The sequence below is a fragment of the Salmo salar genome, chromosome ssa10, assembly GCF_905237065.1.
Source record: "Salmo salar chromosome ssa10, Ssal_v3.1, whole genome shotgun sequence".
NCBI lineage: Eukaryota > Metazoa > Chordata > Actinopteri > Salmoniformes > Salmonidae > Salmo > Salmo salar.
This window is the reverse complement of record NC_059451.1, coordinates 21984130-22056218: the sequence shown is the minus strand read 5'-3', so window position 1 is coordinate 22056218 and position 72089 is coordinate 21984130. Positions and strand designations below refer to the sequence as shown.

The 72089-nt window shown below is 42.1% G+C and overlaps 2 protein-coding genes across 3 annotated transcripts in view; one reads left to right on the top strand and one right to left on the bottom strand.

The window, feature by feature from the left end:
- Positions 1-36415: 36415 nt before the first annotated feature.
- LOC106614005 (forkhead box protein D1) lies at positions 36416-38898 on the bottom strand. Its single transcript, XM_014216897.1, has 2 exons — positions 38076-38898; positions 36416-37094 (listed from the first exon to the last, which is right to left on the bottom strand). Exons 1-2 carry the CDS (start codon positions 38502-38504, stop codon positions 36720-36722), a joined length of 804 nt encoding a protein of 267 aa, XP_014072372.1. The 5' UTR covers positions 38505-38898; the 3' UTR covers positions 36416-36719.
- Positions 38899-55433: 16535 nt separating this feature from the next.
- The window catches only part of pias4a (protein inhibitor of activated STAT, 4a), a 23750-nt gene continuing 7094 nt past the window's right edge, over positions 55434-72089 (top strand). Inside the window, exons 1-9 of one of the 2 annotated variants that reach the window (XM_014216379.2) lie at positions 55434-55576; positions 61686-62064; positions 63863-63947; positions 64038-64079; positions 66176-66266; positions 66380-66508; positions 66766-66871; positions 66973-67046; positions 67235-67395. In XM_014216379.2, the coding sequence (XP_014071854.1) occupies positions 55550-55576; positions 61686-62064; positions 63863-63947; positions 64038-64079; positions 66176-66266; positions 66380-66508; positions 66766-66871; positions 66973-67046; positions 67235-67395 (1094 nt within the window). In that variant the 5' untranslated portion in view covers positions 55434-55549. Of the gene's footprint in view, positions 55577-55612; positions 55635-61685; positions 62065-63862; positions 63948-64037; positions 64080-66175; positions 66267-66379; positions 66509-66765; positions 66872-66972; positions 67047-67234; positions 67396-72089 lie in introns of those variants that run through there. The other variant, XM_014216380.2, reaches the window with a different exon arrangement.

The following is a 72089-nucleotide window of genomic DNA, read 5'->3' as shown; positions in this document are numbered from 1 at the left end:
TGTATGTAAACTTCTGACCCACTGGGAATGTGATGAAAGAAATAAAAATTGAAATAAGTCATTCTCTCCACTATTATTCTGACATTTCTGTCACAGGTGTAGCCAACCCCAAAGCACGGGACCTGTCCAGTCTGTCTCTGCCCTACAAGGGTACGGGGAGCTGGCCTGGGGCTCCAATCTCACACCGCCAAACAGCCCTTGTGCCCCCCCCAAAAAAATTATTGGGGCTGCCTCTCGGGTTCCCTTAACTCCCTTAACTTGTCCTCCCAGAATCTTCGCTCCTCCTGCCAAGTCCATCCATCCACGCTATTCTCCTGTGGCTCCCTCCTCTTCCGCTGCTTGGTCCTTTTGTGGTGGGTAGTTCTGTCACAGGTGTAGCCGTGTTGAATAGACCAAATCGCAGCGGGTATGTGGATACTCATATTCTTTTAATGAAAACACGCAAAGCATCCACAGGGAAAACAATAAACAGTACTCACGCCAACAGGAACAGTTTTGCAGGCTCACAAAACGCAGTGCAAAAACAACTACCCACAACCCCAAAGAAAAACACACACTACTATATAGGACTCCCAATCAAAGGCAACTCAACACACCTGCCTTCAATTGGGAGTCCAATCACCAACACAACACTTAACACACAAAAACCCTGCCACGTCCTGACCAAAACTAATACAATTGCTCCCTCTGCTGGTCAGGACGTGACAATTTCACAATCTTAAAATGAAGTGGTGATCCTAACTAACATAAAACAGGGAATTTTTACTAGGATTAAATGTCAGGAATTGTGAAAAATTGAGTTTAAATATTCTTCAACTGTAGCTAGCCAGCTAATTAACCCTGTTGCCCAAAGCTAAAGTTATAAGCAACCAGCTAGCTTCGTCTGGCTAGTGAGGGTCGACCGGACCAGGTTATGTGTTGTGAAGGTAGCCACAATAAGGATGAGGCACAATAGTGGAATTTGCAGTTTGCTCTCAAAACAAAAGTACCTCTTTGAAAGTGATGCAGAAGGTTACAATTGGTGGAATCATGCCATATTTAGACTAGATAATGTTAGATAATGTTGGAACGTGAAGCAATGAAATGGGGTATTAGTCTGGGTAGCCATTTGGTTAGCTGTTCAGGAGTCTTATGGCTTGGGGGTAGAAGCTATTTAGTAGCCTCTTGGACCTAGACTTGGCGCTCGGTACCGCTTGCTGTGCGGTAGCAGAGAGAACAGTCTATAACTAGGGTTGCTGCAGTCTTTGACAATTTTTAGGGCCTTCCTCTGACACCGCCTGGTATCGAGGTCCTGGATGGGAGGAAGCTTGGCCCCAGTGATGTACTGGACTGTACGCACTACCCTCTGTAATGCCTTGCGGTCTGAGGCCGAGCAGTTGCCATACTAGGTAGTGATACAACTAGTCAGGATCATCTCGATGGTGCAGCTGTAAAACCTTTTGAGGATCTGAGGACCCATGCCAAATCTTTTCAGTCTCCTGAGGGGGAATCGGTTTTGTTGTGCCCTCTTCACGGCTGTCTTGGTGTGCTTGGACCATATTAGTTTGTTGGTGATGTGGACGCCAAGGAACTTGAAGCGCTCAACCTGCTCGACTACAGCCCCGTCGATGAGAATGGGGGCATGCTCGGTCCTCCTTTTCCTGTAGTCCACTATCATCTCCTTGGTCTTGATGACGTTGAGGGAGAGGTTGTTGTCCTTGCACATCACGGTCAGGTCTCTGACCTCCTCCCTATAAGCTGTCTCATCGTTGTCTGTGATCAGGCCTGTTGTGTCATCAGCAAACTTAATTATGGTGTTGGAGTCGTGCCTGGCCGTGCAGTCATGAGTGAACAGGGAGCACAGGAGGGGACTGGACACGCACCACTGAGGGGCCCCCGTGTTGAGGATCAGCGTGGCGGATGTGTTTTTACCTACCCTTACAACCTGGGGGCAGCCCGTCAGGAAGTCCAGGATCCAGTTGCAGAGGGAGGTGTTTAGTCCCAGGGTCCTTAGCTTAGTGATGAGCTTTGAGGGCACTATGATGTTGAACGCTGAGCTGTAGTCAATGAATATCATTCTCACGTAGGTGTTCCGTTTGATGGTTTGTCGGAGGGCATAGCGGAATTTCTTATAAGCTTCCGGGTTAGAATCCTTGAAAGCAGCAGCTCTACTCTTTAGCTCAGTGTGAATGTTGCCTGTAATCCATGGCTTCTGGTTGGGGTATGTACGTACAGTCACTGTGGGGACGACCTCCTCGATGCACTTATTGATAAAGCCAGTGACTGATGTGGTGTACTCCTCAACGCCATCGGAAGAATCCCTGGAACATATTCCAGTCTGTGCTAGCAAAACAGTCCTGTAGTTTAGCATCTGCTTCATCTGACCAAAACCTTGAGAGTCACTGGTGCTTCCAGCTTTAATTTTAGCTTGTAAGCAGGAATTAGGAGAATAGAATTATAGTCAGATTTGCCAAATGGAAGGCGAGGGAGAGCTTTGAATGCGTCTCTGTGTGTGGAGTAAAGGTGGTCTCGATTTTTTTCCCCTCTGGTTGCACATTTAACATGCTGATAGAAATGAGGTAAAACTGATTTAAGTTTCCCTGCATTAAAGTCCCCGGCCACTAGGAGTGTCGCCTCTGGATGAGCGTTTTCCAGTTTGCTTATGGCAGTATACAGCTCACTGAGTGCAGTTTAAGTGCCACCATCAGTCTGTGGTGGTACAGTTGAAGTCAGAAGTTTACATACACTTAGGATGAAGTCATTAAACCTCGTTTTTCAACCACTCCACAAATGTATTGTTAACAAACTATAGTTTTGGCAAGTCGGTTAGGACATCTACTTTGTGCATGACACAAGTAATTTTTCCAACAATTGTTTACAGATTATTTCACTTATAATTCACTGTATCACAATTCCAGTGGGTCAGACGTTTACATACACTAAGTTGACTGTGCCTTTAAACAGCTTGGAAAATTCCAGAAAATTATGTCATGGCTTTAGAAGCTTCTGATAGGCTAATCGACATAACCTGAAAGGCCGCTCAGCAAGGACGAAGCCACTGCTCCAAAACCGCCATAAAAAAGCCAGACTACGGTTTGCAACTGCACATGAGGACAAAGATTGTACTTTTTGGAGAAATGTCCTCTGGTCTGTGTCCTCTGGTCTGATGGAACAAAAATAGAACTGTTTGGCCATAATGACCATCGTTACGTATGGAGGAAAAAGGGGGAGGCTTGCAAGCCGAAGAACGCCATCCCAACTGTGAAGCACGGGGGTGGCAGCATCATGTTGTGGGGGTGCTTTGCTGCAGGAGGGACTGGTGCACTTCACAAAATTGATGGCATCATGAGAAAAGTAAATTATGTGGATATATTGAAGCAACATCTCAAGACATTTGTCAGGAAGTTAAAGCTTGGTCGCAAATGGGTCTTCCAAATGGACGATGACCCCAAGCACAGTTCCAAAGTTGTGTCAAAATGGCTTAAGGACAACAAAATCAAGGTATTGGAGTGGCCATCACAAAGCCCTGACCTCAATCCTATAGAACATTTGTGGGCAGAACTGAAAAAGCATGTGTGAGCAAGGAGGCCTACAAACCTGACTCGGTTACACCAGCTCTGTCAGGAGGAACGGCCAAAATTCTCCCAATTTATTGTGGGGAGCTTGTGGAAGGCTACCTGAAACGTTTGACCCAAGTTAAACAATTTAAAGCCAATGCTACCAAATACTAATTGAGTGTATGTAAACTTCTGACCCACTGGGAATGTGATGAAAGAAATAAAAATTGAAATAAGTCATTCTCTCCACTATTATTCTGACATTTCTGTCACAGGTGTAGCCAACCCCAAAGCACGGGACCTGTCCAGTCTGTCTCTGCCCTACAAGGGTACGGGGAGCTGGCCTGGGGCTCCAATCTCACACCGCCAAACAGCCCTTGTGCCCCCCCCAAAAAAATTATTGGGGCTGCCTCTCGGGTTCCCTTAACTCCCTTAACTTGTCCTCCCAGAATCTTCGCTCCTCCTGCCAAGTCCATCCATCCACGCTATTCTCCTGTGGCTCCCTCCTCTTCCGCTGCTTGGTCCTTTTGTGGTGGGTAGTTCTGTCACAGGTGTAGCCGTGTTGAATAGACCAAATCGCAGCGGGTATGTGGATACTCATATTCTTTTAATGAAAACACGCAAAGCATCCACAGGGAAAACAATAAACAGTACTCACGCCAACAGGAACAGTTTTGCAGGCTCACAAAACGCAGTGCAAAAACAACTACCCACAACCCCAAAGAAAAACACACACTACTATATAGGACTCCCAATCAAAGGCAACTCAACACACCTGCCTTCAATTGGGAGTCCAATCACCAACACAACACTTAACACACAAAAACCCTGCCACGTCCTGACCAAAACTAATACAATTGCTCCCTCTGCTGGTCAGGACGTGACAATTTCACAATCTTAAAATGAAGTGGTGATCCTAACTAACATAAAACAGGGAATTTTTACTAGGATTAAATGTCAGGAATTGTGAAAAATGGAGTTTAAATATTCTTCAACTGTAGCTAGCCAGCTAATTAACCCTGTTGCCCAAAGCTAAAGTTATAAGCAACCAGCTAGCTTCGTCTGGCTAGTGAGGGTCGACCGGACCAGGTTATGTGTTGTGAAGGTAGCCACAATAAGGATGAGGCACAATAGTGGAATTTGCGGTTTGCTCTCAAAACAAAAGTACCTCTTTGAAAGTGATGCAGAAGGTTACAATTGGTGGAATCATGCCATATTTAGACTAGATAATGTTAGATAATGTTGGAACGTGAAGCAATGAAATGGGGTATTAGTCTGGGTAGCCATTTGGTTAGCTGTTCAGGAGTCTTATGGCTTGGGGGTAGAAGCTATTTAGTAGCCTCTTGGACCTAGACTTGGCGCTCGGTACCGCTTGCTGTGCGGTAGCAGAGAGAACAGTCTATAACTAGGGTTGCTGCAGTCTTTGACAATTTTTAGGGCCTTCCTCTGACACCGCCTGGTATCGAGGTCCTGGATGGGAGGAAGCTTGGCCCCAGTGATGTACTGGACTGTACGCACTACCCTCTGTAATGCCTTGCGGTCTGAGGCCGAGCAGTTGCCATACTAGGTAGTGATACAACTAGTCAGGATCATCTCGATGGTGCAGCTGTAAAACCTTTTGAGGATCTGAGGACCCATGCCAAATCTTTTCAGTCTCCTGAGGGGGAATCGGTTTTGTTGTGCCCTCTTCACGGCTGTCTTGGTGTGCTTGGACCATATTAGTTTGTTGGTGATGTGGACGCCAAGGAACTTGAAGCGCTCAACCTGCTCGACTACAGCCCCGTCGATGAGAATGGGGGCATGCTCGGTCCTCCTTTTCCTGTAGTCCACTATCATCTCCTTGGTCTTGATGACGTTGAGGGAGAGGTTGTTGTCCTTGCACATCACGGTCAGGTCTCTGACCTCCTCCCCTATAAGCTGTCTCATCGTTGTCTGTGATCAGGCCTGTTGTGTCATCAGCAAACTTAATTATGGTGTTGGAGTCGTGCCTGGCCGTGCAGTCATGAGTGAACAGGGAGCACAGGAGGGGACTGGACACGCACCACTGAGGGGCCCCCGTGTTGAGGATCAGCGTGGCGGATGTGTTTTTACCTACCCTTACAACCTGGGGGCAGCCCGTCAGGAAGTCCAGGATCCAGTTGCAGAGGGAGGTGTTTAGTCCCAGGGTCCTTAGCTTAGTGATGAGCTTTGAGGGCACTATGATGTTGAACGCTGAGCTGTAGTCAATGAATATCATTCTCACGTAGGTGTTCCGTTTGATGGTTTGTCGGAGGGCATAGCGGAATTTCTTATAAGCTTCCGGGTTAGAATCCTTGAAAGCAGCAGCTCTACTCTTTAGCTCAGTGTGAATGTTGCCTGTAATCCATGGCTTCTGGTTGGGGTATGTACGTACAGTCACTGTGGGGACGACCTCCTCGATGCACTTATTGATAAAGCCAGTGACTGATGTGGTGTACTCCTCAACGCCATCGGAAGAATCCCTGGAACATATTCCAGTCTGTGCTAGCAAAACAGTCCTGTAGTTTAGCATCTGCTTCATCTGACCAAAACCTTGAGAGTCACTGGTGCTTCCAGCTTTAATTTTAGCTTGTAAGCAGGAATTAGGAGAATAGAATTATAGTCAGATTTGCCAAATGGAAGGCGAGGGAGAGCTTTGAATGCGTCTCTGTGTGTGGAGTAAAGGTGGTCTCGATTTTTTTCCCCTCTGGTTGCACATTTAACATGCTGATAGAAATGAGGTAAAACTGATTTAAGTTTCCCTGCATTAAAGTCCCCGGCCACTAGGAGTGTCGCCTCTGGATGAGCGTTTTCCAGTTTGCTTATGGCAGTATACAGCTCACTGAGTGCAGTTTAAGTGCCACCATCAGTCTGTGGTGGTACAGTTGAAGTCAGAAGTTTACATACACTTAGGATGAAGTCATTAAACCTCGTTTTTCAACCACTCCACAAATGTATTGTTAACAAACTATAGTTTTGGCAAGTCGGTTAGGACATCTACTTTGTGCATGACACAAGTAATTTTTCCAACAATTGTTTACAGATTATTTCACTTATAATTCACTGTATCACAATTCCAGTGGGTCAGACGTTTACATACACTAAGTTGACTGTGCCTTTAAACAGCTTGGAAAATTCCAGAAAATTATGTCATGGCTTTAGAAGCTTCTGATAGGCTAATTGACATAATTTGAGTCAATTGGAGGTGTACCTGTGGATGTATTTCAAGTGCCTCAGTGCCTCTTACATGACAACATGGAAAAATAAAAATGAATTAGCCAAGACATTAGAAAAAAAATTGTGGACCTCCATAAGTCTGGTTCATCCTTGGGAGCAATTTCCAAATGCTTGAAGGTACCACATTCATCTGTACAAACAATAGTACGCAACTATAAACACCATGGGACCACGCAGCTGTCATACCGCTCAGGAAGGAGACACCTGCTACGAAAAATAAAGATAAAACTCTCTAGGTAGATAGTGTGATCTACCGCTTATCATGAGACACTCTACCTCAGGCGAGCAAAACCTTGAGACTTCCTTAGCTATTGAGCAACAGCTGTTGTTTACATAAATGCATAGGCCCCCATCCCGTGTCTTACCAAAGGCTGCTGTTCTGTCCTGCCGATAGAGTGTATAACCCACCAGCTGTTTGTTCTTAATGTCGTCGTTCAGCCACGACTCGGTGAAACATAAGATATTACAGTTTTTAATGTCCCATTGGTAGTATGAACATCCTTTCAGTTCATCTCATTTATTCTCCAGCGATTGAACGTTAGCTAGCAGGACGGAAGGCAAGGGCAGATTAGCCACTCGTCGCCTGATCCTCACAATGCACCCTGATCTCTTTCTGCAAAATCTCCACTTCCTTCTCCAGTGAATAACGGGGATCTGGGCCTAGTCGGGTGTCTGTATTATATCCCTCCCGTCCGACTCATTGAAAAATAACTCTTCGTCCGGTTTGAGGTGAGAAATCGCAGTTCTGATGTTCTGAAGCTCTTTTCAGTCAAACTGTAATCGATGGTAGCAGCAACATTATGTACAAAACAAGTTACGAACAACGGGAAAAAACTAACAAAGTATCATGGTTGGTTAAGAGCCGATAAGACGGCAGGCAGCCTTCCAGTCCGGCGCCATCACCTCCCCAGTCAGCCTATTGTGTTTATTGACATTCATATTTCACTGTACAGCTTTACCTAAGGATTGGGGACCAAAGAAATGGGGTATCAGTCTACTCAATACCCAATATATTTTTTCCCAACGTCCTCCTCATTTATCAGACTCCAAAACATCCACGCAGTATTGTTTTTCCTCTGGAATAGTGTTCAATACACACAGGTTGACAATAAATGTGGCTCAATTCACAGTTGTTTCAGACTCCCGCAATAAGAGCTACGACGCTAATGTTCTCTGGGTGTCACTGAGTAGACTGATACCATGTCATTGATCCACAATCCATAGGTAAGGCTGTACAGTGAAATAAGTATGCCCCCAATGCAATTCTGAAGTATAATACATCTAGTGTGATTTCAACAGATTTTTGGCAAATTAACAAATGATTGCCTTTTGTTGATTTTATATAACTACATTCCAACCTTGTTTAGCATGATCTATTCAATTATGGCATAATTCTACTATTTGTATTCATTTGCATCACTGTCAATGGCTTACTTTTATTCTGAAGGCTAACCGCAAAGTCCACTATTGTGGAAAATTCTTACTAGGTCTAACTTCACATAGATGGCTCCGACCACCATTAATCAGATAAGAACTGTCTTATATATTAGGGTTATATTAGATGATGACACCTAGCTAAACTCAGCAAAAAAATAAATGTCCTCTTACTGTCAACTGCGTTTATTTTCAGCAAACTTAACTTGTGTAAATATTTGTATGAACATAAGATTCAACAACTGAGACATAAACTGAACAAGTTCCACAGACATGTGACTAACAGAAATGGAATAATGTGTCCCTGAACAAAGGGGAGGTCAAATCAAAAGTAACAGTCCGTATCTGGTGTGGCCACCAGATGCATTAAGTAATGCAGTGGATCTCCTCCTCATGGACTGCACCAGATTTGCCAGTTCTTGCGGTGAGATATTACCCCACTCTTCCACCAAGGCACCTGCAAATTCCCGGATATATCTGGGAGGAATGGCCCTAGCCCTCACCCGCCGATCCAACAGGTCCCAGACGTGCTCAATGGGATTGAGATCCGGGCTCTTCGCTGGCCATGGCAGAACGCTGACATTCCTATCTTGCAGAAAATTGCGCACAGAACGATTAGTATGGCTGGTGGCATTGTCATGCTGGAGGGTCATGTCAGGATGAGCCTGCAGGAAGGGTACCACATGAAGGAGGAGGATGTCTTCCCTGTAACGCATAGCGTTAAGATTGCCTGCAATGACAACAAGCTCAGTCCGATGATGCTGTGACACACCGCCCCAGACCATGACGGACCCTCCACCTCCAAATCGATCCCGCTCCTGAGTTCATGCCTCGGTGTAACGCTTATTCCTTCGACTATAAACGCGAATCCGACCATCACCCCTGGTGAGACAAAACCGCGACACGTCAGTGAAGAGCACTTTTTGCCAGTCCTGTCTGGTCCAGCGACAGTGGGTTTGTGCCCATAGGCGACGTTGACGCCGGTGATGTCTTGTGAGGACCTGCCTACAACAGGCCTACAAGCCCTCAGTCCAGTCTTTCTCAGCCTATTGCGGACAGTCTGAGCCCTGATGGAGGGATTGTGCGTTCCTGGTGTAACTCGGGCAGTTGTTGACACCTTGTTGTGCTGTGCTCACTTGAACAGGAAGGTGGCGCGGCGGTCCTTTGTGGGCAAATTTGGTCATCAAACTCTGTCATCAAAGTCTGGCATTGTGCACCTTGTGCTTGGGACAATAAACGGCCACTCTAAAATGTGCAGTTTTGTCACACAACACAATGCCAGAGCCCTCTCAAGTTTTGAGGGAGCATGCAATTGCCATGCTGACTTTAGGAATGTCCACCAGAGTTGAAATGTTCATTTCTTTACCATAAGCCGCCTCCAACATCGTTTTAGAGAATTTGGCAGTACGTCCAACCGGCCTCACAACCGCAGACCACGTTTATGGCATCGTGTGTGTGAGCAGTTTGCTGATGTCACCGTTGTAAACAGAGTGCCCCATGGTGGAGGTGGGGTTGTAGTATGGGCAGGCGTAAGCTACGGACAACAAACACAACTGCATTTAATCTATGGCAATTTGAATGTACAGAGATAACGTGACGAGATCCTGAGGCCCATATTTTTAAAAAGTATCTGTGACCAACAGATGCATATCTGTATTCCCAGTCATGTGAAATCCATAGATTAGGGCCTAATATATTTATTTCAATTGACTGATTTCCTTATATGAACTATAAGTCATAAAATATTTGAAATTGCTGCATGTTGCGTTTATATTGTTGGTCAGTATAATATAGTTACTATCTGTACTGTAAAGTAGTGCAACAGAAAATCTATAGTAAACCCAGCTGCACACTGTGCAATACTGCAGAGTAATATAGCTGAAAAGTATGTGTCCAAGGAAAACTAGGAGCCACTGGAAACCAGAATAGTTACTGTCCTTACTGTAAAGTAGTCCAACACAACTATAGTAAACCCAGCGATACACTGGAACTCTCAGTGTAATAGAGCTGAGATGTGTTTCCAAAGGAAACTATGATAGTTACTGTCTGTACTGTAAAATAGTGTAACAGAAAACGAAACACTGCGTAATACTGTATAATAGTCAAGTTACTACTGACCTACAGTATCAGCCTTTGTCTCATACACTGTCTGAAGGAGATGTAAATGGAATGTGTACTGCCTGACCGCGAAGGGGAATTGCACTCTAACTCTGTTAAATATAAACTATGTGTTCAAATAGCTTATGTCTTGCTTTGTACATGTAGGTCGCCTGTAAGTCATGCCACGTTCATAGCTATTTCTTGATTCATACGTGGGGGTTCAAGTAGGCAGGACTTAAGGGGAAAGTGTGCTCATAACTTTGCGCTTAGTCCTGCAATGGTCACCTCTCACTTTGCATAGTTCGTTCACTGTGGAACACACAAGAGTCTAGGCAAGATTGCTGTGCCCTGTGAGAGATGAAAGCGTGGTGCGCCTTGCGTCACCTAGCTTGCTCTCAAGAAAGAACTGCAAGTCCGCCAGAGCAAAACATACACAGAAATACACAGTCTCCCGATCTTGTGGGGTAGGCGCGGTCCCTGAGCCCGAAGGCAAAATAACGGTTCTGGTGGACAGACAAGTCACATAGACAACCATGACAAACCCCCAGCGCCACAATACTGGTCGACCAAACCGAGTATTAGCCCAGGTTGGTTCACTATCACAAATAATTAAAACAGGGCCAAAACCCAAACCAGATAGATCAGGCCAACCCGAATGGGGGACAGCAGTGCACCCAGATGGGGAGGCTAGCTAGCTGCCAAGCTATTTAATAGTTGCGGGTATACTTATGGGTACACTCTAACATAGAGCTCTTACCAACCGAAAACTCTCTGGAATGAGCCGAAAAAAGAAAGATGTGGAAGTAGTGCGTGGCATATATTTAAGGGTTCAGTCGCAGCCGCAGCACTACCAAGTACGGGTCTAATCTGAAATCATTATTCGGAATGTATTCTGCTGCGCGGAAGGATACCCTATTGGAGTAATCCAATATAGTGCTATGTAACAGCAATGGTGTATGATGTGCAGGTATCCACAATTCACCTAGTAACAGAGTTCCATATGACTAAAACAGTAGCTCCAAACACGTTCACAAAACACTCTACATGAATACTTCTGCGAGTAATACAGGACACGTCTGGATAAAGCAGCAGCCAAAGAATAATTAAGGACTCGCGCAAATTCTGGTTGAAAACTGAGAAACCTTAAAGGGGCAGCACACAATTTTACTATAGCGCTATACTGTTATTATCAACTCCACTATGATATTACAAAAGTAACACAGGGTTACACATGCGTAAAATGTGTGCGAGTCCATTCTAGTTTGTAGGCCCTATATGCCTTTCCTGTACACATGGCTGCTTTCACACAGGCAGCTCAATTCTGATCTTTTTTTCAGTAAGTGGTCTTTTGACCAATTATATCAGCTCTGAAAATATCTGATGTAAAAAGATCTGATGTGACTAGTGAAAATACCAATTAGTGGAACAAATATCAGAATTGGGCTGCCTGTGTAAACACAGCATATAGGCCTATATTTATAATAGTAGTTTGGGCCAGTTTTTTTTATATATATATATATATTTAGTTTGGGCCTGTTTTATATTGTATTTGCCCCACAAAACTAAGGCCCTGCAGTACCCTATATTGCAATCAAAATATGGATGGGTCTGTCCTATAGTCTTCAATAGCCTATAAGCGAGGACATGCATCGTGGGACAGCATCATGAGATGGCATCTCTGCATATACACAACACATGGAAATGTGAAGTTGTGTGTAATAGGCTTTATAAAATGAAAACCTATGGTCTACAGCACACAGAAAATCCCCACCAAATTTAAGAAATTCGTTTATATGACCCGAAATGTGTGTGTGTGTGTGTGTGTGTGTGTGTGTGTGTGTGTGTGTGTGTGTGTGTGTGTGTGTGTGTGTGTGTGTGTGTGTGTGTGTGTGTGTTATAATAAGTAGGTGTATTGGCCCGCCTAAACAATTTTGACTTGTTTTGCAGATATTACGCCTGCTGTATGAGGATATTATGTAGTTATTTTGCATACACTTCAGAACGGACAAAATGTTGTGAAAAATTATAGTTCTACCCAAGTTAGGCCTGTACTTTAATGAAGGTAAATTATGATTAGGTGCTAGGTAGGCCTAGCCCTAGCAAACCCCACTTTATGAGTCCCCTGATTGTAAAATAGTGCCTTGCTATTCGCCAGTCGATGATGCTACCGGTGGCATCAGGGAAACAACAGTGTTCGCGTGGGTTAATGTCCCTCTATTGATCCCTGCAACCACTTTTATCGAAAATGAATTACTCGACCCTGCAGCGAATCCGTCAGCTCCGCGCAGTGAACCTTATTGGTCGGCTCTGTGATATATGTTAACTTTCGTCCTCCTTCGCTGGTAATTCACACGGGTGTAATACACATCAAAACTCAAGATTAAAGTTTTTATAGTGTATAGTTTTATAGTTTTTAAATCACCAAAATGTGATTTTAGGCTAATGGTCGGAATAACACTGTCCCGTTTCTTGTTCGTTATACCCTCTCGTTTCAAATCGATGTTAAACTTAGTTGTTACTGTAGTTTGGTTTTCAAAAGCTGTTGAAAACACTGTGTTCTGGGCCATCAATAGTAGCTTATTTAACATAATATAATCGAATGATCTTTTGGACACACGCACACTTGGTTTTAATAAGGACATGTCCATATATTTTGCTTTGGTTAAATAATGTTAAATAGTGTTGGCCAAGTTATTTCATGCAACTGCAGCTTGTGTGCATAGTTCATATTTGCATGCAAACGATGCCCCCCCGCCCCCCCCCCCTCCCCCTCCCATTCTTCAAAATCTATATGAATTGGCCTAGAGCTTGGTTTTAATTTGTATTTTAATCTACGGTTTTCGAATGTCCAAATAAGCATATCCTATGGCAAATACAATATGAAATATTAACGTTGTCGATATATGCGGTGTGAGAAGGGCGATGCGCGGGGCCCAGACATTTATTTCACATTATTAACAGCGGGTGGGTCGGTGGCTTCAGCACCACACTGGCATCGACTTTACTCAGCCACGCTGGTGCTGCTACCGCCTACATACTCCGGTTAATAACAGACTTACAGACGCAGACTGGTAGGAAATAAACAGCTTTCATCTCCTTCTGTGAGATATGCATGGTGCCTTATACTATTCTTTTTTGTAGCACCTGTTGTTAAGTAGAACAGCCTTACCAAACGAGTTTCGTCATCAAAAAATATAAGGACTTATTCTCTGGCTCTCTGTTAGACCTTCACAAATATGAGAAATATTAGTCTATATTATTTCAAAAACGTTTTATGTGACCTTTGAATTTACTATCATGTTTCGAGGTTTTTGTTGTTAACATCTCCACCAGTTTTTATTTTTGGAATAGACTAATACACTAATGCTAATATGAACACTTTTTAACGGATTTCATCGTCTTATTATTATTATTACTGTTATTATATTAAGGACTGGGGATGATTGATTTGTGTATTCACAAATGACAAATTTAGTGCACCTGTTTTTGTAATAACATGTTAAAATAATTAGTTTACAAAGTTTGCATGTCGTTTGGAAAAATATTGGAATATAGTGTTTTTATACACAAATAAATAGTACGAAAATTAATATTGAAATAGGTTTTTGTTTTTGTTTCCTCAAATAGATTTGAACATTTGTTTTCTTGCTTGTACTGTATTAGGCCTACATAAAATTCCTGACCACATTAGCTGTTTGAAACCAATGAAAGAGAATTCGTACAAGTCCTCACACAAACTCTATTTTTTCGAGTCTTTAAAAAAATCACTCGATATAGAGACAGACTAATCTTTTCATGGCTTCTTGAAAGACTCCATCGCTGATGGATCACGCTAATGTATTCTAAAGTATATTTACTTGAATCTGGCTATTGGCAATAGTTAAGTACCGGTGTTTAGTAATGTCGCATTGATCAGTCCTCTGAGCAAGTCAGCGGGATGGAGCACTCTGCAATGCCACAGAGCATCAGACGCTAGGTGGCCTTGGGTGTGAGAAACTCAGAAACTCGGTTGTATGACTAGCTCTACTTTAAGTAAGTCTGTGTGTGTCTATAAAACTTAGTGTGTGTGTGTGTGTGTGTGTGTGTGTGTGTGTGTGTGTGTGTGTGTGTGTGTGTGTGTGTGTGTGTGTGTGTGTGTGTGTGTGTGTGTGTGTGTGTGTGTGTGTGTGTGTGTGTGTGTGTGTGTGTGTGTGTGTATCACTACCATCAATATGGGTCACATATCAATGATCTCGTATACACTGAACATTAGGAACACCGTTTAGTTTCACCCCCCCTTTCAGAACAGTCTCAATCTGTCGGTACATGGACTCTACAAGGTGTCGAAAGCGTTTCACAGGGATTCTGGCCCATGTTGACGCCAATCCTTCCCACAGTTGTGTCAAGTTGGCTGGATATCCTTTGGGTGGTGGACCATTCTTGATACAAACTTAGCAGCGTTGCAGTTCTTGACACAAAGCGGTGCGCCTGGCCAGGGCCGGATTAAGAAATCATAGGCCCCAGGGCTTTGTATTTTTATATATATATTTCCACACATGGAAATATAGGATTTCCACACATGTGGAACATTTGTTAGCAGGATCAGGAAAACAATTGCCTTTTAAAAAACGGATTTCATGCGTTTCAACGTCAACTACATGCTATATGACATTAGCTGAATCTTTTTTTTAATACCACACAAATTACAGAAATGAGTGGCTACTCTGACACTGACAAACTGAGATCAATCTGGTCTTGAATTCAAACAAACAATAGCCAGGTCAATGAAGCGACACACAGATTGTACAATATTAGTAGGCAATGTGTACAGTACCAGTCAAAACTTTGGACACACCTACTCATTCCAGGGTTTTTCTTTATTTGTACTATTTTCTACATTGTAGAATAATAGAGAAGACATCAAAACTATGAAATAACACATATGGAATCATGTAGAAACCAAAAAAGTGTTCAACAAATAAAAATATATTTTATATTTGAGATTCTTCAAAGTAGCCACCCTTTGCCTTGATGACAGCTTTGCACACACTTGGCATTCTCTCAACCAGCTTCATGAGAGAAATGCCTGGAATGCATTTCAATTAACAGTTAAAAGTTCATTTGTGGAATTTCTTTCCTTCTTAATGCATTTGAGCCAATCAGTGTTGTTGTGACAACGTAGTGGTGGTATACAGAAGATAGCCTTACTGGGTAAAATACCAAGTCCATATTATGGGAAGAACAGCTCAAATAAGCAAAGAGAAACAACAGTCCATCATTACTTTAAGACACGAAGGTCAGTCAATCTGGAACATTTCAAGAACTTTGAAAGTTTCTTCAAGTGCAGTCGCAAAAACCATCAAGTGGTATGATGAAACTGGCTCTCATGAGGACCACCACAGGAAAGGAAGACCCAGAGTAACCTCTGCTGCAGAGGATAAGTTAATTAGAGTTACCAGCCTCAGAAATTGCAGCCCAAATAAATGCTTCACAGAGTTCAAGTAACAGACACATCTCAACATCAACTGTTCAGAGGAGACTGCATGAATCAGGCCTTCATGGTCGAATTGCTGCAAGGAAACCAGTACTAAAGGACACCAATAACAAGAAGAGACTTGCTTGGGCCAAGAAACATGAGCAATATTATTTAACCTTTATTTAACTAGGCAAGTCAGTTAAGAACAAATTCTTATTTACAATGACTGCCTACCAGGGAACAGTGGATTAACTGCCTTGTTCAGGGGCAGAACAACAGATTTTTACATTGTCAGCTTGGGGATTCAATCCTGCAACCGTTTGGTTACTGGCCCAATGCTCTACACATTAGGCTACCTGCCACCCTGTGGAAATCTGTCCTTTGGTCTGATGAGTCCAAATTTGAGATTTTTGGTTCCAACTGTCTTGTCTTTGTGAGACACAGAGTAGGTGAACGGATGATCTTCGAAAGTGTGGTTCCCACTGTGAAGCATGGAGGAGGAGGTGTGATGGTGTGGGGGTACTTTGCTGGTGACACTGTCTGTGATTTATTTAGAATTCAAGGCACACTTCATTTTAACCAGCATGGTTACCACATCATTCTGCAGCAATACGCCATCCCATCTGGTTTGCGCGATCATTTGTTTTTCAACAGGACAATGACACAACACACCTCTAGGCTGTGTAAGGGCTATTTGACCATGAAGGAGAGTGATGGAGTGCTGCATCAGATGACCTGGCCTCCACTATATGATTCCATGTGTTATTTCATAGTTTATTGGCTTCACTATTATTCTACAATGTAGAAAATAGTAAAAATAAAGAAAAACCCTTGAATGAGTAGGTGTGTCCAAACTTTGACGGGTATTGTATATATATAGACTACAGTCGGCTACTAAATACAATTTCCAATGGCACACTGACTCACCTAATGATGAAGATGAAGCCATAGGCTTGGCCGATGTGCCCGTCTTGGCAATAACCTGTCTCAAGACGAGGTACTTTGAAAAACAGTGTTTCTGTTCTAAAAAAAAATGGGAGTTGTTAAGATTTTTTTTTTAATATTGGTTCTACAGGCAGATTAGTCTTCTCTTTTCAGCTGTAGGCATTTGTTTTGCAAACAGTATGTTTTTCCTGTGATTGTATTTTGAAATTTGAAATTTGATTGTACCACGTTCATCTGTACAAATAATAGTACGCAAGTATAAACACCATGGGACCACGCAGCTATCATACCTGTCAGGAAGGAGACGCGTTCTGTCTCCTAGAGATGAACGTACTTTGGTGCGAAAGTGCAAATCAGTCCCAGAACAACAGCAAAGGACCTTGTGAAGATGCTGGAGGAAACAGGTACAAAAGTATCTATATCCACAGTCAAACGAGTCCTATATCCACATAACCTGAAAGGCCGCTCAGCAAGGAAGAAGCCACTGCTCCAAAACCACCATTAAAAAAGCCAGACTACGGTTTGCACCTGCACATGGGGACAAAGATTGCAATTTTTGGAGAATGTCCTCTGGTCTGATGAAACAAAAATAGAACTGTTTGGCCATAATGACCATCGTTATGTATGGAGGAAAAAGGGGGATGCTTACAAGCCGAAGAACACCATCCCAACCGTGAAGCACTGTGGTGGCAGCATCATGTTGCGTTGGTGCTTTGCTGTAGGAGGGACTGGTGCACTTATTGGAGTGGCCATCACAAAGCCCTGACCTCAATCCTATAGAAAATGTGTGGGCAGAACTGAAAAAGCGTGTGTGAGCAAGGAGGCCTACAAACCTGACTCAGTTACACCAGCTCCGTCAGGAGGAATGGGCCATAATTCACCCAACTTATTGTGGGAAGCTTGTGGAAGGCTTCCCGAAACGTTTGACCCAAGTTAAACAATTTAAAGTCAACGCTACCAAATACTAATTGAGTGTATATAAACTTCTGACCCACTGGGAATGCAATGAAAGAAATAAAAGCTGAAATAAACCATTCTCTCTACTATTATTCTGACATTTCACATTCTTAAAATAAAGTGGTGATCCTAACTGACCTAAGACAGGGCATTTTTAGTAGGATTAAATGTCAGGAATTGTGAAAAACTGAGTTTAAATGTATTTGGCTCAGGTGTATGTAAACTTCCGACTTCAACTCTCTCTCTCTCTCTCTCTCTCTCTCTCTCTCTCTCTCTCTATATATATATATATATATGTGTGTGTGTAATATATAATTGTATACTGGATATAGTTCCTTTATTTATATATATTTTTTGTTGCCTCCTGGGCCCAGGGGCTTCAGCCCTGGTAAACTCCTGCATTAAGCCAGTCCTGCGCCTGGCACCTACTACCATTCCCCTTTCAAAGGCACTTAAATATTGTCTTGCCCATTCACCCTCTGAATGGCCACATACACAATCCATGTCTCAAGGCTTAAAAGTCCTTCTTTAACCTTTTACTGCAGTTGGCTAAATCAGCGTTCTTGGTAGTTGTAAACAAATCTACTTTGAAACAAAAGTGTACACCTCACACACATGGTTATGGGCTTTAAAAACGAAGACACCTGTACTATGTCAGATATATAGTTGAAATGTATTCAATGTTGAGTTTGCATCCCAATATTACACTTTATATACATCACAGAAGACTGAAATATAACAAAACTGTTTGACATAGAAACACAGGATTTTTGGCTGTCTAACATATATTTTTTAAATAAATTATGAAATTATGAAAAATATTAATTACATTCCACCCATGAGGCCACTAGGTAATTTGACTGCAGGAAAAGGATTCCCTGTCTCCTCTCCTTCATCTACACTGATTGAAGTGGATTTAACAAGTGACATCAATAAGGGATCATAGTTTTCTCCTGGATTCACCATGTTAGTCTATGTCATGGAAAGATAAGGTGTTCTTCATGTTTTTTATACTCAGTGTATGTGTAGCATTATGTCATGTGTCCTGCTTCTGAAATGTCATAATAATTTATAATAGGCCTAGTTTATTTTAGTTGGCTATTTTGTATTATTTCAAACTAGCTATCTGTTTTGCATTTCTGTATTGTGCTGGAATGTCCTCATACACAACGTGCGACAAATGAAACACATTGACAACTGCTTCCCCGGATAACCATTCTCTTTCCATCTCTCTCACACACATCGGCACCTAGGCTTGGACCAACGCTAATGTTTTACCTTCAAAACAACAGGCCTGTCCCTCTGCAGGGACACTCAACTAATCAATATTATAGGCTTATGTTTTATCATCTATATTGTCCATGCTCAAGTTTTATTTTAAGTAATGTTGTTTTTTACTTGTAAAATAATGTGGCTTAAAGGATCATGTCTTGAAAATATTTAGTTTTTCTACATTTCTACCATTGCATAATAGTTGAATTTGTACATGTGTGAAAGCTCCACTTGCTCTCATTGAATTTCAGTGTTTGTAAAGCGTTTGCGTTGTTTGTTAAGAAATATTAGTCTGTTGCCATAGATTATTATTTAGTTACATTTGCATTTGAAAGCGTCCTGCAATAGAGGATTTGCGGTGAACAATAGCACTGGTGCCATATCGCTCTATCCCGAATTCTGATCAATTGGCAGGCAGTATAGGGCCTAGAATGCTTAGGGACACTATGGTTGGTTTTACTCGAATTATGCAACTTGGATTTTACATGTATGCATCATTTACTTATATGACGTAGCCTAAGATATACACTAAGTAATGTAAGGTGGGGCAGTAAAAGTTTTCGGTTGCCCCAAAAACAACAAGAAAAGTAATTATTCTTTACAGCTGTGAATCTATCGATAATCTATATATTTAGCCATGCCAGGGATGTTTATTGGCATCGTATTAATCAGCCAGATCAGAGAGGAGTTTCATTTTTAAGATGAATTGCTTAGAGGGAAAACATAAACATCCACTGTGGGCTACACTTAACAAATTAAACACAACCTGAAATAAAATATTTTATTTTGAAAACATTGTTTTTTTGTATTCCTACCTTAATTCGTATTTAATGGTAAATTATATAATGGCACATTTTTTAATAATAATAATAACATAGTTAATTTGATAATAACAAAAATAAGGCGTTATAACAGCATAATAAAACATGTGTACTCTTTTTCCTTTCGCCTAACACTGAAATGTATAAGGGGGTCGCTTATTACATCATGTAGATACGACATAAGCATAAATAATAATACGCATATAGAAATAGCCTACATATAATGATTTCATTGGCCCGAACGGAATACTTTTTAAATCATCAAAGTGTGTTAATCTGATTGTTGACTATTTCGAATTTGTGAAGGGCATGTACGAGAAGGCTATAATAAGATGAACATGGATGTTATTTTACAAATACAGTTGTGATATCTAGAATGTGTCTTACTGTTGACTAGTCTACTGACTACTTGTAATGACTGATGATGTAACCAATATTTAGCCGCCTGTCGACACTTCAGATATATTCTTCCTCTGCTATGTGAGCTATGCCAGCCGAATTCGAAAAATATAGCATTTTTGAATTTTTTGGTACTTTTACTATGCATGTGAGTTTGAGTCCGCTTGAGCCACTGAACATCGAACAAGCATTTTTGATTGCACTCCCATCAGTCGGGACTGTTGCTATAAGGGATATGCAGGATATATACATTGATTTGTGAAAACTCTTTTAAAATGTTAGTTTTTAAATATATTTGTATTAAGTAACCACAGCCCTGTTGGGATAGGCCGATAGCATGTCATCATCGACATCCTTATCTAGAGCATCGATCTTATTGGGTGGATTGATTGAATCATCCCAGGTCTAACTTCATTTTGCCCCTGTTTCTGATGAGTAAAAAAATAAATAAAGTTGATGCTATGTTCCAAAACAACACATCCCATTTCCCTGCACATGATAGGCTACATTCATATGATATCGGATTTGTCAGGGATTGTGCAATTAATGTCACATTCTTTACTAAGGAAGGTAATAGGTTTTATGAACCCATGGAGGAACCCATCATCTGTAATATTATATTCCAGGTTGAAAGTAAAACTCAAAATTACTGCATAACTCACAAATTAAACTATTTTGTAACATCTTGCTTTTTTATAAATCATCACCAAACGTAGGTGGTTTTGTATGAAAATGATGTCATTATTAAGCTTATAAGGAAATGAACTGGAGGCTGCATCCAGTTTCTAACAATTTTCCAATGGACACTTTTGTTGTGTATAATGATGGTTATTATCTCACAGGGGGATAGTGAAGACTGAGACCTTTGTTTGTTACCGATTAGACTTGAAATGTAATTACAGTTGCCATGTCTATCTCAGTCATAGTCAGCTGATAACGTGCACCTCCCTCCTGATATGAATGTTCCTAGAGTATTCTCTCTATCCTTAAGTCCCCCTCATACCACACAGCCTTTTCACACTCTTAAAGGGCTCTATTCAATCTGTACCGCCATAGAAATGATAGAAATGTAAAGGTCATTTTCAGATTGAGCCGACATATGCAGCGTTTACCGTGAATGCAGTCACTGCTAAAGTGGGAACATTGCCTTTAAAGTTGTAAAGTCGAACTTCTGCAATGCGGATTGAATAGAGCCCTAATTACTCTCTTATTTACCAGATACTAAATACTTGCTGGATATTATTGAATAAAGAGATTCCAAACTTGCACTTTATTTCTAAATATTATCCATAGGTTTTTCTTTCTTTCACCAAAACACTTTATGAAAGAAACAATATCAATGCTTAATAAGAGCAGTGACATCACAGACTGGATAGGATTTTTTTTTGTTGATTCACAGTCTCATAAAATGGACAGAAAATCACACTGTCAAAGTTGTCGCTCATTATGTGTTTACTGTTCCCCTGTAATATACAGTATAGGCTACATTTGGTACTGTTATGGCAGTTGTGTAAAGTTACATGGCATCATGGATAGACCTGTCATAACAGTCAAGCAAAATACTATAGAAGTAAGGCTATTCCATGAAATAAAGAAATTGGAAAGGTTATCCTAATATTCATCAATATCAACAAGCTCACCAATGTACAATAAGCTGTTAACCCCCCCCCCCATTCTAAAACGACCAACCTCCACACCCGATAGAGCACTGGTTGCTAAGCGACAGAGGGAGAGATGGATTGAGAAGGCATAGTCGATCAATTCTACAGAGAGAGTGAGAGCAGAGAGAGAGAGAGAGAGAGAGAGAGAGAGAGAGAGAGAGTGACCCAGAGAAAGAGGAGAGGGGGAGAGGAGAGAAAGGCAAAATGCAGAGTGATTGCAGTCATATTCCTGCTTTGAGTTGCAGAGAGGGGTTCGAGATGATCCTTTGAGAAATATAGCTTTCTTAACAGTATCTTGCCTTGGCAAATAAATCATCTCTAAACCTGTCCGCCTATCAATCTCTTATCAAATATTACACTTTCATACGTTTACCACTACAAATTATAATCTGTTCACCCTCCCTATGTTGAATATTCACCAATTCATGAGAGAGCTTATCATTTTAAATGTTATACTGTCTCAGTCTTTCTATCACACACACACACACACACACACACACACACACACACACACACACACACACACACACACACACACACACACACACACACACACACACACACACACACACACACACACACACACACACACACACACACACACACACACACACACACACACACACACACACACAATTACTCATGCCCAGCAGTAGCACATCTCCCCCAGTGTATGTGTGTCTGTGCAGAGCTTGGTGTTGAGCGCATCGACTGAGTATTGATCTCTCCACTCACCTCCCTGCAGTCAGCTCTTGTCCTACATAGCATGCCCTGTCTGATTTCTCCCTTAATGGCTTTTATCCAGCTCCAATCTTTATTTAAACTGAAAAGTAGGAATTAGCGCTCACTCCCATCCCACTCCCCCTTAGCCATCCTTTTCACCCTCTTCTCCAGGTAGTCAACACATCACTGAACCCCATTCCTCCTTTTCTGTCTTTCTCTTTCTGCCCATCCACATTTAACTTACTCCCCCCACCAACCCTGTTTGTCTTTCAGTGTGCTGGTAATGATTGTGGTGCTGTTTGTGTGTCTGTGTGACAGAGAAAGAGAGAGTAATAGCAACAGAAAGATCATATGAGTTTCAGTCATATAGTATCTGATATAACCAAAAATTAGCACCTAACTCATCAAACATCTCCTGAGAATCATCCTTTGCCATATGTGATTTGCTGATTTCTGATTTACCAAATAAATATTCAAGCTTGATATATATGTACATGTAATTTCCATCCTAGTGTCACTGACATTTCAGCCTGGGAATGGGAAGCATTTGTTCTCTGTGGAAGTCTTTGTTATTGATGGGCTTTCTTTATTGTGACTAGCTAAGCATTGGTTGCCTTGGGGAGGACCTGCTGCATGCCGTCACCCCACCATTCCATGCGGTTTGATTTGTTGTTCATAGAAGGAAGTGATGGCAGACTCTTATCTTGCCTGAGCAGAAAACAAGCCATACCAAATAAGACACGGCCGACTATCTGTGCTGGCACACACAATGGGGATTAATTGATCCCCTAATACCACCGATAAATCAATTCCTGCCTTCCCCTGGAGCTCATCTGTCCAATTGGAGGACTTATCGTTTGATCAACAGAGGCTCCCTGGCCAATGGGGAGGCAGGTGGGAGGGAGACTGACAGACAGCAGCATAGAGGTTAACCCTACTATGGCCAGGGGAGAGTCAATCAGAAAGCCATTGGCAGGAGAATTGTTACTGAGCTGGATGGAATAGAGTGAGCGCTAAATACACAGAGCTACAGAGTGCCCTGTGTAGTACTTGCAAAGTTGGAGTGGGAAACGACTGTATAAGAAGCCGTCTATGGTCAGAGAACAATATCTAGTTGACAAAATATTCAGATACATCTAATAAGAATTAATGTGTTTGTTGAGTCCATTGATATCACGAAGCACACGAGTTACTGGAAACATTTGACAATATCATCAAGTATCATATGGTCACCGTTTCTGCTTGCCCCGCCCAGATAGCCCACCCTCTCCTCCTCCCATGCAGCCAAGACTCTGCTCGGGGCATCGGCCATTTTCTTACAGTCGCATCCTGTTATCTCCACCTTCGTTTGATTCATCTCCATTAGACTATCGCTTCCATCCTCACCATCACTCTCACTCTTCTTCACCTTCTTTTGTCTCTCTCCTCGCTCTCCTCCTCTCCTTTATAAGCCGACATGCTGTTTCTGCCTTTCCCACAAACATGTTTTCGTCTTACAGCTCATATAATAAGGGGCTAAAAATATGCCTTTTTTTCTGGAGAGTATTGATTTTGCCCGTAGCATTGTCTATAGAGAGCGAGAGGAGAAAGAGAGAAGGAGAGTGGGAGGGGGAGATAAATTAACTAGCAGGAAAAAAGGGGAAAGGATTAGTCTGTGTCTGGTGATGCTCCCACCTTTTGTATGACTGTACTTTAGCCTGTTGAAACATCATGGTACTGTACATTACAACACAATAGTAATCCCACTAAGTTGGTTGAGTTTTTCTCCATTGTACCGTCCAACAGCACAGGGAGTGAACATGTACAATATGTAGAAATATGTACCATTATAGCCTACTGTCTACATACATTTTGTGATATGAAAGAACATTCGACAGGCCTTACAATGGCAAATGCTCACCAAATATGTTTTAGTGCTGTGAATGGCTGGCTCTTTTGGCACTTGTGTGTAATGGAAATGGAGAGAGCTGATCAATAGGCTATTGATCGTAGCTGGCCGTAGTCAGGGGAATTGAGAGTGAAAATAGGAGGGAGTCGGGGTGGGGGCTGGCTGCAGGTTGAATTTTTTCAAATGCTCTATTTCAGAGATGACAAATAGTCTGTTTGAAACGAGGGGAGAATGGCAGAGCTGAAGCCTCTCCTTCCAGTATGCACTCTGTCTGAACAGAGATCAGACAGACTGGCTTTCCCAGAAGTTGTCTCTTGGATCTGAGCTGAATCTACTACAAAGCGATGCAGGCTTTTAAGGCCACAGCAGCTTGTGTGTGGGGATCTCTGTTTAAAGGCTTTCAGATCCATCCAGCAGTGTTTTAAAGCACTGCAAGCACATCTAGTCTAGGGATTTGTACTGCTGTCCTGGGTGCAAGAGTGCCGGGAACCCCAGGGGATACACAGACACACTTAGGGAATAGTTCCACACACACAGAACACGTTGACCAGGTCCTATAACCGTACACCCGACACTGGAGGAGTGGATAGCAGAGGCACACCAACATTTTATAAAGGGGGCACTGATCATCAATTCATTTTGTGTGGAAAGAAAGAGTATATCTTTACCATACAAATGGATTACATTGAGGGGGCATGTAGGCTACCTCCTCAGTTTCAGTGGGTATACTGGCTGTGGTGGACAGGACCAGCTGGTAACCCAGGTCCACAGGAGCCATTGGTAAGGCATTGGTAAGTGGTTAGAGCCCTGGTCTATAAGTAAGTCTCCCTGTGAGAGAGGCCCCATACCTCAGTAAAAATGCAGCTGTAAATAATGTATTGAATGGAACCTTAAGGTCCAGAGGGAACAATGGATGTGCTTATTATTATTTCTGGTTGCCTATTTATGCAGTGAAGGTTCAGACTGATTGGTTTCCAGCTTCATTCTCCATTATAATTTCAGCAGTCTATCCAAATCCATATCCATAGGTAGGGCCTATAAATATATGTAGTCTTATTTTTCCATTTTGCCCCCAGGTTTGCATACAATAAACCTGTGCGCCCACATGTTTCTTGCCCTCTCATGGTTGGGGTTCATGTGTGTGTGTTATCTAGACCGGTATCCGAGGCGGATACATGGGCCTAGGTGTGTGTGCCCTGTTAATGCGCAGAGCCAGGATCCATTGATCTCTGTGCAGGATGTCAAACATTTTAGCGCGGATCTTGTCCTTGTTATTGCCCTACACAAGCAGGCTGTTAATGCATTAAAAATCGTTTCTCCCTATCTTTGCAAGCCCATTTCTGAGCCCTGCCCGGAGCAACACAAGAATATACCTCCATTGTATCATATACCACTCCTGACCCCCCTCCTTCCACAAACTGTTTCTCCCTGTCCTTCCATCCTCTTTGTCTCAATCAATCTTTACGACACCCGGTTGCATCAACCTAATGTTTCCGGACTTTACTGTATCCCCTTTCAAAAATTCTTAATTAAGCCCGTTCTGTGTGTTTACAGTTGGGAAAATTACAATCTGACAGGGCTAATAAAAGAACATTTGAGAGAGTAGGTCAAGAAAAGCATATAGGGACCATTCTCTATGATGCTTACCTACTCAATCTACCACTCCATCTCTACCACTCTTTATCTCCCTCCATCCAACTCCTCACCAGCTGTTTAGGGCGACCTAGAAGGTGAACCAAATCAATGTATTTATGAAGCCCATTTTACATCAGCAGATGTCACAAAGAGCTTATACAGAAACCCAGCCTAAAACCTCCAAACAGAAAGCAATGCAGATGTAGAAGCACGGAGAGAGGCCTACCACATAGAGAGTGGTCTACCATCATCTTTTCAGAGCGGAGTCCAACCACACGTGTCTGAGGTCAGAGGTCATGGCACGAACAAATAAGGAGTGGTTTCCTCAGCAACCTGAAAAGAAAGCAATAGACCCCAAATGACGCAAGAGATATTCAAAGGGAGCATTTGGGAAATGCAAAGGGACATATAAGAGGGCCCAGTTTCACACAACTAAGGTACATTTATTGGCCAAATGGTTGGATTGGTACAACTTATTGGTAAAGAGTCTTACTTACTTTCAAATATTCTAGTGACCAACAAAAACTAAAATAAGTTAAATGAGTTTGAAGCACTTTCAAAGTGCATTATTGTCTTCTGTATGTATGTGCGTGAGCAACAGAGGAAAAGAGTGTGTGTGTATGTGTGCGTTCGAGACGTTTTATGTTGCTCGACACAGTCTGACAGGAGCAAAGCCCTGTAGAATTGAACGTATTGTATTTCACACTCCACTGGACATATACCTCACATTGGATGTGTGAGAAATCCATTGTGGTCTGTAAGAACCTTTCAGAGGGCCTCTGTGAACACACCCTCACCTCCTCTATGTCAGCCATACACACAGGCAACCCACTGCAGTGTGATGTGTTTGACTCTCACAGGAGGGTGTGTGTGAGTGTGTGAACTGAGAGAGAGAGAGAGAGAGAGAGAGAGAGAGAGAGAGAGCGGCTCTGAGTATGTGTCATAGGATCAGTGTGCGTGTGTGTGTGTGGAGTGTGTGTCTGAATGGCTGTCTTTAGTGAGTTAATCAGAGGAGAGGTCTGGAGAGTGTCAGGCAGCTCAGTTGAAGTGTCCTCAAGCCCTCTCACTGTGCGTTGACACCTCTTAACCCCAGTCTATCATCTATCACACTGACACGGCCTCTCCATTGACACTTGCCACCACCGTACAACGTACAGCCCTCTCCAAAGGCTGAGAGTCCACTACAGGGGTTGTTAGCGTAAAGACAGTGTTCAGAACAGTAAAGCATGTGCATGGTATGAACTGTACAGGGCCTTCAGAAAGTATTCAGACCCCTTGGCTTTTTCCACATTTTGTTACGTTACAGCCTTATTCTAAAATGGATTAAATAAATAAAAATCTCATCAATCTACACACAATACCCCATAATGACAAAGTGAAAACAGGTTTTAGAAATGTTTGCAAATGTATGAAAAATAATTAGAAATACCTTAAAACACTTTGCTATGAGACTCGAAATTGAGCTCAGGTGCATCCTGTTACCATTGATTATCCTTGAGATGTTTCTACAACTTGATTGGAGTCCAACTGAGGTAAATTCAATTGATTGGACATGATTTGGAAAGGCACACATCTGTCTATATAAGGTCCCACAGTTGACAGTGCACGTCAGAGCAAACACTAAGCCATGAGGTCCAAGGAATTGTCCTTAGCACTCCGAGACAGGATTGTGTCGAGGCACAGATCTGGGGAAGGGTACCAACAAATGTCTACAGCATTGAAGGTCCCCAAGAACACAGTGGCCTCCATCATTCTTAAATGGAAGAAGTTTGGAACCACCAAGACACTTCCTAGACCTGACCGCCCGGCCAAACTGAGCAATCGGGGGAGAAGGGCCTTGGTCAGGGAAGTGACCAAGAACCCAATGGTCACTCTGACAGAGCTCTAGAGTTCCTCTGTGGAGATGGGAGAACCTTCCAGAAGGACAACCATCACTACAGCACTCCACCAACCAGGCCTTTATGGTAGAGTGGCCAGGTGGAAGCCACTCCTCAGTAAAAGGCACATGACAGCCCACTTGGAGTTTGCCAAAAGTCACCTAAAGACTCTCAGACCATGAGAAACAAGATTCTGTGGTCTGATGAAACCAAGATTGAACTCTTTGGTCTGAATGGCAAGTGTTACATCTGGAGGAAACCTGCCACCATGCTTCACCTTAGGGATGCAGCATCATGCTGTGGGGATGTTTTTCAGCGGCAGGGACTGGGAGACTAGTCAGGATCAAGGCAAAGATGAACAGAGCAATGTACAGAGAGATCCTTGATGAAAACCTGCTCCAGAGTGCTCAGGACCTCAGATTGTGGCGAAGGTTCACCTTCCAACAGGACAATGACCCTAAGCACACAGCCAAGACAACGCAGGGGTGCCTTTGGGACAAGTCTCTGAATGTTCTTGAGTGGCCCAGCCAGAGCCCGGACTTGAACCCAATCGAACATCTCTGGAAAGACCTGAAAATAACTGTGCAGCAACGCTCCCTATCCAACCTGACAGAGCTTGAGAGGATCTGCAGAGAAGAATGGGATAAACTCCCCAATTACAGGTGTGCCAAGCTTGTAGCATCATACAAAAGAAGACGCAATGCTGTAATCACTGCCAAAGGTGCTTCAACAAAGTACTGAGTAAAGGGTCTGAATACTTATGTAAATGTGATATTTCAGTTATTATTTTAATTTTTTTGCTAACATTTCTAGAAACCTGTTTTTGCTTTGTCATTATGGGGTACTGTGTGTAGATTGATGAGGAATACATTTTAATGCATTTTAGAATAAAGCTGTAACGTAACAAAATGTGGGAAAAGTAAAGGGTTCTAAACACTTTCCGAAGGCCCTGTACTGTATCAGTACCCCCCGAGATATTACATTGTAATGAATTCAAAAAGATCAAATAAAATTAGGAGACGCTGATTCGTTCTGTAAAGATATGGATTATAAAAGATGAAAATGAAGTATAATGACTTTCAGCTCCCATGACCATTCTCTGCATGCCTGTCACCTTCACTCGTATTATTCATTTATTGTGCAAATGGATGGATGGATAGATGGACAGATAGATGGATGCATGATAAAAAAGATGGATTGAAGGGCCAGTGATGAAGTGAAAAACAGCATCCATCTGCATTACCCCAGAAACAATGCAAATTTGTTTATTCAAATGTGTCCTTCTCCTGTACAGCTGCCCAACGGAAGAGAGAGGGGTGTCAGTGCTGTCACTGACCAGTGTAAGTGGGGTCAGGGGGTGACGGTCAGTGGAGGAAGGTGAAAGGTCACCGAGCAGTGGGTCTTGTTAAAATACCTTTTAGCCTCCTTCAGGGATGTTATGTAATGGCTCGGGGACCAGTTTGGCTTGCAGGGTGAGGGGGTGCTAGCTAGGAGAATGTATATGCACTTTGCCGGATGCATTTACTCACATTACTCTTTTTTCTATTTGGATTCAAAGTGAGTGCACAGAGGTCAAGAGGGTCAGGGTCAATGTTTATATATTTTTGGGGAAGTATTATTATCATTCTGTTTTACCTAAAGAGGACGTGTCTTTAAGTATCATACTTGAACCTTCCAGACATTTTAATGTCATTGAATGTCATGAAATGATGGTGTTCTTTCAGCTTTATCTTTAATCTCGCGATAATAACCATATTCATTTTCATATGCTTTGCTCAATAGCCTTGTATCGTGAGCGATGATATCCCGCTTTTACATTACAAATCTCCATCACTCTCTCCACATCATCATTGATCACTCCACATCCCCAGTCTCTCTCTCCCTCGGCTATCTTTCTCTTCACACCTCTAACCTCCCTCCATCCTCTAGCCTCACTGTAAAATTTGTCCTTATTCCTTGCTTCAGCAGGCTAACCGTGTGCTGTACCTTTTATCAGTCCAGAGCTGTTAAATTAATAAATTGATATTGACGAGCTATCAGCCGGGGGATAAATTATTTGGGAGCAGAAGGCCTGGGTCATATGACTTTTAGTACCCACGATTCTGTAATTATTCCCTGCGAGTATGCTAGTGCATAACCCATCCCCCCATCCATACATTCACACATTGGTCTATAAACATCCACACGTACAGTGGATTACAGGGGGCTGTGGGGAATACTGATGATCATTATTGCTGTCATATTCATCATGTCATCTTACATGGTTTAGAGCTGAATGTTGTGCATTGCTATTGGTATTAGCCTATCAATACACTCACAGAATACATACAGTATGTGCGTCGTTGTTCATACAGTATGTGCAATATATGTATAAGGATGTATAGAACCAAATGCAAATTGTACACTATTGAGCCCGTATTCTGCTTAAGGGCAGAATACCTACAGAAACAAAAATGTTAAAACATGGATTGTTATTCAGCAGATGTTCCCATTATAAATGCCAAGTTGGAGTTGAAATCTGGGAGAAAGGTGACGACTGCAGATGAGGGGGCAGTGAGCATGTCAGAGTGCCAATCATGGAAACGCTCTCATTGCCCTCCGGCCACCACTAACCTCTTGACCCTGGCTTATGGCCTAAAGGTTAAGGGTCACCAACAAGAGGATCACTGCTGGCCTGGCTGGAGAATCATCACCATAGCAACCCTGTCCCTGGGGAGAAAGAAAGGGAAAGGGCACCGGACTGCTCTAACATCTACCATCTCCCCCAACCATGGGCTCCATCACATCTGTGCTGCTTTTAGAGATTTCAGCTGTCCCTATGGCACACATTGGACTAGCAAAGAGTTGTATCGCTTAGGCTTACAGTAGGAAAAGTAGACACAAGGCATCTAGTAAGTGACCATTATCATGATCTATTTCCAATCAAATGAGGATTGGGAGTGACACTCTCAAGCAATCTGATACTCTCCCAGAGAGAAAGGGCTGATCTCTTGAGATTCTCATATGACAAAAATTTGACATTTGTATCTTGTTCTGTGAAGTATTGTTTTCCTTGTCTTACTAAGATGTCTTGTTATGTCACTTATATTTTATACCCAGAAAATGACATGCAAGTCTAAATACTGCGCGTGTAGGATTTCAATATAGCCTAAGTGCGATGAATATGAGGCCCACTGAACTATTTGTTCCAAATGATCAAAACAATGTTGAGGTTTACTGGCATCTTGCGTCATCTAGAGGCGGAATACCGTATTGCTCTTTACGCAGCGCGGCACAATTGGTCCTTCACCGTCTCTCCGCTCTCCTCACTGCTCCTCCCGCAGAAAAAAATAATTCGGTCTGCCTCAGTCTCCCGGGAGCGCCGGTCGATGCCTCGTCCTACCATATGTCTGAGCCCAGCTGCCAATCAACAGGTCAACGCGACCTCGGGGAGAGAGGGAGGGTTGTTGGGAGAGATCAAACAGTGTACCTCAGGGATGACAGATGCAGATGAAAAGAAAGGCAATAAAACATTGCTTCAAAGATGGCAACGGTGCACTGGGAAGCAAATGATTGTTAACAGTAATGTGTAGAATAGCGCCTTGCATTCATGATGATCGATTGACTATTATGGGGCCTTTGATGCTCAGGCAGCCTGGGCTATTATTCCTACACCATAGAGATAGAGGTTCTGGTTCCAGCATAATGCTGACGTCTAATCTACCGGTTTCTATCTATTCAACAGCTTTACAAAACGTTGTTTCTACCTTTTCCAAAACTCCACGTTCTTGCAGGCGCATCTGCCATATCATTTTGTTTTGAACGTTTGCAATACAAGAGGCTGAAGTCATTTTTGGTCTATACCTATTCAAGAGTCCTCCAAATTGATTAATTCTGTGTAGAATTAGTTCTATAGTTAAACCTTGGCTAAATTTGGGAAATGTAAATGTTGACTAATTCAAATAATCTAACAGTTTTGACATGTTTATTAAAAGCATATGTTTATATTTTTGGTGGTGAAGTTGTGCTTCCTGTCTAATCAGTCATTTCCACAGTTTGAATGTCCTTTTTGATGCTCTGTGGAGTCAGACGTCAACCAATGTTTTGTCAACATTCGTCAATATTGTCTCTTGTCAATCCATAATCAATCCAAGAGATACTACAACAGAGCAATACAAGCAGCTTTGGAATGCTACAATGTAGCCATAACATGGCCATAAGTTTTCATCATCATCACAGCAGGACTCATCTTCTTACCTCACTCTCAGATTTGTTAATCAGGGGCAAATCGTGGACAGTAATCCCAGGCCCCCTGCACCCTTCCGCCTATCCTATTGGATTAAGAAGATAAAGCACACAACCTAACACGCCTCCCTCTGCCATGGCCCTACAAGCTGCGGCTACACTGACAGCCTTGGTCAATTTAAACACGTAACTTGTGGCCATAATGCGCTGAATGGAGACATTCTTTGGTAAACTGAAAAATCTGATGTTTGATGGACGTTCACATATTCCTAACATGTATGGCATCTAGTTGTGTGCCACAATGAATTACGAAACAGCTGAAAGAATGACAATGAGAGAAATGCTTGAATGGAACATTGCATTCACCCTCAATTTGGGTGTACATCATTACTAACACTATAACAACTTGTCAACTTGTGTTTTGTGTAGAGATAAAATGTAAAAACGGTAGATCAGCATACTGTAGCCCAGTAGTTTTCCTATTGTTCATTTTATACATTACACTCTACAAGGAGTGCTTACACCTTGACACATTTTGGGCAACTGTCTGTGTGTGTGTGTGTGTGTGTGTGTGTGTGTGTGTGTGTGTGTGTGTGTGTGTGTGTGTGTGTGTGTGTGTGTGTGTGTGTGTGTGTGTGTGTGTGTGTGTGTGTGTGTGCGGTGTAATGGAAAACTGTAATTTATACAGTAATTTTAAGTATTATTAACAGCAACAACAAAAAACTCTGAAACGTTTTACTGCATCATACTGTAAATTATAATACATTGTGGGAAAACTGCTGTATTTTGAATGATACTGTAATTCCACCCCACAGAATACAGTACCGTACCAGACTGCCCAAACAATTTTGACCACTAGTGGGTGCTTGGTATTGTTGTTTCTGGCGTATTGACATATTTTCAGGTGTGCCTTGTAAGAGATTATATTTGTTGCAGTGAGAATGCTCTAGCAATTTATCTCCTATGTGGTTACAGTGCCCCATCAATTTAAATTGCATAGGGAACAGATTGGAGTGGCAGCTAGTCTAAAACTTTAAATGGTTAAGCATTTCGCTTAATCTTTTTGGTCTGATTCTCCTTTAGTCGCTGCCGGTTTGGAAACCATTTGTTAAGGCCTCTAGAAGTGCAAGTGATATAAAACACCAAATATTCATTAATATGCTGAAATGCGTAAGCACTTTACCCACATTCTAAAAAGAAAAGGTTCCTGGAGTATCCTTTAGGGGTTCTTCAAATTGAAACTGTGGGTGAACCCCTATAAGTTCTTCCAATAACCTTTTAAAAGGTTTCTTCAAAGAATCCCTTTTAATGGATCCTCAAATAACCTTTTGAATAACCTTTTTGGGGGAATTTTCAGTGCCAAGAACCCTAAGGTTCTTCTAAGAACTTTGAGGATCATAGAAGAACGCTTGTTGAACCCCTCATTTTTTTAGTGTAGCAGCCAACCTGCTTGCACCAATCCCATATAATGACAAAAAAATGCTGTGAAACACATGCCTCTCCCCTCAATAAATGTCATTCATCCATTCATTCATTAATTCCGATTACGGTTGCATTTACTTTTACAGTATAATACAGTCAATACCATACAGTCAATACAATACAATCACAGTACTTGCTTTGATACCATATTTATATTACAGTAGGTGTAATGTAATATTTAATACAGAATTGTACTTGCCACCAAGCTGCCAGTATAGTACTGTCAAATTAAAGGTTACCCCTAAACAGTGTGTGTGTGTTTGTGTGATGGATGCAACCTGTTCAAAGCCTTGTTTCCTGCCAGCATGCAGAAAACATATGCAACAGAATTAAAGCCCTAAAGCTTGCGAATTGAAGAGGATTTAATGCAGAGTGCAATTCATGGGAATTAAACAAATTAGTGGTCCAATTAGCTTGTCCGCAATGAACAGAGAGATTTGGTGAACAAAATTAATTAGATGGATTTGTCATCGCTCTAATAAACAGAGAAGAAAATAGGGTTTTGACATGTTTGTCTACTGTATTTTTGTCTTTTCCCATAAATAAATACATTCTATTTTCTTTTTAGAATGTACTCTAATCTACCTTTCAGATGTATTGCCTTATCCATATTTCCAGTAATTGGTAGACAAAAACTGCACATGAATTGACATAAACAAGCAGTGTAAAAAGTCGATCTCTGACCTAATCCACTCAAAAAAACAACATGCTCAAGTATTGTGAATTTAAATGCCAACCTTTGGAAATTACATCTGAATTTCCTATCGATGGAATAACTGACAGCTGATGATTGACTTTTCTTTTTTATGATAATCTTGTTGTATTCTCCAGATATAATTATCTGACCATGCTACTGCATATTTTAACACGTTTTGCCCTTTGATAAAGAAATATGGAGCCAGATCCCTATACATTCTCAGACCGGTATAATGATCAGTATTATTGTATACTGTATAATATACCTTTCACATTTCCAGTTGAACTGTTGTTTCTGACTGGACTCGTCCCTTTATATCTTTTACTTGTTGTTGCCAATGAAGACTTTGACAATGGTCCCCTTTACACGGCCACACCTGCACCTTCACTTCTCCGCGCCACCCACTCCCCTGACCCTTCTGCCATCTCCTTCCCTTTACCTCCCTCCCTCCCCCTTCCCTTCCATACCCTCCCTTCCCCCTCACCTCACCCCCTGCAGTGTCTCCTCACCACAGGAACGGTAACAGATTACACTGTGTGATAAGCTTCCTATTTTTCGAAACTCCTTGGGATCTCTGGGATTATCCGGGTGCTTATCCCCCAGGTCGACTTTGGGAAGCCTGCTTTAGTCTCTTAGGGCACAAGATTTGGCATCCCAGCATCTCTGACTAATTAGCATCTAAACTAGGCCGGGCTTCAGGAGTGGGCTCACTTTTAACACCCTGAATCCACACACAACCACAGGAACACACAATCACAAAAATACACACAGACACACAAAGGTAGAAGCACGCATGCACGTATTCAAGCATGCACATGCACAGTTAATGAACGGTACCACCTGGTGTACCAAATATCTTCTCAGAACAGTCATCTGTACAGTAATATGTCAGTACAGTTATCTGTACGGTACAATATTCTGTACATATAAATTACTGTAAAGCAGGGGTCGGAACCGAAAGATTTTCCAATCTTTTCATTCTGAACAGAACCATTCTTTTTTTGTTTCATTCCACTGTTCCGACCAGCAAAATAAAGTTCTGAACCAGTGTTTATTGTTCCTTTCTGTTCGTTTTCTTTACATTTAGCTCTAAATTACATTTCTTCACCAATCAGTGCTAATAGAGCAGCTTGCTGTAGAGTGGGTAAGCGATTGAATCTGTACACGAAAGTCGTTAAGAGCAAATTGTATTTTGCCGTAACAGCATAGTTTAATCATAATGAAAGACAAACACACACACTGTGCTACCAGTCACAGTGTAGGGCACTACTAGATGCAACTGAAATGTTGAGGGTGAGGAGAGAGCGAGAGAGGATGGAGGAAGCTTCCCTTGAAGCGCTGGGCATCTTGTTATCTGAATTAGGCCCACAGAACTATACCTACGGAGGAGCGGCTTCTATAGAGGAACTTCAAATGTCTTTGAACTTCCGAGTTGGTTTAAAGTTGGACCAGAGCAAGCGTTAGCTAGCTAGCTTGTGTGTGCAGAGCAGCACTAGAATTTAAAACTAATCTTACCTTTTTGTAGTTAATAAATCCAATGTGAAACATGATAACTATAGTATCCTTAACTAACATTGAAAAAGTCAACCTGTTCTTCTCTTATTTAACATCTCTCCCTAATTTCTGAATTACGCTTGTACCGTTGTCAGTAGGTTTCAGTAACCTATGTTTCAGAGGGGAGGGGCAGGTAGCCTACACACACACGCACACCTACTAGCAAAGATTTCTAGTTGTCAGGCAGACGCTGGAATACGTTTCTGAGTAACTGAGTGAAGGCTTTAAATATGGGCTTTGTTGGCACTTTGTTTGTTGTGTGGGACTGGAAAAAATGCCCAAAATGTTATTAACCGGTTCCCATGCTTTTAAAATAATGGTTCTGTTCCAGAACAGTATAGATCACTTTTTTTCGGTTAGTGTTCTGTTCTTCAATTAATTTTGTTAGTTTCCGGTTTTTGGTCAACCAGTTCCAACCGTTGCTGTAAAGTGCTTTATTTACAGATTTAAAATATTCTCATTCTGTGTACGCATTTTCTCATGTTTGACAGAAATCATTGACACATTGTTTGGTTAGGTTTTTTTGTTTATTTATTTGAAATTGTTGAAGATATATATAATAATGCAATACGTTCATCAATATATTTACAATTCTATTTCTTCATATACAGTACTCATCAAATACTATATACATAATATTACAGTACAAATCTGGTGTATCACATTTCAAACAATAAATAGTGCAATATAGTTCTTTGGTGCTTTGGTACTCTTATTTGTGCCAGTCAGTCACAGATTTCACAATCATACTCAATACATCTCTCTCAGCCACCTGTCATACAAAGAGTAGTTCAACATCAAACATGCATCCAATTCTATGTGGTGCTATTGAACTGGAACGTGGAGGGATGGGTGTCGTCTGGCATACTGGCTAGCCCAGCTCCAATACATCCTGGCTGAGAGGCAGGACAGAGGGTGGGCCGTGGAGAGAGGGTGGGCTAGGGGGCAGCACCAGCACAGCACCCCCCTGGGCCTGTTGAGGGGGTAATAGGGTGTGTGCAGGGCATACGGAAGCTGTCCTGTCACCCTGCGGATCCTGCGGCGAGCTCGGCGGCGATGGTAGTCCCCATTGGAGAAGTCTTGGAAGTTAGCGGGGTGGATGGCCCAGAAATGGCCTTTACCATTGTCACTCCGACCAGCCTTCACAAAGCATTCGTTCAGGGACAGGTTGTGTCTGACGCTGTTCCTCCAGTTCTTATCCTATAGGACAACAATAATGTTTACATAAGAGACATGAAGAATAAAGGTGATTAATGAATTAACTGTTGTATGTGGCCCTGGAACAGAAATTATCCAACATCATCCTTGTACTCAATTATTAGAAACCAAAAATGGTATTCCCTCATGGCTGAATCCACCGTATACATTGTACAGAGAATATTAACAATTTTCCCTTGCTTTTATTTCATTGGTGCCAGGTCATGTAAAAGGGCCATAAGTGACGTTTGGTTATGGTTGTTTGAGTTGACTGACAGACGAAACCACCACGTTCACCTTGTTTAATTCCCCTAATTCCATGAGATAAACCTGTTGTTACACCTGTTAAAGACCTAGTTTTAGTTCTTAGCCCGTTGAGGCTATCAACAGAATTACCTACAGCCTTTAGGTTACTCAGTTAGACCTTCCATGCAACAACAGGATCAGCTGAGCCAGGTTCATGCATGCAGCAATTCTACCCATTACTGTGCCAGACCACTCTTTTTCAACAGTTCACAATGGGAATATAGTGAAAAGAGAAAACCCCAGATATACTTTTTTCACGCTCTTTATTTGAAGATGCTGTCTTTTGACTACAGTGGAGGATGTGCGTAATGTCCCAGAATAGTACTTTAGGTTTTTGAAACTTTCCACACACTAGTCATTTCTTGATCAAACACCTTTGCAAAGGTTTTTCTCATGAGTATCTAATGTTATCCAGTTAAATATATTATAATTACAGACGATTGCCAATACAGGGAGTTAGCAATGTCAATTCCAATTAAATTCAGTCCGTGTTTGAAGTGAATTTAAATTTAATTTCAAGAATCGAAAACAATCTGCTTTCAAAATAAATTGCACTCTTTTCAATTCTTCAATTGGAATTGGAATGTATCTCCTGAATTGAAATTAAACTGATCCCAACCCTAGTTCAGACAAATATTCAACTTGGAATGAACCGTGAATTGAATCACTTGGACATACCTTGCTCTTGAAGTAGGGGTAGCGATCCATGATCCAGTGATAGATGTCACACAACAACAGCTTCTTCTCCTCTGAAGCAAGTATGGCCATGGAGATAAGGGCAATGTAGGACTGGGTGGGCTTGTCCCGTGGACTGTCTGTAGTGGTCGCCTCTTGATCTTCTTCCACTTTGACCTCCTCCTCCTCTTCATCCTCTGACCCCTCTTCTCCTTCTGGCCCCTTCTCAGGGCTCCCAAGTTCGATACTTTCCCTCTCTGAGAGGATGTCAGGACTCTGCTCCTCCACTGGACTACGAGGTGTTTGCTCTGCTGGGGGACTCTTTGCCTCCTCTCTCATGCTCTTACTGTCCTTGTTGTACAGCAGGTAGTCTATGGTGAAGCATAGTCCCAAGCGCTCCCGGCCAGTGTTGCAGCTGCTTCTGTCCTCCATGGGCCTTCTTGGACTTTTAAGGCAGTTGCTAACACTTCAAATGTAGATGACCTATTTCCACCACAATAGGCAATCATCAGATTCTTTACAGATGTTTTTGTTTCTCAGTTTCCCAGTGCTGGTCTATGACACTGCTGTGCATCAAGTAAGATGTCTCTCTTCAATGTCCTTTGGGCTAAGTAAGTTAATGACTGCGGTCTCTTTGGTCACAAGATCAAGTTAGGACAATTAAATGGGATAGTCCCAATTTACCCTGATTGTTTGGTAACTCAACTCAATGTGATGCCAAAGCCTGTATAGGTTAAGGACAATCAAATGTGTTATACCACATTGATCTGATAGAAGAAGAAAAAAAAAGAAGAAAAAAAAGAATTTATGCCTTCCTCAAATGTATCTTGTGAATACTAGATCAGAATGGATCAGTATTGTGATGGTACCACTATTTAAACGTCCGTAAATGTATCCCTCACAGTGAGGGGCAATAGAGACAGGAGAAGCACAGGTAGGGGGTCTAATCAAGGCGGATTAATTTTATTAAACCACAGCAAATCTTTGTAATTACGGGAGATTAAACACTGATTTAGTAGGACATGGTGTTCAGAGGGTGCTTCAGCAGCACCAAAAGGCATTTAAACAGCATTATCACTACTTAAATGGGTTTCAGACAGAGGATGCTCCGTATAGTGCACATTATCAGAGTAACTGTAAGCGATTCTGTTATAAAACAGTAATACATTTATCATAAATGATGTGCTACAATCAAAAAACATCCCCACAGCATGATGCTGCCACCACCATGCTTTACCGTAGGGATGGGGCAAGGTTTCCTCCAGAAGTGAAGCTTGGCATTCAGGCCTTGTTTTCATCAGACCAAAGAAGTGGGCTGTCATGTGCCTTTTACTGAGGAGTGGCTTCCGACTGGCCACTCTACCATAAAGGCCTGATTGGTGGAGTGCTGCCGAGATGGTTGTCCTTCTGGAAGGTTCTCCCATCTCCACAGAGGAACTCTGGAGCTCTGTCAAAGTGACCATCAGTTTCTTGGTCACCTCCATGACCAAGGCCCTTCTCCCCTGATTGCTCTGAATACTTATGTAAATAATGTATTTCTGTATTTCATTTGTTGTAAATTAGCAAACCTTTCTAAAAACCTGTTTTCACTTTGTCATTAACGGGTTTGATGAGGGAAAAAATTATTTAATCAATTTTAGAATAAGGCTGTAATGTAACAAAATGTGGAATACTTTCCAAATGCACTGTATAGGCTAATGACAGAAGAGAAGCTGCATGTATGTAACTATAGACAAGTTGAGTGAAGAACAGCCAACCAAAATCTTGGAAATTATAAGCAGAAACGTATCTAAATCAGACAAAAAAATCCTGCACCCTCTGTCAAAAAATTGTTTGGCATTTTCGGGTTAAGGTTGGGTGCTGGCCTATATTATTTATATTTTTTCAGGGGGTGCTGCAGCAGCATCAGTGCCCCTAATTCCTGCGGCTATGTGAAAAGATGTGGATTCGTTCATGCCTATGTATAAAGGCTTAGATATGTCAGCATGTTGACACATACCCTTTCCAGAGTTAGAATATTCTACAAATACAGTGTCTTCAGAAAGTATTCATACCCCTTGACTTATTCCACATTTTGTAGTCTTACAGCCTGAATTCAAAATAGATGAAAATGTATTCTCACCCATCTACACACCCCTGAGTTAATACTTTTTAGAAACTCCTTTGATAGCAATTACAGTTGTGAGTCTTTCTGGGTAAGTCTCTAATAGTTTTCCACACCTGGATTGTGCAACATTTGCTCATTATTCTTTTCAAAATTCTTCAAGATCTTTCAAGTTGGTTGTTGGTCATTAATAGACAACCATTTTCAGATCTTGGAATAGATTTTCAAGTAGATTTAAGTCAAAACATTAACTCGGCCACTCAGGAACATTCACTGTCTTCTTGGTAAGCAACTCCAGTTTCGATTTGGCTTTGTGTTTTAGGTTATTGTCCTGCTGAAAGGACGACCTGGCCAAGATAAAGCAAAGCAGTGCGACAAAAACAACAACACAGAGTTACACATGGGATGAACAAACGTACAGTCAATAACACAATAGAATTTAAAAAAACACAATAGAAAAATCTAAGTAAGATTAGGGAGGTAAGGCAATAAATAGTCCATAGTGGTGAAATAATTACAATTTAGCATTAACACTGGAGTGATAGATGTGCAGATGATGATGTGCAAGTAGAGATACTGGGGTGCAAAAGAGCAAAAATAAAAAACAATTTCGGGAATGAGGTAGTTGGGTGTGCTATTTACAGATGGGCTGTGTTCAGGTGCAGTGATCGGTAAGCTGCTCTGATAGCTGATGCTTAAAGTTAGAGAGGGAGATATAAGTCTCCAGCTTCAGTGATTTTTGCAATTCGTTCCAGTCATTGGCAGCAGAGAACTGGAACGAAAGGCAGCCAAAGGAAGTGTTGGCTTTGGGGATGACCAGTGAAATATACCTGCTGGAGTGCGTGCTACGGGTGGGTGTTGCTATGGTGACCAGTGAGCTGAGATAAGGTGGGGCTTTACCTAGCAAAGACTTAGAGATGACCTGGAGCCAGTGGGTTTGGCGACGAATATGAAGCAAGGGCCAGCCAACGAGAGCATACAGGTCGCAGTGGTGGGTAGTATATGGGGCTTTGGTGACAAAACGGATGACACTGTGATAATCAAATCAAAGTTTATTTGTCACGTGTGCTGAAAACAACAAGTGTAGACCTTACAGTGAAATGCTTACTTACAGGCTCTAACCAATAGTGCAAAAAAGGTATTAGGTGAACAATAGGTAGGTAAATAAATAAAACAACAGTATAAAGACAGGCTATATACAGTAGCGAGGCTATAAAAGTAGCGAGGCTACATACAGACACCGGTTAGTCAGGCTGATTGAGGTAGTATGTACATGTAGATATGGTTAAAGTGACTATGCATATATGATGAACAGAGAGTAGCAGTAGCGTAAAAGAGGGGTTGGCGGGTGGTGGGTGGGACATAATGCAGATAGCCCAGTTAGCCAATGTGCGGGAGCACTGTTTGGTCGGCCCAATTGAGGTAGTATGTACATGAATGTATAGTTAAAGTGACTATGCATATATGATAAACAGAGAGTAGCAGCAGCGTAAGAAGAGGGGTTGGGGGGGCACACAATGCAAATAGTCCGGGTAGCCATTTGATTACCTGTTCAGGAGTCTTATGGCTTGGGGGTAAAAACTGTTGAGAAGCCTTTTTGTCCTAGACTTGTCACTCCGGTACTGCTTGCCATGCGGTAGTAGAGAGAACAATCTATGACTGGGGTGGCTGGGGTCTTTGACAATTTTTAGGGCCTTCCTCTGACACGGCCTGGTGTAGAGGTCCTGGATGGCATGCAGCTTAGCCCCAGTGATGTACTGGGCCGTACGCACTACCCTCTGTAGTGCCTTGCGGTCAGAGGCCGAGCAGTTGCCGTACCAGGCAGTGATGCAACCAGTCAGGATGCTCTCGATGTTGCAGCTGTAGAACCTTTTGAGGATCTCAGGACCCATGCCAAATCTTTTTAGTTTCCTGAGGGGGAATAGGCTTTGTCGTGCCCTCTTCACGACTCTCTTGGTGTGTTTGGACCATTCTAGTTTGTTGTTGATGTGGACACCAAGGAACTTGAAGCTCTCAACCTGCTCCACTACAGCCCTGTGATAAACTACATCTATTAGGTTAGTATTGTGTAGTAACTACAGTTTTGTTGATCCATCCTCAGTTTTCTCCTATCACAACTTTGTAACTGTTTTAAAATCACCATTGACCTCATGGTGAAATCCCTGAGTGGTTTCCTTCCTCTCTGGCAAATGAGTTAGGAAGGACACCTGTATATTTGTATGACTGGGTGTATTGGTACACCATCGAAAGTGTAATTAATAACTTCACCATCCTCAAAGAGATTTTCAATGTCTGCTTTCTTTTTTACCCATCTACCAATAGGTGCCCTTCTTTGCGAGGCAGTGGAAAACCTCCCTGGTTTTTGTGGTTGAATCGGTGTTCGAAGTTCACTGCTCGGCTGAGGGACCTTACATAGAATTGTATGTGTGGAGTACAGAGATGAGGTAGTCATTAAAAAATATTGTTTTAAACACTATTATTGTACACAGAGTGAGTCCATGCAGTTTATGTGACTTGTTAAGCAAATTTTTACTCCTGAACTTTAGTCTTGCCTTTAGTCACTTTCGCATTGAGGACATTGAAAAAAGCAGAAAGTAATTACGCACAGATAGAACGAGAAGCCCTAGGCATCGTTTTTGGAGTGTGTTTCACCAGTATCTGTACGGGAAGAAGTTCACCCTTCTTACAGATTATCGTCCGCTAACGAGCCTCTTTGGACCGAATACTGGCATTCTGTCACTTGATGCAAGCACAATGCAAAGGTGGGCTTTGTTATTGTCAACACAAACCTACGGCATCAAGTATCGCAAGTCAGAACTGCAGATGGAGTTTCCAGGTTACCACTACCTGTGGTCAAGCCAGAGTCATGCCAAGTGGACATCTCCTACTTCAGTCAAGGGGAAAATGTACCAGTCACTTCAACACAAGTGTGGAGAAACACTTAAAACAACTCAGTGTTATCTGAAGTAATGGAGGTACTGTAGAGTCGCAGGAGATGCTCCGGAACTGAAACCTTACCTTTCCAAGTGAAATGAGCTGTCAGTACAGTCCAGTTTTCTGCCGTGAGGGAGGAGAGTTATCATTCTGCCTTTGCTGAGGAAACCAGTGTTGCAACAACTACACTCAGGTCATTGTGGAATGATTCACATGGAGGAGATCTCACAAAGCGAGCAGCCTGGATTGGATGGAAGCATTGAGGAGAAAGCAAAAACATGCTCCTCATGTTAGAAGGTTCACAACGTACCTCAACTTGCACCTCTTCATTAGTGGGATTGGCTGGAGGAGGAGTGGCAACGCATACGCGTCGACTTCACAACTCCATTTGAAGACAGAATGTTTCTTGTAGTAGTGGATGCTCATAGCTATCATGAAGTCTACTTCTGCAGAGAAGACCATCAAGAAGCTGAGAGAAGTGTTTAGTCGGTTTGGATCGCCACTCCAACTTGTTAGCGACAACGGACCGCAGATAGTGTCCCACAAATTGGCCACGTTCCTACAGGTGAATGGCAGACAGCACATCAGGTCTGCACCGTGTCATCTATCTACCAACAAGATGGCAGAGAGGCTTGTACAGACCATGAAACATGCCTTAAAAGCATCTCAGGGTCAAGGGACACAGCACCAATGTCTGCACAGCTTCCTGCTATCCTACAGGAACACGCCACATTCATCCACCAAGGCTTCGCTGGCATCACTTCTCCTGAAGAGAGAGCTACACACAAGCTTTGACCTACTCAAACCTCGGGAATGCAAAGGAGACGTGGCAGGAGAGCCAAGTCAAACGTTGTGAACTGAGAGCAAAGGACATCGCTTTCAATCCTGGAGAAACTGTCTTAGCTAGGAACTTCCTCAGAGGACCAAAGTGGGTTCCTGCTACAGTCATTGCTCAGACTGGTTCTGTGTCCTACTGTACACTGTCCAGACTGAAAAAGGCACACAGATCAGTTACTGTTGAGTAAAGCCACACCGACAGAACCACCAGAGTGGTCCATAACTGTTACTGGGTGACACCCTGACCCAGCAGTCGTCACCTAGGGCAGTGTTTCCCAACTCCAGTCCTCGAGTACCTCGAACAGTACACATTTTCGTTGTAACCCTGGACAAACTCATCAGGGGCTTGATAATGATAATGGCGCCGGAGGAGATGGCTGCCGTTTTACGGTCCCCTAACCAATTGTGCTATTGTGTGTGTTCTTTTGCATTATTTGTAACTTAATTGGTAAATAACGTTTCTGCCACCGTCTCTTATGACTGAAAAGAGCTTCTAGATATCAGGACAGCGATTACTCACCTTGAACTGGAAGAAGATGTTTTCTTTAACGTGTCGAATGCAAAGGATTTACTTCAGACACCCGACAAGGCCCTCATCCCTGTCATTCTCAGGAGAAAGAGACAGAGATATTTTGACGTAGGTCGGTGTGCCTTGTAAGGATCTGAATGCGAGTGGGTAATCTGCCTTTACCATCAGTCCTATTAGCCAACGTACAATCATTGGAAAACAAAACAGACGAACTATGATCACGTATATCCTACCAACGGGCCATTAAAAACTGTATTATCTTATGTTTCACTGAGTCGTGGCTGAACGACGACATGAATAACATAAAGCTTGCGGCTTTTACGCTGCATCGGCAAGATAGAACAGCCGCCTCTGGTTAAGACAAGGGGTGGCGGTCTGTGTACATTTGTAAAAAAAACAGCTGGTGCACAAAATCTGATAGTGTAGAAGTCTCAAGGTTTTGCTCTCCTGGGGTAGAGTATCTCATGATAAGCTGTGGACCACACAATTTACCAAGAGAGTTTTCATCTATATTCTTCGTAGCTGTCTATTTACCACCACAAACCGATGCTGGCACTAAGACTGCAACGAGCTGTGTACGGCCATAAGCAAACAGGAAAATGCTCATCCAGAGGCGGCACTCCTAGTGGCCGGGGACTTTAATGCAGGGAAACTTTAATCCGTTTTACCTCATTTCTATCAGCATGTTAAATGTGCAACCAGAGGGAAAAAACTATAGTCCACCTTTACTCCACACACAGAGACGCGTACAAAGCTTTCCCTAGCCGTTCATTTGGCAAATCTGACCATAATTCTATCCTCCTGATTCCTGCTTCCAAGCTAGAACTAAAGCAGGAAGCACCAGTGACTCGGTCAATAAAGAAGTGGTCAGATGAAGCAGATGCTAAGCTACGGGACTGTTTTGCTATTACAGACTGGAATATGTTCCAGGGATTCTCCCGATGGCATTGAGGAGTACACCACATCAGGCACTGGCTTCATCATCGATGACGTCGTCCCCACAGTGACGGTATGTACCCCAACCAGAAGCCAACGAATATAGGCAACATCCGCGCTGAGCTAAAGGCTAGAGCTGCCGCTTTCAAGGAGCGGGACTAACCCGGAAGCTTAAAATAAATCCCGCTATGCCCTCAGACAAACTATCAAACAGGCAAAGCATCAATACAGGACTAAGATTGAATCGTACTACACCAGTGCCAACGCTCGTCGGATGTGGCACGGCTTGCAAACTATTACAGACTACAAAGGGAAACACAGCCGCGAGCTGCCCAGTGACACGAGCCTACCAGATGATAGAAATGACTTCTACGCTCGCTTTCAGGCAAGCAACACTGATGAGAGCATCAGATGTTCTGGATGACAGTGTGATTACGCTGTCCGTAGCGGACGAGAGTAAAACCTTTAAACAGGTCGACATTCGCAAGACAGATTACCAGGATGTGTACTCCGAGCATGCGCTGACCAAGTGGCAAGTGTCCTCACTGACATTTTCAACCTGTCCCTGACTAAGTCTGTAATACCAACATTTTTCAAGCAGACCGCATAGTCCCTGTGCCCAAGAACACTAAGGTAACCTGCCTAAATGACTACCGACCCGTAGCACTCACGTCTGTAGCCATGAAGTGCTTTGAAAGGCTGGTCATGGGTCACATCAACACCATTATCCCAGAAACTATAGACCCACTCCAATTTGCATACCTCCCCAAAAGATCCACAGATGATGCAATCTCTGTTGAACTCCACACTGCCCTTTCCCATCTGGACGAAAGGAACACCTATGTGAGAATGCTGTTCATTGACTACAGCTCAGTGTTCAACACCATAGTGCCCTCAAAGCTCATCACTAAGCTAAGGACTATGGGACTAAACACCTCCCTTTGCAACTGGATCCTGGACTTCCTGACGGGCCGCCCCCAGGTGGTAAGGGCAGGCAATAACACATCCACCACGCTGATCCTCAAAACTGGGGCCCCTCAGGGGTGTGTGCTCAATCCCCTCCTGTACTCCCGGTTCACTCATGACTGCATGGCCAGGCACAACTTCAACACCATCATTAAGTTTGCCGATGACACAACAGTGGTAGGCCTGATCACCAACGATGAGACAGCCTATTGGGAGGAGGTCAGAGACCTGGCCGTGTGGTACCAGGATAACAACCTCTCCCTCAACGTAATCAACACCAAGGAGATGATTGTGGACTACAGAAAAAAGAGGATGGAGCACGGCCCCATTCTCATAGACGGGGCTGTAGTGGAGCAGGTTGAGAGCTTCAAGTTCCTTGGTGTCCACATCACCAACAAACTATCATGGTCCAAACAAACCAAGACAGTCATGAAGAGGGGACGACAAAACCTATTCCCCCTCAGGAGACTAAAAAGATTTGGCATGGGTCTTCAGATACTCAAAAGGTTCTATCTCTGTACCATCAAAAGCGTCCTGAGTGGTTGCATCAATACCTGGTATGGCAACTGCTCAGCCTCCAACCACAAGGCAGTGCAGAGGGTAGTGCGTAGGGAGCAGTACATCACTGGGGCCAAGCTTCTTGCCGTCCAGGACCTCTATACCAGGCAGTGTCAGAGGAAGGCCCTAAAAATTGTCAAAGACTCCAGTCACCATAGTCATAGACTGTTCTCTCTGCTACCGCATGGCAAGTGGTACCGGAGCGTCAAGTCTAGGACCAAAAAGCTTTTTAACAGCTTCTACCTCCAAGCCATAAGACTCCTGAACAGCTAATCAAATAGCTACCCAGACTATTTGCATTGAGCCCCCTTTTACGCTGCTGTTACTCTCTTTTTATTATCTATGCATAGTCACTTTACCTCTACCTACATGTACATATTACCTCAATGACCTCAATTAACCTCACGGGTAAGGGGCACTATTTTCACCTCCGGATGAAAAGCATGCCCAAAGTAAGCTGCCTGCTACTCAGGCCCAGAAGCTAGGATATGCATATAATTGGTAGATTTTGATAGAAAACACTCTGTAGTTTCTAAAACTGTTAAAATAATATCTGTGAGTACAACAGAACTGAAATGGCAGGCGAAAACCTGAGCAAAATCCATCCAGGAAGTGCCATTATTTTGAAATGGCTGTTTTTCCAATGAAAGCCTATCCACCATTTAAAGGGATAGGACCCAGATTCCGTTCCCTATGGCTTCCACTAGTTGTGACCAGTCTTTAGACATTGTTTCAGGCTTTTATTCTGAAAAATTAGGGAGAATGACAACTTTGAGTGAGTGGATAGTGGGATGTTCCCAGAGCTGTTTTCTGCGCACGACCGAGAGCGCGCCTTTCTTGTTTTTCTGTTATATTGACGACGCTATTGTCCGGTTGAAATATTGTTGATTATTTAGGCTAAAAACAACCTGAGAATTGATTATAAACATCGTTTGACCTGTTTCTAACAACTTTACTGATAGTATTTGGATGTTTTGTCTGCCTGTTGTGACTGCCTTTGAGCCATTGGATTACTGAACAAAATGCGCCAACAAAATTGAAGTTTTTGGCTATAAAGAGGGACTTTATCGAACAAAAAACATTTATTGTGTAACTGGGAGTCTTGTGAGTGCAACCATACGAAGATCATCAAAGGTAAGTGATTAATCTTATTGCTATTTCTGACTTTCGTGACTAATCTACTTGGCTGGTAACTGTATGTAATGTTTTGTGTGCTGAGCGCTGTTCTCAGATAATCGCATGGTTTGCTTTCGCCGTAAAGCCTTTTTGAAATCTGAAATGGCGGCTGGATTAACAACAAGTTAAGCTTTATTTTGATGTATTACACTTGTGATTTCATGAAAGTTAAATATTTATAGTAATTTAATTTGAATTTGGCGCTCTGCAATTTCACCGGATGTTGGCCAGGTGGGACGCTACCGTCCCAGGTACCCATAAGAAGTTAACCTGTGCCCTTGCACATTGACTCTGTACCGATACTCCCTGTATATAGCCTCGCAACTATTATTTTACTGCTGCTCTTTAATTATTTTATAATTATTTTATTTATATATATATATATATATATATATATATATATATAGATAATATATAATAAAAAATAAAAAAAATAAAATATATATATATATATATATATATATATATTTATTTATTTTTTTTATTATATATTTTTTACTTACCACTTATTTTTCTTAAAACTGCATTGTTGGTAAAGGGCTTGTAAGTAAGCATTTCAATGTAAGGTTGTCAGAGACCTGTAATACCTGTTGTATTTGTTATATTTGGCGCATGTGATTAATAACATTTGATTTGATTTGATGAGTAGTTGACAAGTTGAATCAGGTGTGCTTGTCCAGGGTTACAATACAAACGTGTACTGTTGGGGGTACTGGAGGACCAGGATTGGGAAACACTGACCTACAGTTGAGGCTCACAGTCACTTTCTCAGGACACTGACTCAGCCGCACCCAAACAAGACTGTGACACAGGCTACTCACCTGCCTACAGCTGTGTCAACGCCACAGTCTAAAGACATTGTTGTTAAGAGTCAGGTTGACTGTCATTACCTTATGAAAGATAGGCATGCACTAGAGGTTTTCACGGTTTCAACAGACACAAAATTCCGAGATCCGAACCGGGACCCGAACAGGTCTGGGCCATGAATTCAGACTTTTGTCTCGGACCTGGTCGGGTGTGATATAATTTCCACGGTCTCGGGTATGTGCAATTAAAATTGATTTACCGACTGGAACCGATTGGACGTGTCCTCTGTTAATTTAGTGCTTGTGTGATGAGAACTATGTGAGCTTGTTATCTGTGACAGCCAATTGCAACTTAATAAAACGTATAGCTTGTGTCCAGCTGAATCTGGTTCTGGCTGCTACCTCACGTGCATCTGCTGCTGACAAGAGAGAGCGAGTAAAATTAGCCTTGGCCTCGGCTACTTTCATCTAAGTGATGAAAGTTAGAGCAGAAACAGTATAGTAAAAAGTATAGTGAAAAGAAGCCGACAAGGGGAATGTCCTCTGGGAAAAGTTTTAATATTTTAGTGGACAAAGATGAAAAGAACGTTGTTGTGGCCAAATGGACTGTGTGTAAATCGTTATTCAGATTTTATGCAATTTTCTAACTTTCATTTATTTATTTTTGTATTTATTAGAAATTGTGTAGTCATTATTATTATTATTGTAAATTGTTATTATTATTATTGTAGGCCTATTTAATCATCTGAACCAGTTCTTGAAATAGCCTATGCAACAAGTATTTTGTTTCATTTTGTTGAGACATTTCTGTTGGCTAAATTACAGTACCAGTCAAAAGCTTGGACACTACTACTCATTCAAGGGTTTTTCTTTATTTGTACTATTTTCTACATTGTAGAATAATAGTGAAGACATCAAAACTATGAAATAACACATATGGAATCATATGGAACCAAAAAAGTGTTAACTTCTTATGTCTGGAATCCCGTTAGCGGGATCGATATGACAACAGCCAGTGAAAGTGCAGGGCGCCAAATTCAAAACAACAAAAATCTCATAATTAAAATTCCTCAAACATACAAGTATTATACACCATTTTAAAGCTTTACTTCTTGTTAATCCAGCCAGAGTGTCTGATTTCAAAAATGCTTTACGGCGAAAGCATACCATATGATTATGTTAGGTCAGCGCCTATACACAAAAAAACACAGCCATTTTCCAGCCAAAGAGAGGAGTCACAAAAAGCAGAAATAGAGCTAAAGTTAATCACTAACCTTTGATGATCTTCATCAGATGACACTCATAGGACTTCATGTTACACAATACATGTATGTTTTGTTCGATAAAGTTCATATTTATATCCAAAAATCTCAGTTTACATTGACGTGTTATGTTCAGTAATGTTTTGCCTCCAAAACATCCGGTGATTTTGCAGAGCCACATCAATTTACAGAAATACTCATCATAAATGTTGATAAAAATACAAATGTTATGCATGGAACTTTAGATAAACTTCTCCTTAATGCAACCGCTGTGTCAGATTTCAAAAAAGCTTTAGCGAAAAAGCACACCATGCAATAATCTGAGTACGGCGCTCAGACACAAAAACATGCCATACAATATATCCGCCATGTTGGAGTCAACAATAGTCAGAAATAGCATTATAAATATTCACTTAACTTTGATGATCTTCATCAGAATGCACTCCCAGGAATCCCAGTTCCACAATAAATGTTTGTTTTGTTCAATAAAGTCCATCGTTTATGTCCAAATACTTCCTTTTTGTTCGCGCCTTCAGTTCACAAATCCAAATTCACGACACGCAGATCAGACGAAAACTAAAAAAAATCCATTACAGTTCGTAGAAACATGTCAAACGATGAATATAATCAATCTTTAGGATGTTTTTATCATAAATCTGCAATAAAGTTTCAACCGGAGAAATCCTTTGTCTTCAGAAATGCAATGGAACTGAGCTACCTCTCATGTGAGCTCGCATGTCTGAGGCTCATGCCCTGCTGGCCGTCCCCTCACTCAGTGAGCTCTTACTCTCTCCCACTTCACAGTAGAAGCCTCAAACAAGGTTCTAAAGACTGTTGACATCTAGTGGAAGCCTTAGGAAGTGCAAAATTACCCCACAGACACTGTAGTTTGGATAGGCAATGACTTGAAAAACTACAAACCACTTCCTGGTTGGATTTTTAAATCAGGTTTTTGCCTGCCATATGAGTTCTGTTATACTCACAGACATCATTCAAACAGTTTTAGAAACTTCGGAGTGTTTTCTATCCAAATCTACTAATAATATGCATATCTTAGCTTCTGGGAGTGAGTAGCAGGCAGTTTACTCTGGGCAAGTCAGTCATCCAAGCTACTCAATACTGCCACCCATCCATAATTAAACAAATCTAAATCTATTTGATATTTTAGATTCTTCAAAGTAGCTACCCTTTGCCTTGATGCAGCTTTGCACACTCTTGGCATTCTCTCAACCAGTTTAATGAAGAATGCTTTTCCAACAGTCTTGAAGGAGTTCCCACATACGCTGAGCACTTGTTGGCTACTTTTTCTTCACTCTGCGGTTCCCTCTGTGCATTTCCAAACCATCTCAATTGGGTTAAGGATCCACCCCTTTTTTTCAATTTTCGCCTAAAATGACATACCCAAATCTAACTGCCTGTAGCTCAGGCCCTGAAGCAAAGATATGCATATTTTTGATAACATTTGAAAGGAAACACTTAGAAGTTTGTGGAAATGTGACAGGAATGTAGGATAATATAACACATTAGATCTGGTAAAAGATAATAGAAAGAAAAGACAACCTTTTTTTGTATTTATTTTGTACAATCATCTTTGAAATGTAGGAGAAAGGGCATAATTAATTATTCTAGCCCAGGCGCAATTTAGACTTTGGCTACTAGATGGCAGCCCTGTATGTGCAACGTTTTAGAGTGATCCAGCGAGATCTTGCATATCTATTCAAAATGTTGTATCAATTCTGCCCAAATGTGCCTAATTGGTTTATTCATACATTTTCAAGTTCATAATTGTGCACTCTCCTCAGAAAATAGCATGGTATTCTTTCACTCTAATAGCTACTGTAAATTGGACAGAGCAGTTAGATTAACAAGAATTTAAGCTTTCTGCCCATATCAGATATGTCTATGTCCTGGGAATTTTTGGGTTTCTTACAACCTCATGCTAATCACATTAGCCTACATTAGCTCAACCGTCCCGCAGACGGGACACTGATCCTGAAGAGGATTTATTAAGGTCGGGTGATTGTGGAGGCCAAGTCATCTGATGCAGCACTCCATCACTCTCCTTGGTCAAATAGCCCTTACACGGCTTGGAGGTGTGTTGGGTCATTGTCCTGTTGAAAAACAAATGATAGTACCACTAAGTGCAAACCAGTTGGGATGGCGTATCACTGAAGAATGCTATGGCATCCATGCTGGTTAAGTGTGCCTTGAATTCTAAATAAATCATTGATAGTGTCATCAGCAAAGCAATCCCACACCATCACACCTCCTCCTCCATGCTTTATGGTGGGAACCTGATTTGGACTCATCAGACCAAAGGACAGATTTCCACCATCTAATGTCCATTGCTCTTGTTTCTTGGCCCAGGAAAGTCTCTTCTTGTTATTGATGTCTTTTATGAGTGGTTTCCTTGCAGCAATTCGACCATGAAGGCCTAATTCACGCAGTCTCCTCTGAACAGTTGATGTTGAGATGTGTCTGTTAGTTGAACTCTGTGAGGTGCAATCTGAGGTGTAGTTAATTGCCGATTTCTGAGGCTGGTAACTCTAATGAAGTTATCCTCTGCAGCAGAGGTAACTGTGTGCTCCTTTCAAATAAAATCATATCAAATTTTATTGGCCACATACACATGGTTAACAGATGTTATTGCGAGTGTAGCGAAATGCTTATGTGGCGGTCCTCTGAGAGCCAGTTTCATCATAGTGCTTGATGGTTTTCGCGACTGCACTTGATGAAACTTTCAAAGTTTTTGAAATTTTCCAGATTGACTGACCTTCATGTCTTAAAATAATGGTGGACTGTGGTTTCTCTTTGCTTACTTGAGTTGTTCTTGTCATAATATGGACTTGGTCTTTTTCCAAATAGGGCTATCTTCTGTATACCACCCATACCTTGTCACAACACAACTGATTAGCTCAAACGCATTAAGAAGAAAGAAATTCCACAAATAAACTTTTAACAAGGCACACCTGTTAATTTAAATGCATTCCAGGTGACTGCGTCATGAAGCTGGTTGAGAGAATGCCAAGGGTGTGCAAAGCTGTCATCAAGGCAAAGGGTGGCTACTTTGAAGCATCTCAAAATATAAAATATATTTTGATTTGTTTAACACTTTTTTGATTACTAGATGATTCCATATGCGTTATTTCATAGTTTTGATGTCTTTACTATTATTCTACAATGTAGAAAATATAAAAAATATAGAAAAACCCTTGAATGAGTAGGTGTGTCCAAACTTTTGACTGGTACTGTATGTTGAGTTGAGCACGTTCCAGATAAATGGTTGAACTGAATTCCTGTTTCCTGTCTCCCGTCTCGTCATTGTTGAATTGATTAAAGATGTGGTTATGAAATCTTCGAGACATAACAGTGAACAGGCACAATTCCGAAAAATACAAAATTAATTCTCAAAGATTCCGGAATGTCACATGCACAGATCAGTACACTTGTAACAACTTAAGCATTATGAAACTTCTATTTGATCAAATACGCCTAATCTATCAAAATAACTATTCCCTTTTATCTTGACCAAATTTGACACTCTCATTGCCCCCCATACAAAAACTCTACCTCGGTCTGCTTAGCACTTATTTTAACTAGGACAGATTTGGAGTGGAGTCGACCCTCTGGCCTCTGTCTCTCTGGTTGTAGTTACTGTAATAGAACAAGGTAGGGCATGCAAACCGTTTTACACCAATGATGTGTATAATGTATACACTGAGTATACAAAACATTAAGGACACCTGCTCTTTCCATTAAATAGACTGACCTGGTGAATCCAGGTGAAAGCTACGATCCCTTATTGATGTCACTTGTTAAATCCACTTCAATCAGTGTTTAAATAATTATTTTTAAGCCTTGAGACAATTGAGACATGGATTGTGTATGTGTGCCATTCAAAGTGGAAATGGGCAAGACAAAATATTTAAGTGCTTTTGAACTGGATATGGTAGTAGGTACCTGGCTCACTGGTTTGTGTCAAGAACTGCAATGCTGCAGAGTTTTTCACACTCAACAGTTTCTCGTGAGTGCCAAAGGATATCCAGCCAACTTGACACAACAGTGGGAAGCATTGGAGTCAACATGGACCAGCATCCCTGTGGAACATTTTCGACACCTTGTAGAGTCCATGCGGTGGACTATATTGCCCTCGTCTGTCCAAGTTGAAGAACTACTACTACAGCCTGCCTACACCATCCAAGTAGCCTGAATGAGTCATGTGGTAAAATGTATCATTAAACAGAAATTATTCCGTAATAAAAAAAATACTGAAGATAATTATGTCATTGTCAGGAGAACATACACCTCTATTTTAATTTACAATATCAACATCTTGCGGTAGCCTATCAACCTTAAGCCAACACTGTTTGATTGTAAAATGGAGCTGATATTTTACAGAACTGGAGGTTTTGTAAGACACTGACTGTCCTGTGAATATAATTTTTGCTAAAATTTGTAAGTGTGCAAGCAAACAATTTATGATAAAGCAAACAGGAATTGTATTAAAGTAGGCCTACATAGAGCAGAGCTGGGACAATATATATTGTTCCAATTGTCTGTTACTTATCACAGTTAAAATGCAAACTTGAGGTGAAAGTCAAATCATGCAAAGATTAAATATTAGAGTTTATATCATCCTTTCATTTGATTTTATACATACATGGTTTTTGTTTACGATCTCTGTTCCTCAGCACAAATCAAGAAGATTGGAAATCCAGAAATGGATTACCAGGGGAGGGTGTGAAATCAGGAGAGAAAAAACGAACACAGGACTGCTCTTATTCATTGGACTGCATTTTTAAATCGAGAAGCATGTATAACCTTTCTTCCAATGTGCCTTCAGTGCACTACATCTGTGTACTGCATTTTGACTTGGCTCCCTATGAATATTTAGATTATTGTTCAAAATAGATAAAGCATTTATTCGATATCCAATGGTACGTTGCATTTCCCGAAGCGGAATTTTCACTCGGACAGGAGTTGATTGGGGCCATGCGCTCCTCCCCATTTAACAGGTCATGCGTTCCTCTTGTTTTGAATTTGAATAATTTTCACAATGCATGTCCTCTTTGATTCGATAGTATAAAACTCAGCAAACTCCAGCGTTCGGCTACTTGGTGGCTGGTTATGTTTTCTTATAAGTAAGGCCTTACATAGATGGGAGGCCTGTCTCTGAGTGTTTTTTAAAAGTTGTACTGTCACTTTAAAACAATGATGACACGCCTCCTTTCAACGTACTCCTTGAAGCTCGTAGTGTGGTTGCGCTGTGATTGGAAGCAGAGAAGCGTCGAGCAGCGAGCGACCCGTCTGCTTCTCACTGGTGAAGGACTACCTTTCGGCTCTGCCTCTCGCGGGGCTGCTGTACAAAGATGGCGGGCGAACTGGTGGAAGCGATGGTAAGCAGAGATCCGCTCGACCGGGTTGATAGGAAAGGGCCTGCGTGGGAGATGGCCGGTTAGTATGGGAAACTGTAAAGGTTTCCCATGAATACTGTATAAAAGGGTTTAACTTAGTGATGGTTGATTAATTGGTAGCTATATTGAAACTGGTTTCTCTTCGCCGCTAAGTGCGTCTAGCTAACGTTAGCTAGCAGGGACATGGAAAATGAATGATGAGGCCATAAAAACAGTCGCCAGCAGGGAGTCAGTGCGAAATTGTGTCATTCAATGTTTAAGCGAGCGATTGCATTGAACATTCGGTCCATCCACTGGCACTTTGACTTGTCAAATGGACGTATTTTCACTGTTGGGATAACAACAAAGCTAGTGGAGTTAACGTTAGTTTACCCACTAGCCTAGCTTCTTGTCAGACAAGGCAATTGGCAATGCCGCTGTCCACCTCTACACGCTGCAAGCCTGATACACGAGTTGTAGAAATGAACCTGAATTGATGAGATTGACTGATGTAATTAGTTTGCAAGACTTTTCTAACTACACTGAACAAAAATATAAACGCAACAAATATTTTACTGAGTTACAGTTCATATAGCAAATCAATCAATTAAAATTAATTAATAAAGCCTAATCTATGGATTTCACTTGACTGGGAATACAGATTAATCTGTCAGTCACAGATACCTTAAAAAAAAGGTAAGGTCGTGACCACCATTTGCCTCATACAGAGCGACACATCTTCACATATAGTTGTTCAGGCTGTGGAAAGTTGTCCCAGTCCTCTTCAATGGCTCTGCGAAGTTTCTGGATATTGGCGGGAACTGGAACACGCTGTCGATTCAGAGCATCCCAAACATGCACAATGGGTGACATGTCTGGTGAGTATGCAGGCCATCGAAAAACTGGGACATTTTTCAGTTACAAGGAATTGTGTACAGATCGTTGCGACATGGGGCTGTGCATTTCATGCTGAAACGAGGTGATGGCGGCAGATGAATTGCACGACAATGGGCCTCAGGATCTCATCAGGGTGTCTCTGTGCATTGAAATAGACAACGAACAAATGTGTTTTATCAATGGCTATCTTATGCCAGCCCATACCATAACTCCACCACCACCATGGACTCTGTTCATAATGTTGACATCAGGAAACCGCTCACCCACACGATGCCATCTATCCGGTACAGTTGAAACTTGGATTCATCCGTGAAGTGAATACTTCTCCAGCGTGCCAGTGGCCGTCGAAGGTGAGCGTTTGCCCACAACTCTGTTACAACACCAAAACGCAGTCATGTCAAGACCCAGGTGAGGACGACAAGCACGGAGATGAGCTTCTCTGAGACTGTTTCTGACAATTTGTTCCGAAATTCTTCAGTTGTGCAAACCCACAGTTTCATCAGCTGTCCGGGTGGCTGGTCTCAGACGATCCTGCAGGTGTAGAAGCCAGATGTGGTGGTCCTGGGCTGGCGTGGTTACATGTGGTATGCGGTTGTGAGGCCGGTTATTTTTTTTATTTAACCTTTTATTTAACTAGGCAAGTCACACAACACTACATAAAGAGAGAGACTTAAGACAACAACCTAGCATGGCAGCAACACATGAAAACATAGCATGGTAGCAACACAAAACATGGTACAAACATTATTGGGTACAGACAACAGCACAGAGGGCAAGAAGGTAGAGACAACAATACATCACGCGAAGCAGCCACAACAGTCAGTAAGTGTCCATGACTGAGTCTTTGAATGAAGAGATGGAGATATAACAGTGGAGTTTGAGTGGTTTTTTTTTGCAGCTCGTCCAAGCCGCTAGCTGCAGCGAACTGAAAAGAGGAGCAACCCAGGTTAGACGTACCACCATTGGATGCGGTTTATTATAGAGAAATTAACATAAAAAATTCAAAGGGCACTCGCACATCTGAGCTGTCTTTTATTTTGAAGGTGCATGGTAACAGTTGAATAAGATGAGGGAAAAAATAAGAAACCCACACATTTCTCTTGATAGTATCACTTCTCTTTAATAGGCTTTACGTATTGGCCTCAAGGCCTTCGTCAGAGCTTTTGAGTTAAAATTTGTAAAATTATGTAGACATGGCTCCACCCACATCCGTTCCGTGCATCGAATGTGGTTAGAGTCAAGGGAAAATAAGTAAGTGTTACCAAAACAACAATGTGCATTTGATAAATATTCAAATAAAGTGTGACGTCAGAATCATCTGAAATCTGGGCGTTAATTGATCAAATTTACAACATAACATACTTGGCATTTCATCATTAAGACACCTAGGAAATAATGTCTGGAGGGTGAAAATCCAAAAACATTCTCTTTTGCTGAGAGTATTATTTATATCACCTCCCCTGTCTTGATATCTTGACTTTCTCTATGCCACACAATCTAAAGGTAGAAATGTCATATTTTTGGTCATTTAAAATGTACTGGGACTGGATAATCCCTGTTGTTTCTCCTGATTTTTAACTTATGTTCACAAATTCTCTGTTTGAGAGAACAAGAGGTTTAACCTACATAACACAATCCACATGTACATTTAATCATGTAGATAACATGAGTGATGGAGCACGTATTAATGTTATTTATTGGGAACTGTTTTGAACATGAATGAATGCTCCCATTTCAGATTACTCTGTTTTTATTGCGCTGTACCCAATGATTTATGAAAACTTGCTTGGTAGGTTGATGTCCTCATTGTGGTTTTACAGACGTGTTTAATATGTTTTATGTACACCCTTTTATTAGAGTATTTATGAAATTCACAATGTTATATTTGGTAACACTTATTTTTCCCTCGACTCGAACCACATTCGATGCATGGAATGGATGTGGGTGAAGCTATGTCTACATAAGGGTGCTAATGAAAAAAAATATTGAAAAAAAATCACAGCTCTGATGAAGGCCTTGAGGCTGATACGTAAAGCTTATTAAAGAGCACTGATGCTATCAAGAGCAGTGTGCGGGTTTGTTTTTTTTCTCTCAGAGAAGTAAACATTAAATTCTCTGGCAACAGCTCTGGTGGACATTGCTGCAGTCAGCATGGCAATTGCATGCTCCCTCAACATGAGACATCTGTGGTGTTTGACAAAACTGCACATTTTTTTGTGGCCTTTAATTGCCCCCAGCACAAGGTGCACCTGTGTAATCATGCTGTTTAATCAGCTTCTTGATATGCACACCTGTCAGGTGGATGGATTATCTTGACAAAGGAGAAATGCTCACTAACAGAGATGTGCACAAAATTTGAGAGAAATAAGCATTTTCTGCATATGGAACATTTCTGGGATCTTTTATTTCAGCTCATGAAACATGGGACCAACACTTTACATGTTGCATTTACACTTTACATGTTGCGTCACACTTTCCAACAAGTCAGTTCGTAAAATATCTGCCCTGTTAGAGCAGCCCGGTCAACTGTGAGTGGTGTCATTGTGAAGTGGAAACGTCTAGGAGCAACAACGGCTCAGCCGCGAAGTGGTAGGCCACACAAGCTCACAGAACTGGACCGCCGGGTGCTGTAGAGCAAAAAAATTGTCAGTCCTTGTTTGCCTCTGGAAGAAACGCCTGCACAAGAACTGTTCGTTGGGAGCTTAATGAAATGGGTTTCCATGGCCGAGCAGCTGCACACAAGCCTAAGATCAACATGCGCAACGCCAAGCGTCGGCTGGAGTGGGGTAAAGCTCGCCGCCATTGGACTCTGGAACAGTGGAAACGTTCTCTGGAGTGATGAATCAAGTTTTGAGGAGGAATAATGGTCTGGGGCTGTTTTTCATGGTCAGGCAAGGCCCCTTAGTTCCAGTGAAGGGAAATCTTAACGCTGCAGCATACAATGACATTCTAGATAATTCTGTGCTTCCAACCTTGTGGCAACAGTTTTGGCGAAGGCCCTTTCCTATTTCAGCATGACAATGCCCCCATGCACAAAGTGAGGTCCATACAGAAATGGTTTGTCGATCGGTGTGGAAGAACTTGACTGGCCTGCACAGAACCCTGACCTCAACCCCATCGAACACCTTTGGTATGAATTGGAATGCCGACTGTGAGCCAGGCCTAATCGCACAACCTCACTAATGCTCTTGTGGCTTAATGGAATCAAGTGTCCGCAGCAGCAATGTTCCAACATCTAGTGGAAAGCCTTCCCAGAAGAGTGGAGGCTGTTTATAGCAGCAAAGGGGAGGACCAACTCCATATTAATGCCCATGATTTTGGAATGAGATGTTTGACGAGCAGGTGTCTACATACTTTTGGTCATGTAGTGTATTTCAATTTAGCATAAATAATTGTAGTTAACATGCTGAGTGTTAAATTCTTTATACCAGGTAATTGTATAGATAAGTCTGTGCACAGCTCTTCAAATCAAATGGTATTGGTCAAATACACATTTAGCAGATGTTATTGCGGGTGTAGCGAAATGCTCGTGTTTACAGACAGATTATTTCACTTATAATTCGCTGTATCACAATTCCAGTGGGTCAGACGTTTACATACACTAAGTTGACTGTGCCTTTAAACAGCTTGGAAAATTCCAGAAAATGATGTCATGGCTTTAGAAGCTTCTGATAGGTGAATTGACATCATTTGAGTCAATTGGAGGTGTCTCTGTGGATGTATTTCAATGCCTACCTTCAAACTCAGTGCCTCTTTGCTTGACATCATGGGAAAATCAAAAGAAATCAGCCAAGACCTCAGGAAAAAAATTGTAGACCTCCACAAGTCTGGTTCATCCTTGGGAGCAATTTCCAAACGCCTGAAGGTACCACGTTCATCTGTACAAACAATAGTACACAAGTATAAACACCATGGGACCACGCAGCCGTCATACCGCTCAGGAAAGAGACGCGTTCTGTCTCCTAGAGATGAACATACTTTTGTGCGAAAAGTGCAAATCAATCCCAGAACAACAGCAAAGGACCCTGTGAAGATGCTGGAGGAAACGGGTACAGAAGTATCTATATCCACACTAAAACGAGTCCTATATCGACATAACCTGAAAGGCCGCTCAGCAAGGAAGAAGCCACTGCTCCAAAACTGCCATTAAAAAAGCCAGCCTACGGTTTGCAACTGCACATGGGGATAAAAATCTCACTTTTTGGAGAAATGTTCTCTGGTCTGATGAAACAAAAATGTAACTCTTTGGCCATAAGGTCCATCATTATTTTTGGAGGAAAAAGGGGAAGGCTTGCAAGCTGAAGAACACCATCCCAACCGGGAAGCACGGGGATGGCAGCATCATGTTGTGGGGGTGCTTTGCTGCAGGAGGGACTGGTGCACTTCACAAAGTAGATGGCATCATGAAATAAAATTATGTGGATATATTTAAGTAACATCTCAAGACATCAGTCAGGAAGTTAAAGCTTGGTTGCAAATGGATCTTCCAAATAGACAATAACCCCAAGAATACTTCCAAAGTAGTGACAAAATGGCTTAAGGACAAAGTCAAGGTATTGGAGTGGCCATCACAAAGCTCTGACCTCAATCCTATAGAAAATTTGTGGGCAGAACTGAGAAAGCTTGTTTGAGCAAGGAGGCCTACAAACCTGACTCCGTTACACCAGCTATGTCGGGAGGAATCGGCAAAAATTCACCCAACTTATTGTGGGAAGCTTGTGGAATGCTACCCAAAATGTTTGACCCAATTTAAACAATTTAAAGGTAATGCTACCAAATATTAATTGAGTGTATGTAAACTTCTGACCCACTGGGAATGTGATGAAAGAAATAAAAGCTGAAATAAATCATTCTCGCTACTGTTATTCTGACATTTCACATTCCTAAATAAGGTGGTGATCCTAACTGACCTAGGACAGGGAATCTTTACTATGGTTAAATGTCAGGAATTGTGAAACTGAGTTTAAATGTATTTGGCTCAGGTATATGTAAACTTCCAACTTCAACTGTACATATGAAATGAGTAAAACGTTATTAAAGTGATCAGTGATTTCATGTACATAAGGCAGCAGCCTCTTAATGTGCAGGGTTGAGTAACTGTAGTGTAGGCTACCTTTTTAAGTTATTGGCACTTGCCTAGCTCAAGGAATCCAGATGGTAATCCAAAACTTCCCCTCTTCTTTCTATCACTCTCTCCTTTGTGTCTTCCCTTCAGAACATGGTGAAGAGTTTCCGGGTGTCTGACCTGCAGACGCTGCTGGCCTCCATGGGCCGCAGTAAGAGCGGTCTAAAGCATGACCTGGTGGGACGGGCGCTGAGGCTGGTGCAGACAGAGTACAGCCCAGAGCTGCTGAAGAACGTGCGGCAGCTGTACGAGTCACGCTTCCCCAAGGCGTCGGGTTGGCTGGCTGCTCGGCGCCCGGAGGGGGTCCCGGTGGCCTACTCCTCCCTCAGCTCCTCCCCCACAGGCACTCAGGGCACAGACTACCTCAACGGCATCCCCAAGCTGTCCTCCACACCTGCGGCTGAGGTCAAGCTGGCGTCGCTGCCCTTCTACCAAACTCTGGAGACGCTGTTGCCACCAACAGAGCTAAGTGAGTGATTTTTGTCAGTAAGATGTAGAGAGCTTTCGGTCTACTCAAGTCCTTGTAGAGGTCAAAAAGTTCCTGGTCAGCTCTTATAGTCAGTAAAAAAAAACCTGGCCCGACACATACAGTGCCTTTGGAAAGTATTCAGACCCCATGACCTTTTCCACATTTTATGTTACAGCCTTATTCTAAAATGTGTTAAATACATAAAAAATCCTCAGCAATCTACACACAATACCCCATAATGACAAGTGAAAACAGGTTTAGAAATTGTTGCAAATGTTTTAAAAATATTTAAAAAACTTTTACCTACATATGTATTCAGACACTTTGCTATGAGACTTGAAATTGAGCTCAAGTGCATCCTGTTTCCATTGATCATCCTTGATGTTTCTACAACTTGATTGGAGTCCACCTGTGGTAAATTCAATTGATTGGACATGATTTGGAAAGGCACACACCTGTCTATGTAAGGTCCCACATTTGACAGTGCATATCAGAGAAAAAAAACCAAGACATGAGGTCAAAGGAACCCAATCGAACAGGATTGTGTTGAGGCACAGATCTGGGGAAGGGAACCAAAACAATTCTGAGGTATTGAATGTCCCTAAGAACACAGTGGCCATCATTCTTAAATGGAGGAAGTTTGGAACCACCAAGATTCTTCCTAGAGATAACCACCCGGCCAAACAGCAATCGGGGGAGAAGGGCCTTGGTCAGGGAGGTGACCAAGAACCCGATGGTCACTCTGACACAGCTCTAGAGTTCCTCTGTGGAGATGGTTGTCCTTATGGAAGTTTCTCCCATCTCTGCAGCACTCCACCAATCAGGCCTTTATGGTAGAGTGGCCAGATGGAAGCCACTCCTCAGTAAGAGGCACATGACAGCCCACTTGGAATTTGCCAAAAGGCACCTGAAGACTCTCAGACCATGAGAAACAAGATTTTCTGTTCAGATGAAACCAAGATTGAACTCTTTGGCCTGAATGTAAAGTGTCACTTCTGGAGGAAACCTGGCACCATCCCTATGGTGAAGAATGGTGGTGGCAGCATCATACTGTGGGGATGTTTTTCAGTGGCAGGGACTGAGAGACTAGTCAGGATCGAGGGAAAGGTGAACAGAGCAAAGTACAGAGATCCTCAATGAACCTGCTCCAGAGTGCTCAGAACCTCAGACTGGGGGGGGGAGGTTCACCTTCCAACAGGACAACGACCCTAACCACACAGCCAAGACAACGCAGGATTGGCTTTGTGACAGGTCTCTGAACGTCCTTGAGTGGCCCAGCCAGAGCCTGGACTTGAACCCGATCGAACATCTCTGGAGAGACCTGAAAATAGCTGTGCAGCAACACTCTCCATCCAACCTGACAGAGTTTGAGAGGATTTGCAGAAAAGAATGGGAGAAACTCCCCAAATAAGGTGTGCCAAGCTTGTAGCGTCATAACCAAGAAGACTCGGTTGTAATCACTGCCAAAGTCACTTCAACAAAATACTGAGTAAAGGGTCTGAATACCTATGTAAATGTGATATTTCCATTTATAAAATTTTATAAATTAGCAAACCTTTCTAAAATACTGAATTTGCTTTGTTCTTATGGGTATTGAGTGTAAATTGTTAGGTTACAGACTTTTCTCATCAATGTTGAAAAAGTTAAGGGGTCTGAATACATTCCAAAGACACTATATATTAATGACAGAAACATGACATTACAATGAGAAGTACTAAGGACATTTTGAACATTGCGAAGCATAGTGAAGTTATGGTATGTGTATGGATCTTTTTTTCTTCTGCATCTGTCCTTATAGTTGCCCAGAACAGTGAGAAACTGCAGGACAGTCAATGCATATTTGAATTAACACAGAGCCAAGCGGACCAAGTCAGAAACTCAACGTGAGTGTAACACTTTTATTCAAGTTAACTGTCTTATTCTACTGCTTGTGACTTTGAATGGGTACCATAACATTCCCTCCTTTGTTTTAGTGAGCTTCGACCAGGAATGAAGGCAATCCAGGTGGTTCTTAGGTGAGTTTACAAGCGTTCTCAACTGTTCAACACATAACAGCACACCAATCCCACAATTGCATAGGTAATTTCCGGTACATACAGTTCAAGCCTATTCTAGATCAGAATAGCTAGGCTTCCATCAATTTGTTCAACCATATTCAAGTGAATATACTAACATTTAAACAAAAATTATGCACATTTTACCTGCAGTAGTGGTTTTCCATGAAATTGTCTTCTTGGTAGCCTTGAGATTAGAGCATTGGACCAGTCACTGAAAGGTTGCTGGTTTGAATCCCAGAGCCCACAAGGTGAAAAATCTGTTGCTGTGCCCTTGAGCAACGCACTTAACCCCAATTGCTCCAGGGGTGGTGGACAATGGTGACTGTGGCATGATCCCATTCCCTACGGCTGTCTCAGGGGGAGTTGGAATATGCAAGAACACATTTTAGATGGTTTTGGCACAAAAGTCTGCAATACACAGCAAGTGTGCCCACTTTGCTCTTGGCACATGCGCTCTAGCCAACAGCTTGCAGATGCAGCATAGAGGGTAGGCTTCATTATGAGATTATGGATCAGTGAGTTTTATTTTATTTGTCAATTGACAGTCAAGCATCAGTCATCATGCCAACAGCATAACATTTAAGGCCCTCTTTATTGGAAAGGAGCATTTAAAAAAAAAAAAAAAAAAACTATAATAATAATTTGTACCTTTTTATTTAACTAGGCAAGTCGGTTAAGAACATTCTTATTTACAACGACGGCCAAACCTGGATGATGCTGGGCCAATTGTGAGCCGCCGTATGGGACTCCCAATCATGGCCGGTTGTGAAACAGCCTGGATTCGAACCAGGGTGTCTGTAGTGACGCCTCAAGCACTGAGATGCAGTGTTTTAGACTGCCGCGCCACTCTGGCGCATCAAACTCGTGCACTTTCACCATCCTGTGAAGTTCATCATAGCTTTTTTAATATTTAGCCTAATACACTGCAGTGTGAATACTTTTCCAACAGCTCATTCCAAAATCATGGGCGTTGATATGGAGTTGGTCCCCCCCTTTGCTGCTATAACAACCTTCACTCTTCTGGGAAGGCTTTCCACTAGATGTTGAAAAATTGCTGCGGGGACTTTTTCCATTCAGCCATGAGCATTAGTGAGGTTGGGCGATTAGGCCTGGCTCGCAATCGGCGTTCCAATTCATCCCAAAGGTGTTCAATGGGGTTGAGGTCAGGACTCTGAGCAGGCCAGTCAGGTTCTTCCACACCGATCTTGACAAGCTATTTCTGTATGGACCTCGCTTTGTGCATGAGGGCATTGCCACAAAGTTGAAAGCACCGAATCGTCTAGAATGTAATTGTATGCTGTAGCATTAAGATTTCCCTTCACTGGAACTAAGAGGTCTAGCCCGAACCATGAAAAACAGCCCCAGACCATTATTCCTCCTCCACCACCCAACTTTACAGTTGGCACTATGCATTGGGGCAGGTAGCGTTCTCCTGGCATCCGCCAAACCCAGATTCGTCCATTGGACTGCCAGATGGTGAAGCGTGATTCATCACTCCAGAGAACGCGTTTCCACTGCTCTAGAGACCAATGGTGGTTGAGCTTTAGACCACTCCAGCCGATGCTTGGTATTGCGCATAGTGATTTTAGGCTTGTGTGGCTGCTCTGCCATATTCACTTGTCAGCAACGATTTTGGCTGAAATTTCAAAATCCAATCATTTGAAGGGGTGTCCACATACCTTTGTGTATATATAGTGTAGCATTTCTTGACTGCAACATGGTTATTCTATCACAAAATGTGCATCAAAGCATTTCTACTGCATTTGTCACATGGTCTATTTCACAGGTTAGAAAAATTATTCACCCGTCTATTGTATTTTGTTCTGTCGACATTTGGAAAGTTTACAGACAATTATACAGTTTCCTCTACTGTGTCCTTTATCAACTTTATCAAGTCCCAACAAAGCAGTGTACATTTTATGTGTGTATTGAATGACAAATCTGACCACCACAACCATTGGCTGAATGGCTGTGTTTAAGAGGATTACATATGTTGCCATCTAACACTGATAACCATTGATAACCTCCTGTGCTGTTGCTATGATCCTTTACAGAATCTGTTATACAGACTCCATCGGTGTCCAGGAAGATCAGTACCCTCCCAATATTGCTGTCAAAGTCAACCAGTCCTACTGTCATGTACCAGTAAGTAGTCAAGCTGGGGAATCCCATGCCCTCAGGCAAACAAACCAACCAACAAATCAGAAGAAAATGCCAATATCTTGGTTGCTAAACATGTCTATATTTGTTCTGCACAGGGTTACTATCCGTCTAATAAGCCAGGTGTGGAACCGCGTCGTCCCTGTCGCCCAGTCAACATCACACCCTGGTTACACCTCTCCACTGCCACCAACCGGGCCACTGTCACATGGGGCAACTTCGGCAAGGTCAGTCTCTGGTTGAAACTTTACATTGTTATTTTAGAACCTTGCCAAGAGGCGATGCCTTTTGCACATCTAAAGTAAACTCTGATGTACGCAATGTAATTGCAAGCTGTTTTGATTCATTTCCATGACAAGTATTTGAAATGGTGTGGTTGTTTTTGGCAGCTGTCTAAATGTTGACAGCTTCAGATGATATCTGCTGCTATTTCCAGTGTGTTCATTCTGTTCAGTGCTCACTCATGTCCTCTCGTCCTGTGCAGCGCTACTCGGTGGCAGTGTATTTAGTGCGGGTCTTCACATCAGCAGAGCTCTTCAGCCAACTTAAACACTGCTCAGTGGAGAGTGCAGAACGCTGTCGGGAACGCAGTAAGTGGCCTCACCATTTCTCTTTCATGCTTTATTGCATTTTAGTAATGTTTACACCTGTGTTGTGTGACGTTGAACTAGTTTATTTCTGCTGTGTCCAGTCCAGGACAAGCTACGCTTTGATCCAGAGAACGAGATCGCCACCACAGGGCTACGGGTGTCCCTCATCTGTCCTGTGAGGATCTGCACTCTCACCACAAGCCATATTCACCCAGTCATGCTTTCATTTCTTATTAAAGAGCAAGTCTCAAACCTTTCAGTTGTTACTGACCAAAACCACAACACGAGGAACAGGCTACCACTCACCATTTGTCTACAGCCTAATGCTCATAACATACCTCCCTTTCCTTTTCCTCCTCTCAGCTAGTGAAGATGCGGATAGGAGTGCCGTGTCGGGTGCTCACCTGTGCCCACTTGCAGTGTTTCGATGCCATCTACTTCCTGCAAATGAATGAGAAGAAGCCCACGTGGACCTGCCCCGTGTGTGACAAACAGGCTCCCTTTGAGCTGCTCACCATTGATGGGTAAGTAAGGCATGCTGAGGCTTGTCACTTACCAACAGCACCACTACTACTCACTCTCCAGGAATTTGAGAACCACTCTTCCTTTTAAAGGTCTTTGCATGGGTTAGAATTTTTGGAGCAATTTCTTTGATACCTAAAACTTGCAATGGCCTACCTACACTGGGCTACATTTTACATCCACTTATTGAGGACCTGGATAATTTGGACTAAAACCCAACTATGGTAAGCGTGCTATATTACGGATGGAGTCTCTAAAAGATACAAACTGTATGAATTTAATTTTTTCAATCTACACACAATACCCCATAAAGACAAAGCGAAAACAGGTTTTCAGAAATGTTTGCAAATGTATTAAAAATAAAAACATACCTTATTTACATACAATACCAGTCAAAAGTTTGGACACACCTATACATTCAAGGGTTTTTCTTTATTTTGAGTATTTTCTACATTGTAGAATAATAGTGACAACATCAACTATAAAATAACACATGGAGTCATGTAGTAACTAAAAAAGTGTTAAACAAATCAAAATATATTTGAGATAGTAACCACCCTTTGCCTTTGACAGCTTTGCATTCTCTCAACCAACTTCATAAGGTAGTCACCTAGATTGTATTTCAAATAACAGGTGTGCCTTGTTAAAAGTTAATTTGTTGAATTTATTTCCTTAATGCGTTGGAGCCATTCAGTTGTGTTGTGACAAGGTAGGGGTGGTATATAGAAGGTAGCCCTATTTGGTAAAATACCAAGTCCATGTTATGGCAAGAACAGCTCAAATAAGCAAAGAGAAACGACAGTCCATCATTACTTTAAGACATGAAGGTCAGTCAATCCGGAACATTTCAAGAACTTTGAACGTTTCTTCAAGTGCAGTCGCAAAAATCATCAAGCGCTATGACAAGGACCGGCACAGGAAAGGAAGACCCAGAGTTACCTCTGCTGCAGAGGAAAAGTTCCTTAGTTACCAGCCTCAGAAATTGCAGCACAAATAAATGCTTCAGTTCTAGTAACAGACACATCAACTGTTCAGAGGACACCACGTGAATCAGGTCTTCATGGTCGAAAAGGACACCAATAAGAGACTTGCTTGGGCTAAGAAACACGAGCAATGGACATTAGATGGTGGAAATCTGACCTTTTAGTCCAACCACCGTGTCTTTGTGAGACGTAGAGTAGCTGAATGGATGATCTCTGCATGTGTGGTTCCCACCGTGAAGCATGGAGAAGATGTGATGGTGTGGGGGTGCGTTGCTGGTGACATTGTCAGTGATTTATTTAGAATTCAAGGAACACTTAACCAGCATGGCTACCACAGCATTCTGCAGCGGTACGCCATCCCATCTGGTGGGACTATCATTTGTTTTTCAACAGGACAATGACCCAACGCAGTGCTTCAAGTTCCTTGGTGTCCACATCACCAACAAACTATCATAGTCCAAACACACCAAGACAGTTGTGAAGAGGGCATGGCAACACCTCCCCAGATCCTCAAAAGTTCTACAGCTGCACCATCGAGAGTATCCTGACCGGTTGCATCACTGCCCGGTATGGCAACTGCTTGGCATCTGACCCTAAGGCGCTACAGAGGGTAGTGCAAACAACCCAGTACATCACTGGGGCCAAGCTTCCTGCAATCCAGGACTTGTATACTAGGCGGTGTCAGAGGAATGCCCAAAAATTGTCAGACTCGAGTCACCCAAGTCATAGACTGTTCACTCTGCTACTTCACGGCAAGCGATCCTTAAAAGCTTCTACCCCCAAGCCATAAGGCTGCTGAACAATTAATCAAATGGCCACCAGACTATTTACATTGTTTTTACACTGCTGCTACTCGCTGTTTATCACTTTACCCCTACCTACATGTATAAAAACTGCGTTGTTGGTTAAGGGCTTGTAAGTAAGCATTTCACGGTAAGGTCTACACCCTTTGTATTTGGAGCATGTGACAAATAAGATTCGATTTGATCAGACCACGAGAAACACGATTCTCTGGTCTGATGATACCAAGATTGAACTCTTTGGCCTGAATGCCAAGCGTCACGTCTGGAGGAAACCTGGCACCATCCCTACGGTGAAGCATGGTGATGGCAGCATCATGCTGTGGGGAAGTGTGTCAGCGGCAGGGACTGAGAGACTAGTCAGGATCGAGGGGAAAGATGAACGGCACAAAGTACAGCGAGATCCTCAATGAACCTACTCCAAAGTGCTCAGAACCTCAGACTGGGGGGGAAGGTTCACCTTCCAACAGGACAACGACCCTAAGCACACAGCCGAGACGGAGTGGCTTCGGGACAAGTCTCTGAATGTCCTTGAGTGGCCCGGACTTGAACCCTATCCAATATCTCTGGAGAGACCTGAGAATAGCTGTGCAGCAACGCTCCCCATCCAACCTGACAGCTCTTGAGGATCTGCAAAGAAGAATGGGAGAAACTCCCCAAATACAGGTGTGCCAAGCGTGTAGTGTCATACCCAGGAAGACTCCAGGCTGTAATCGCTTCCAAAGGTGCTTCAACAAAATACTGAATAAAGGGTCTGAATACTTATTTAAATGTGATATTGAAACATTTCAAAAAAAAAAAAATGCTTTGTCATTATGGGGTATTGTGTGTAGATAAGGGGAAAACAACTATTTAATCCATTTAAGAGTAAGGCTGTAACAAAATGTGGAAGAAGTCAAGATGACTGAAATACTTTGAGTGCAATGCATTCTGTTCATGTTTTATGATAAACTTGGGCAAATGTAATTTAATACATTTAGTTGAATCCCTGCTAAGGTCAATAAGCTAAAAATAATATATATTTTTGAATTCTGTTTTAATGCCTGGATTCCGTGAGTGTGCTAATTATCATATTTGAACCAGAATGAGGCTCTGTTGTTCCTGCAGTGATTCATCATCTTCGTCAAATGTTTTCATAATTTATCGGCAGCTAATCGCCACTGAAGCCTAGGCCAACCAGTAGCCTATGCAAATTAGAGAGCCAAATGAATGACACTCACCGATGCAATTTGGTAGGCTACACTGACTGACAAAACGAGTCACTCACTTTAGCAACCAGAGCTCTGTATATAATGACGAGATGCTCATTTCTCCGCCCTAGCAATGGGAGTCGTTGTCCCAAAGGCAGGAAGGCAGGCGACAAGTTTAGGTCCAAAATAAAGCTAATAGAAACGCATTGGGCTTATTTTGGAAAGATTTTGGCGAGAGTGAAACCTCTCGCTTGGCCTCTTCCTCTCTGCTGTGTTTCTCTGTCATCGTTAGCTATGTGACTGACAGGCGCCTATCCTATCAATAGATGGCTAGAAGATGCATATCATTCATTCCAGCAGGAGGGCTCGACGGACTAGCGAATTAAACTTTTAAAAGAGAAGTAGCCGAATTAATATGACGTGGAAAATGTAACCCGCTGATTAGCCGGCGCTAATGGAAAACACTTAAGTCAATGTATTTAAATTGAAGTTTTATCCTAATTTCAATGTTTACAACGCTGGTTAAAATTATTACCTTTTTTTATGTAATATCACCAATGCGCATTGGTCCCCGATTAAAATATTTAACTGGTTAAATGTAATCTACGTAATCCCCAAAGGTAATTATTTAGATGGCTATAAACTATAACTAGTAATGCTGCATACTCCAAGAAAGGTTAAAATCTCACCTTCCTGGTAAAAATAGTTACATTGCTGAGGTGTAGTCATTTGAGGACAAGCTCAAGTACACAGTACAAATGTGATAAAAATGAAGTATTTGATGTATTTCCTATTCAACAACTGAATAAGGCTTGAAACGACTTGTGCTTTCTAAATATAATCACATTTATAAAATGACCTAACTATAAGAGTTCACCTTCCTTATAACTGTAACATACATATTTGTATGTTTAGTGTTAGAAGGTGCATATTTTCTAAAGGTCTCCCTTGATCAAAATGTCTGGCCCTATCGCTGTGAACGTCACACACAGCTCTAGCTTGGGTTCCTGAACTCGTTGGGAACTCTCCTTTCATCTCATATTGATCTTGTCTGTCTATGACAGTGTTTTTGTTTGAAATCGATACATTTTACGTTTGATAAAGTTGGCTATAAATCGAATACGCTAGAGGGACGAAACCACTCTCCTCCTGTGCTACGATGTGACGTAGGGTTCAGCAAGGAGTTGGACAGTCAGAAGAGCAAATTAAATGGTAAGAGGGACATCCCAGCTTCAAGTTGTTAGATTTTACATCCTACTTCACATAGGCGTATGAGATATACTCCTGTGTCTGTGAGAATCAGAGCTACCGCTCAATGCAAGCCATTTCGATCTACGGTGTCAGAACGGAACTGGTACCAGAACCATGCAGGTCCCCTAAACAGGGGAATTTATATTTAGAGAGTTAAGATACAAGTGCATCGATCCGCGGACCCAAACCAATAAAAAATATCTGAAAAATCTGTTCACAATTTATGAATCGCCGGTTCACAAAAATGATTTGCTCATATCACATTATTTCTACTTTCCAAAAATACTTCCTCTTTTGTGACAACTGATGCGTCCTCTCTCATTCAGTGTCAAACTCCATTCAACTGTGTAGACAGTCATTGATTTTTCAGTAATTTTGCATGCCAAACAACCCCAGGCCTAGTCAAACTGCGCACTGTGCCCAGCTTTGCGCACTGACCAACACGAGGTAGGCAGCCTGTTCCTGATCTAGC

Bases quoted from the DNA above. Each gene is read 5' to 3' on its own strand.
- LOC106614005 (XM_014216897.1), bottom strand. From the start codon at position 38,504: ATGGAGGACAGAAGCAGCTGCAACACTGGCCGGGAGCGCTTGGGACTA. The intron at 37,095-38,075 runs GTATGTCCAAGT...GTTGTCCTATAG, and splicing joins ACCCCTACTTCAAGAGCAAG to GATAAGAACTGGAGGAACAG.